General features: G+C 46.2%; 1 long non-coding RNA gene across 1 annotated transcript; it reads right to left on the reverse strand.

Annotated features, from left to right (window-relative positions):
* Positions 1 to 30,195: 30,195 nt before the first annotated feature.
* LOC147117037 (uncharacterized) lies at positions 30,196 to 43,966 on the reverse strand. Its single transcript, XR_015078271.1, has 3 exons — positions 43,892 to 43,966; positions 34,308 to 34,483; positions 30,196 to 30,557 (listed from the first exon to the last, which is right to left on the reverse strand). It is a non-coding gene; the product is annotated as an uncharacterized LOC147117037 (long non-coding RNA).
* Positions 43,967 to 72,089: the final 28,123 nt, after the last annotated feature.

A 72,089-nucleotide genomic window follows, 5' to 3' on the forward strand; every position in this document is an offset into this window, starting at 1 on the left:
AGCAGCACATCCCTGTTCCCACAATCACTAACATGGAGAAGGACAAGAGTAGCAATGTTCTGAGATCACCTCCAACTTTCCATTCAAGTCGCAGGACATCGTGCCTTGGACATTTATCGCCATTCCCTCGTTGCTGCTGAGTCAAAAGCCTGGAGTTCTCCAAATCACACCATTGTGGTAGTCCTTTCACCACAAAGACTGCAGCAGTTCCAGGAGAAGTCCCACCACCAGCTTCTCAGGAAAGTAGAGCGAAGCAATGAATATGATCTTGGCAGTGTCGCCTATTTACATCTTAAGCAGTTAGGGGTTGAATTTTTGTAAGGGTTCTCCTAATTGCCTGCCAGAACAAAAATCCTCGAGAAATGATGGCTAACCGGGAGACGACCCCCCAGAAACTCAACCTCTTAGTTCCATACACTTCTTCTCTATTTCATATCTGAAATTCAAAGTTTCTAGTAAAATTTATATAATAGCCAAAAATCTGGAGTAAATTTGGATTTGAGCCAATCAGCTGCAAGCGTGACATAAAGCATTTGACAAGGATTATCCTGTGATTAAATGTGAAGTGTAGTGTAAAGGACAGGAAATGTGCACTAGACATTTTTATTATATTACTAGTGGATCTCCTGTGGCATTGCTCACAATGAGTCGATGGATACGCTGTTTTATAACAACACGGGTGTTATGCCATGTAACACACAGAGAGGGGGTGCGCACCCAGCAGCCCTCCCCCGCTCCCCCCCCACCCCCCGCACAGGTTAATTACCTTGCGCATAAATGGTGAAGTCCGAGGAGCGCCTGACATTGGGCCTCGGACCTCATCATGACGAAACAACGCTGCGGGAGGAGGCTGTACAAGGGAAGTGTTGCAAGTTTGGCCCGCTGCACTAGCAGATACTAGTGGTCGGGTCTTGGGGGTTTGGATCACAGGAATCAGGGAGCGAGAGCGGGATGGTGTTTGCAGTAAGTACTTACCTTTCTTTTATGCATGCGGTGTTTAGGGTTTGTTTTCCCTGAGGCAGACAGTGCTGGCACTAACTGCCTCAGGGCAAACCAATATTGGAGCTGGGACCTGAAGCAGACGTTGGGGCCTTTATTTGCATATGCAAAGGGGCTAACGCCTGCTTCAGGCATGAGTAAAGGATGCCTCTTCTTTGTCCTTACCCAATATGGCGAGGTATGATGCTTCTAGCCCGCTATATTGGGGCCTTAGAAGGCCACGTAGCACCTGAAAAACGGGCTCTACGTGGCCCAATTTAACCCCCACAGTATAGAAACATACATACATAGAAGATAGGAGCAGGAGTAGCCCATTCGGCCCCTCAAGCCATTTAATGAGATCATGGCTGATCATCCAAATTCAGTACCCTGTCCCTGCTTTCTCCCCATATCCCTTGATCCCTTTAGCCTTAAGAAATATATCTAACTCCCTCTTGAATATATTTAATGAATTGGCCTCAACTGCCTTCTGTGGTAGAGAATTCCACAGGTTCACCACTCTCTGGGTGAAGAAATTCCTCCTCATCTCTGTCCTAAATGGCTTACCCCTTATCCTTAGACTGTGACCCCTGGTCCTGGACTCCCCGACCATCGGGAACATCCTTCCTGCATCTAGTCTGTCTAGTCCTGTTAGAATTTTATACGTTTCAATGAGATATCCTCTCATTCTTCTAAACTCTAGCGAATATAAGCCCAATCGAACCAATCTCTCCTCATACGTCATTCCTGCCATCCCAGGTATCAGACCAATTTGCCATGGTCCTTCTGCTGGCATTTTATTATTAGGCCAGTGATTTATGGTGAATGAATAAGTCAAGTTCCATGCTTATTGCATGGTATTCTGGCACTTTTACCAGTGTTTTGAGGCGTGAATTTTGTGATTCTGCCCATTTTTTTAATGCATTGAGTGGCCTTGATGAATTACTGGCCTAGAAATTGGATTGTGCTGCACCCGTTAAACAGGGTTCAATATGGCAGGTGCCGTGTGCGAGCTCATTCCGCGTCATAAGTGCGCTGCCCGCCATATTGGTAAAGGCTCATAGGTGTCCAGGGCACTCTCCTGAAACAGGCGCTAGGCCCTATGCATATGCATATGCAAATAGGGGGCCAGGCGGCTGTTTGAAACCCCTTTGAAAATTTCAATTGTGCATGAACGCAGCCTGTGCTGTGCATGCTGTGATTAGGCTCAACGGGCTGAATGGCCTCCTTCTGTGCTGTAACTATTCTATGATTCAGGCGGTTGGCAGCCAAACCAGCAATCCTTAAAGTGGCCGCTGGTAGCTGCTAGCGGAAAGGTACATTTGATCTTTTTACTTACCTTATTGTGGACCCGGGAAGAGCAGGAGTCTTCCTCCCATTAAATCTGCCGGCCGCTGCTGACCATTGTCCTGATACTCTCTCCTGGAGTCTCTTAAGGACCTCGGCTGGGGTCTGAGCTGGCCAACCTTGGTGCCCCGGGAAAGGCGAGGTGCCTCTGGGGGCCCAACTGGCAAATAAGGCCAGAGGACCAATCTGCCATGGTCCTTCTGCTGGCATTATTAGGCGCGTCACCACACTTCAGGATCACACTCAAACCTGGGTGATTATATGTTTCTTTACCTATGTACTCAGTTTTTAACTCATATCTTTTTAAAACCCAGGAAACACAGCAAGATGTCGAGGTTGGAGGTATCTACCTGTGCTTTATTGGCACTGAGTAGGGTCCCCTTTGCGTTTGGTATATTGAGGGTGTGTTCCTGGGCTTTTGGCTGCACTGGCTGGAGTCCTCGAGATTGCTACCACTGGGAAGGAGGTCCCAGGGTATGGTAGCACTGAGAGGAAGAGCACTGGCTCTGTCAACTCGTGGATGGGGTCCCAGGGTCTGCACTGGGAGGATCTTTGGTATATCAGCACTGTGAGGTGAACCTTGGTCTATGGCGGACCAAAAATTATTGCTCTGTCCCTTTCCCAACATAACTGGCCTACCCCAACCCTGTCTTTTTTATATATTAAATCCAATTAGAAATGTCAATTGCTGAGAAAAAAGGGATTTTTGAAAAATAAATTTGAACAATTTAATTAGTTGAGTCTGGTAAGTTTTTTTTGATTCTGCAAGGTTACAGGTGAGTTGGGACAATTAAGAGCTGTGGTACGATTTGTAAATGTTTTCCTTTCCTGTGCTTATCCAGGAACGTCTGAAGGTCGGCCTCATTAAAATGTCCTGCTCTTTCTTTCCCGCCTCCTTCCAATGCCCTACTCCCTTCTTTGCTGCCTCTTCCCATTCCTCCACTTGAAGACGTTCTTTAAAAGTGCTGCATCAGCCCTCTATTACAGCTACCTGACAGACTACTCGGTCTTTCAAACCACTTACCGGCTGCTCCCCCAGCCTGCTGCTGCATTACTTCAGCCATCCTCGGTTTGTTAAGTTACAATTGATCATTTCCAAAACCTGCCCTCAGCGCAGCACCCCGTGTTACATTTGAGTTGCGCTCAGCCGACATCAATGGGTATGCGAATGAGTTGGCCCCACGATTTACAGTAAGGTCAGCGCTGGAGCGGTTCAGCGAGCAAAGGACCCGACTCAGCAGCGCTACATCGGGGCAGGTTACCGTGACATTTCAAGCCGAGGTTTCTTTCTGCTCTGGAGGCCGGCGACTTTGAATCTTTGCTCATATCTTAAGCTACCATAGTTATGGCTGTTACAGAGACAGTCTTCATATGTCCCTAGAGTAGCTCCTTTCATTTTAATGGAAGCCAGTACCTCAGCCCTGGTCTGAAGGCTGATCCAAAAACATTCAAGCCAGTATATGTTAAAACTAAAGTTTATCCTAACAGGTAAGGGTTAGTTTGTTCAATTTGTTAAAAAAATACATTCCCCCAGCTGTTCTTTCTCCTTTAAGTGAGGAGTTAAATGGAAGGAATTTAATCGCTCATGAGAGAGAACTTATAATCCAACCTGAGTCGCTCGAATTCTACACTTAGTGGTGATATATCCTTTTGGAAGAAATAGTTGTACTCATGATTATTATCTACAAGTTATTTGTATTTTATTAACCAAGCACCAGACTGTTATGAGCTCCATGTCTGTAATGTGTTCTATTGACTGAGAAATTGCCAAGTTAGCTTGGCACTACTTTGCAGAGACCTTAGAAGGAGTTGCACTGATAGTCAACATGGAAATGGAGACCTCGGTACTTTGTTGGATATCTAACACAGGAAGAAGTCCAGACGTTACCTACTGTAACATATTTCGAGCTAAATCGATGATGAAAGTTGTAATCAACAGTCTTAAACAGAAATTACATCCCTGGAGAATGTAAATGCTTGGTTTCATATGACATTCATTATTTTTTCTATTTTCTTCCTCTCCAGTTCCCAAAAGCTTCTAACCTCAACGTCTGCTCATAGCCAACAAAACAAGCAAGTAATCTGCAAACCCTCACTCTCATCCTATGCCAGTGTTGCCTTGTGACTTTTAGTCCAATGTTGAAAATGCTCAGCGCCAGTTTTCCCATTCATGGATTGTCCCATAGATAGCCAATAATACAGTTTCTTTTATCTGAGGTCCCAACTATAGCTAATAGCCCAGGAAACATGGCGAAATGCATCACAGACCAGGTCTGAGTGTTTCATTCCTGATGAAAATCTTTTACTCAAAACCTAACTTGTTTTTTTTTCTATAGGTGTTGGCTGCCCTGCTGTGTATTTCCAGCATTTTCTATTTTGAAATCAGATTTCCAACATATGCAGCTTTTCCTTTTAATTTTATGCTTCAAGCCCTCCCTGTTGGCCTGTGTCCACTCGGAACTGAACCAAGGCTTGAACGCACATTTCTTTCATTGGTTCAGAGGTCATTTGTGCTGTGCTGGACTCTTCCTAATTTCTTTTATCTCTTGAAGGAGGCAAACCACAGCAATTTCAAATAGTGTTCCATTCAATTCTTTTAACCGCAGGTTACCAAGCAGAGAAAGCGCCGAAATTAATTAGTGGATGAAATATCACATGGGATGCACTGACCTCAATGACCAAATTCCCAAGAGGCATCCAATCACATGAAGCACTGCGCTGGGAGCATTAATTCATAAAATCTACCTCTTGTTGATCGTGAAGTGACAATATATAGCACAGCCTACCGAGTGGCTTTAGGACAGGTTACAAGACCATAAGAACATAAGGTGAAATAGCAAGAGTAGGCCATTCGGCTCAAGCCTGCTCCGCCATTCAATAAGATCATGGCTGATCTGATCTTGGCCTCAACTCCACTTCCCTGCCTGCTTCCCATAACCCTTCACTCCGTTACCATTCAAAAATCTGTCTATCTCCACCTTAAATATATTCAATGACCCAACCTTCACAGCTCTCTGGGGAAGAGAATTCCAAAGATTCACGACCCTCTGAGAGCAGAAATTCCTCCTCATTTCCAATTTAAAAGGGTGCCCCTTTATTCTGAAATAATAATAATAATAATAATAATAATAATCAACTTTATTGTCATTGTTAGTGCACAAGTGCAGTACAACGAAATGTAAGCTTGCGGCTCCCGAGAGTGTACATTTTGATTAAGACATTCAACATACATTTGGCTTGTAACACAAACATAAACATAATAAAGTGCATTGACAGATGTGCAGGCTTTAGAGTTTATTAGCAGAGTTCAGTAGGATGACAGCCCTGGGAAAGAAGCTGCTCCTAAATCTGGTCGTGCGGGTGCGAATGCATCTGTAGTGTCTCCCAGATGGCAGGGGGGCGAACAAACTATTATGCCCCCTAGTTCTAGATTCCCCCACGAGGGAAAACATTCTCTCTGCATCTACCCTGTCAAGCCCCTTCAGAATCTTATATGTTTCAATAAGATCCCCTCTCATTCTTCTAAACTTCAATGAGTATAGGCCCAACCTGCTCAACCTTTCTTCATAAGACAACCCTTCATCTCCGGAATCAACCTTGGGATCCTTCTCTGAACTGCCTCCAATTCAAGTATGTCCTTCCTTAAATAAGGAGACCAAAACTGTATGCAAGTCATGGAGTGACATTTATGGCAATTTAAAGTGATCTACAGTGCAGCCTATAGAGTGGTGTTTAGGCAGTTTATAGTAAAATTTGTCAAGGTTATGTCACTCCTTTTGATCTCAATGAACTGACCCACTGTCATGTTCTTGGATGATACATTCAACCCAACACATCATCCAGTGGCACTCTTATTTTAAGGGAGCAGGGCATTGTAATTTTTGGCAACTAAACTGATCGTGGATGGGGGGGGGGGGCTTCGGATTGTGGGTCGGGGCTCCGGATCACGGGTCGGGGGTCACTTCGGATTGCGGGTTGCGGTGTCTTCGGATGGCGGGTCGGGGATCTTCGTATCATTGGGGGGGTCAGCAGATCGTGGAGAGGAAGGCAGGTCACGGCAGGTTTGCTTGGGCGACCTGGTGGGGGGAAGCACTCCTGCTCCTCCTGGCCCACAAGCAGTGCTGGAAAAGCACTTACCTGCTGGATCCAGCCTTTCCTGCTTCCCTTTAGCTGCCAGGTTTCCTGGAAAACCCAGCCCACAGCATTTAAATGTAAAACTCTGTTAAAAGTTGAGGCACGCCGCCTCTTTAACATATTTAAATAACTGACCCACCTCTCGAGAATAGGTTACTCGCCCACCCCCCAACCCGCCTCCATTAAAAAGTGGGCGAGTTCGATGCTGTCCCATCCGTCATGGGGGGTGGGGGGTTAAAATTTCCCCCTATACTTCTAATCCCACTCTAGCTCAGCACTGCTATGCTTATGTTGGATTTTTTAAATCACAGGGTAAAGGATATTGTGTAATGCAAGTAGCCCTACCTGAGTTTCTAAATACTGTAGATAGCACTCTCTTTCTTCTCCAGGGATTAACTTTGTCTGAAGCTCATCCTAAAACTCAAGTCTTAGTTCTTTCTCCAACCAATCCTAATCGGTGGTCTTGAATAAACTAGCTCAGAGACAGAGCGAAAGAAGAGAGAGAGCGACTTGGCTACTCTTTTGTTACCATCCTCATTCCCAATGGTGTGCTTGAGTGTAAAATCTTTTCCAATGAGGTGCCAAGCCTGAGTGTGAGAGAATCATCCAGCCTATTTTACATTGTGGTATAGGACGTCCCACTTACTCCCTCACCTGATTCTAATGCGTGGTGTTTTGTTTATAATTCTCCTATTGTCACACTAATGACCTCTTTAGTGTTTACTCCACCACCCTGATGTATTTGTGGGCACCCATTTTATCGCAGAGCCCACTTCTCGAGGAGACGTTGATAGAGGGAGTCTTCTGAAATGTAATCTCAAGTGACATTTGCAAACTGGTTTCCCCTATGAGGTGTGATTATCAGTGCAAGCTGGGCCACATGGAGGTAGGCTGGTTGTAAGGAGAGCCTTTCACACATTGCTCAAATATATTTCCTTGTGTCTGCGATATCTGAGATATCTGCGCTCCTCTAATTCTGCCCTCTTGAGGATCCCTGATGATAATCGCTCAACTTTTGGTGGCCGTGCCTTCTGTTGTCTAGGCCCTAAGCTCTGGAATTCCTTGCCTAAACCTGCCCGCCTCGCTACCTCTCTTTCCTCCTTTTAAGATGCTCCTTAAAACCTACCTCTTTGACCAAGCTTTTGGTCACCTACCCTAATTTATCCTTATGTGGATCGGTGTCAAATTTTTTGTCTTAAAATACTCCTGTGCAGCGCCTTGGGACGTTTTACTATGTTAAAGGGGCTACATAAATACAAGTTGTTGTTGTAGGTTAACCAAGAAGCAGCAATAGCTATCTCCAAGGAGATGTCTGAAGGCGGGGCCTTTTGAATGGCATGGTTGTAGTGGTGAACAGACTTTCAAGGATGGAGAAGAGAAGATACATAAATTACACTCCTGAAGTTGTTGATTGAGAAACCGTTTCTACATTGTTTCAATTAAGCTAGTAAAAACATGCTGAATGTATTGATACTTTGACAATACTATGAAGAATAGTACTTCACATAACACTGCAAAGAAGGTATTGGTGTTAAACATCTATCCTTGTTGCAGATATTTGACTAACTAATATATACAGCCTGCATATGTCTTTAAGGGTGAATCCACATACTTAATATTATCATATTTCCACTTACAAACCAAAGCTAAGGTATTCTGATTAAACATTGAACAAGTAGTAAAACAATCACACTCACAAAGCCAGTAGTGCAATCCCATGTACTTACTACAATCACAGTTTGTCTTCAAATCCACAGTACTTAGTAAATGCTATGATAACGGTGTTCAGTGGACTGTTAGCAAAGGTAATTCATTCAGATATTCTATTTCGTTAAGATTTTGGCAAATTGAATTCCATTGATTGATAACAACTGATGTGAGAGGCTTCCATCATTCAGTAAAATGTAATTATGTTGATTTAACATAATTCAATTCTATTCTAAATCCATCAAGCCAACTATGTTATTAATCTGCCTCATATTGCTCATATTTTATGAAAGGAGAAGTTGGCTTTATTGGGTGCAATTTTAATCTGAGCCACCCGACGGAATCCGGAGTTAAAATTGAGCCAATTATGTCAGGCAGTGTTCAGTACAAGACTGCCCTTTTTTGGTAGTTCTCAATCCCAATCCTCGCTGATTTCCATTAGCTCCCTGTCTTCCAGTGCATCGACTTTTAAATCTTCACCCTCATTTTCAAATCCCTCCATGGCCCCACATCCCAGATTGCACCCTCCACTCTTCTGACCCTTGTCTCCTATTTATCTACTTCTATCTACTCAGAGCCCTCCGGCATCACACCCCCTGAACTCTGGAATTCTCTTCTTAAAAGCCCTCCACCCGGCTACTTCGCCTCACCTTGGGAAAAAAAAAGCTTCCTTCAAACCTACCTCTTTGATCGTGCTTTCAGCCATCTTACCTAATGTTTATCCCACTCCCACTCATGCCCTCTGGCTCCCCTGTAAAACATCTCGAGACATTCTGTTACATGTCAGTATAAAAGTACAAGATGTTGTTGCAATTGCTTCTTAGCCCCCATTTATATTCTGCTTCTATTGCCTTCCCTGGTAACTTATTCCACAAGTCAATTAGCCTTTGCATATAAAAATGTTCTGCTTGACTTCCTTTCTTGCTCCTAACTTTCTAATTTTTAACTTGTCTCTACTAACATTTGAATCCTTCACAGTAAACAATTCGCCTGAATCACCTCTATCGATTCCTTTTAGTTAGGTCACCTCAGAATCTCCTCTTGCCCAAAGAAAACAAGCCCAACCTCTTTAACCTTTCCTCATAACTTCAATCCCTGACACCCTGTTCACCTGTATGTTCTCAGAGGCAATAATATCCTTCTCATGTTTAGATAACCAGAACTGCACATAGTACTGCAGGTGGGGGTCTGATCAATGTCTTATTCTAATTACAAGTTCCGTTTTTCTTTCCAGAAACTGGGTAAAATCAGCTGTGTGCAAATAACAATTTTCTTGGGGTCAAAAACAAAACAAGATATTCATAATCGGAAAGCCTTTTGTCTGGCCCATATGTGATTCCAGTCTAACACCAACATGGTTGATTCTTAACTGCCCTCTGAAGAGTCCTAGCGAGCCATTCAGTTGTACTAGGGATGGCCTTGCCAGCGATGCCACCGTCTGAGAATGCATTAAAAAAAAAATTGGGGAAATCACAACAAATCAAAAAAAAAACAGAACACTCACCGTGACAGTGGGCAAAAATCTGAATCTATGAATGAGAATCTATCTTTGCGATGGAGAGGGCCATAGCGCATGCCATGTGGTATGAGTCATCCTACAAATTTATGACACGAGAATTGACGACAATAACCCTCGATATTAACGGGCAGGTTGGGCAAGGTGAAGGAGAGCCTGGTAGCAAGCAAAGACCCTGGCAAGGCCGAGACCTGGAGGCCCGGTCCAATTCTCTCCCACCTGACAGAGGGGGTTAAAATCGAGGCCAATATTTGCATTTTGGGGGTTTTTCAGGTTTAACCTGAATTTTGAAATGTAACTTTTGGGAATAATTATACTGTTCTGTCTGGTTAAACCCTATATCAAAGGGACGGCTATACAGTAACAACACAATTTCCAATGATTTGTTCTGTCCCTCCACTAATACAGCCAAGCACCTTATTTGTCTTTATTTAGTGACGCTAAACACTGGACTGACACTTTCCTAGATTTATCCAACCAGAACCCCAAGGTCTGTTTACTGATGAGTACGATGTTTCACTGTTTAGCACATAAACTCTCATTTTTGGTACTTTGCTCTCATTCCAATTATTTTGTACACATCCACATTTTCCACCTGTTTGTCCAATTTTTGGTGGCCCTGGAATTGATAGGGAGTGGAGGGGGGATGAGGAGGAGGGGAGTGACAGGGAAACAAAGGGAGAGGAGCAGACTAGAACAAGGAGATGGGGGGAGGAAGTGGATGGGGATGGGGACAGGGACAGGAGGAGAGAGAGTGGGAAAGGGGGAATGGAAGGGAGAATAGGATTAGGATAGGGGTGGTGGATGCAGCAGGAGAAGAGAATGGGCTGAGCAGCAATAAGGGTTGGAAGGCACGTTCCTCTGGGGCCCAGTTATATGCTCAGTCGGGTTGGGATTTGCAGAGATGGGTTAGCTTTCCCTCATCCCCATCTTTCTGCTAAATGAGGTTGACTATCTGCACTGTCACAGGCTCCAGTGGCAGGGTAAGGGGTTGCCTGTTCAGTGATGCGGATAGTGTATATGGGTGACGGCAGATTCTGACTGTTTACTGTGCGAGCAGAGGATTGCCACACTAAAAAGAAATTCTATGGGGTTACCCACATTATAAAACTGTTACAGTTTTGGAGCACTCGCAGGGACGTTTGGGGGAATTGTGTAGGGATTTATGGGAGGAGATTGTTTCATGGGCTGGAGAGACAAACCAACAACATCCTGGCACAGAACTGGCAGCAGTGAAAGCATGGGCCAGGAATTAGCTCAGTGAAGCAAGTGTGTTTTATGCAAAATTCTGGTTTCAGGCTATGATAATGTATCAATTATAAATATTTATGCTTAATGGCTTCTTAAAAACCTGAGACGGCACGGCATATTCTAAATTTCAGTTGGTGATCACTTACTGCTGTAGAACCATAGATTGCAATCCTGTGTAAGTGTGCTCTCCCTTTCCAGGCATTTAACACTGTACGTGCCAATCATAGCACCGCCTACAGGCGTAACAGGTACTGCAGGTAATTGTCGGCACTTTCAAAATGGGTTTTCCCATTGACCAAGCCTGACAAAAGAGTCAGACAGAATGCCACTTCCTATTTTTTAAAGATATGTTGTTACTCGACTAGTAATCCAGAGAACATGAGTTCAAATCCCGCCATGGCCGTTGGAGAATTTGAATTCTGTTTTTTTAAAAGCTGGAAATAAAAGCTAGAATCAATAAAAGAGACCACGAAGCTGTCGGGTTGTCATAAAAATCCATCTGGTTCACTAGTGTCCTTTAGAAAAGGGAACCTGCTGTCCTTGCCTGGCTTGGCCTACATGTGACTCCAGTCCGACACCAGTGTGGTGACTCTTAACTGCCCTTTGGAAGTGGCCGAGCAAACTACTCAGTTGTATCAAACCACGACAGAATAAGGCCCATCACCACCTTCTCAGAGCAACTGGGGATGGGCAATAAATGCTTGTCTTACCGGCGGCGCCCACATGGCGAGACTGAATCAAAAAAATAACAGATGTGTTCTATTATAGGGTATGATTAGTGCCGTTAAAAAAGATGTGATTGATTAATTTATGTGATGTATAGAACACACATGTGTTTGTATACTCCTTATTTAGCATCGGCTCGGCCAGCAATTAAACTGCTGTCATGTTACAGTAAAACTGGAGCAATATGAATGATGATCTTCGTATTGGCCTCTATCACATCCTGCTTCCTCCAAAGCTCCTTTCAACATGGAAGGCAGAGGATCCCTCGTCCTTTTAAAGAGTCAGGTATATATGTTTATGTATTAACAAGACTGATCTTCTCCCAAGTTTCATAGTGGGATCGATTTACTTTCTCACTGCTGGCCCAGCATTCCCTGCACAGGAATAATGTATTAACTCTCCAGACTGATAAGGGCCTTGGACTCCACCCTCTCTTTTGAACTGGAAGGTGGTGGTATTCATTTTATGGCAGTAATTTGTGGCACATTAAATGCTCAGATTAGCCAGTGCATTCTTAGCATGGAGTCTGACACGTAAAATACATTCATTGTGTGAGGATGGAACTACTCAGTTTTGATCTGCTTTCAAGCTATTTGTGCTGGTTTGAAGTGAAAGCACTTGGATTCAAATTGTTCTGGTCACCACGTGCATCAAGACATCATTGACTTAGGGACGAGTTCCACCGTTCCGTATTTCTAGTGAAATTGTAAATGTACACTCTTTCAGAATATGTGATTTTGTTATAAATTGCAAACAGAGGACATTTTTTATGAACACATTTCTGATGTTGCTGCACTTTGTGACCAGAAAAGCTCTTACTGTTTGTAAAATGCGAATACAGCACAGATTTCCGACAAGTCTGAGTGCTTAGCAAGTTAGGTGGAAACTTGAGCCCAATTGTTTCATTGATAAACAGCATCTCACCTTGGAATGTTTTTGCTGGCCGACTGTAGTAAATTTAAAGACATATCACAGGTAAAACTGAGGACTGAAGATGGTATTCTGTGGCTCACTTTTGACAGAAGTTAAATAATTACAGCATACCAGCGGCTGTACAAATGAGGTTAATATTTAACTAAGCACTTTATGTGTAAATAATTCAGCCAACCTTACCACAACGTGGACTTTATTCTCCATGTTATCACATAATACAAAGGGAAAGGCATGCATTGTATAGTTCTGTATAGCTTTGCTACAACATTTGGCAGAACCTTTTAGATATTGCTGTGTGCCTCCCAGACCAGATGACACTTTGTTTAAATTTATTAGATCCTGCTACTTGCAATTAGTTAAGTGAGTCAGTTCTAGTTCTAGTGATTTAGTTCTTCAGGACAATTCTTGTCATTGGAAGGGCAAATTTACACAGCAGATAAATGAAGTGTATAGCTGGAGATTTAATTGTGTTTTATTATGAAAACAAGTGACAGAGGAAACACATCAGATTACACAAAATTACAAACACTGATAAGGCAGCTTCCGAACCCCCTGGTAACTGACAACATTTCTGATGAGCAATGGCAGGGTACTTGTGCTTAATAATTTCTCCACAAAATGTATTGGCTCTAAAGTACATAAGCCCCCACCGGAGCTCACCCCAGTTGGCTTTCCTGCTAATGAAAATGTGTCGCACAATCAGCCAACACAATGCTTCAATTAGCAAGACAATTAACTCTGTTTGCAGAACAGTACTTTGTCTATTTGGTAGCGAACATGTGTTAATTATTCTTGTTACTAAGGTGCAAAATAATCATTATCACATAATACCTAAGCTTAAACTCCCGCAGCTTCTTTCTTCCTTGTGGGAAAGTCCATGCTTAGTGACGGAAAATGATTTCTGGTTAACATTTATATAATGTGTTGGAAATTATTAATTGTGGGATGCTCCATCCCAATTAATGAGGATTTTCTCAGGAGATTTTCTCAGCACCATTTGTATTGACGTTGCACTGCGCTGTTGGCAGTGAATGCCATATTAACATGTTTGGCACGTCGATGCCCAAAAGATGGTTATTTTTAAAATGTGGAAATGTTTTGAGTGAAAGCAATTCCCTAATGTGTTGTGGCTGCTGGTGCTTTGGATTTGCTCCATTTACTTTATGGCCCGTATTTTCCGATCCCGACGGGTGTGCACGAGCTGTGTACACACCCGTAGGGACATCGGAAATGCCGGTTTCAGGCATGCGAAGCGCATGCACTGAAAACCGGCATTTCCGATCTGTCAAGAATTCTCTTGACAGATTGCACGCCTGCCCTGGAGAAGGGCCTCTGCGGGCGGAGAGTTCCACTTTCTGCAGAACCTCCGCCCGCAGAAAACCCTTAGAAATCTTACGCCTGGTAAAAGCATGCGTAAGACCTGCTTTTACCAGCATGAGTTTTAAAAAAGTTAAAAATTTTAAAAAATTTCACTCATTTATAACTTTAAAATACTTTTAAAAAAGGTAAGTTTATTTTTAGCGCGTAAAAAACCTTAATTATTTTTTCAAAAAATTAATTTTTGTTTACAATATTTAATTTAATGTAATTTTAACTCATTTTAAAGACATGATGGTTTTTAAAAAAAATGTATTTAATGTTTTCGTGTCTTTTTTCAATGATCCCCATTCATACTTTTGACAGGTCTATCTGTCAAAAGTATGAAGGGGGATTCCCTTCTTTCATTGGCTCGCCTGGCCCACGTGATCCCAGGGACGCTTGCAAACCACATGCGCCCCTGGGATACGTGGGCCCTGCGCATTTCGACTGTGGAGAGGCCCGGGAGCGGAAATGGCCGGACCTCGGGAGCCCTCAGGTAAGTGCATAGATTTTTTTCCGATAGGAGGCATCTGCACGCAGGAAGCCTCCTATTGGAAATTACGGGCCTATGTGATAGAATGTAAAGAAAAGAAACACTTACATTTGCATACAGCCTGATTGTGTCGTCTAAATTTCAAATGCACTGTTCCTCTAAATCTTCATACTTTACTTTACCATTCTGATAGCAGGCCTTGTCTGATGCCAGGGGAAGGTCCAGAAAGTCCAAGAGAGGAAAGAAAGAATTTGCATTTATATAGCACCTTTCACAGTCTCAGGACTTCCCAAAGCGCATCACAGTTGCTAAAGTACTTCTGAAGTGTAGTCACTGTTGTAATGTAGGGAAACAATGTGAAAATTGAATTGCTGCTCTGTATGGATTGGGTGTGAGCTCAGGCCACCTGTTAAAGAAAGAAAGAAATAAAGACTTGCATTTATATAGCACCTTTCACAACTTCAGGACATCCCAAAGTGCTTTACAGCCAATTAAGTACTTTTGAAGTGTAGTCACTGTTGTAATGTAGGAAATGCAGCAGCCAATCTGTGCACAGCAAGCTCCAACAAACAGCAATGTGATAATGATCTGATAATCTGTATTTTTTAGTGATGTTTGTTTTGGATAAATATTGGCCAGAACACCAAGGAGAACTCCCCTGCTCTTCTTTGAAATCATGCCATGCGATCTTTTACATGCTTCTCAGAGGGCCAACGGGGCCTCGGTTTAACATCGCATCCAAAAGGCAGCACCTCTGACAATGCAGCGCTCCCTCAGTACTGCACTGGAGTGGGACCTGAACCTGCAATCCTCTGACTCAGAGGCGAGAGTGCTACCAACTGAGCCACAGCTGACCCCCTGTTACCAGAACAAAATAGAGTCATAGAATCATAGGCCTAGAAGTTCAGTTGTGTTCGCCAGCCGTTAGCGCCTTAGGAGGAGTAGACTTCGAGCGCTAGGCACTTAGCGGCCGGGCGCAGCGCAATCTGCGCCTACGCCCAACTTCAGTAGACATTTAGCGCCGGCGCAAAGTGTTTGCGCGCGCTCAGCTGCGCGCGCAGCTTATGACGTCATTTCGTCGTGCAACGCCCTTTGTGCGCCCCAAACCGGAACTTCAGTGGCGCCCGCCCAATGTGGGCGTGGCGCTGTTAAGAACTGTGAAGTGGAACGCAGCAGAGGCCCTGCGGGCCTCGGGGAGCGCTAATTAAAGGGCACTTAGACTGAACTATAAAGGCCAGCCATTTTGCTGCAATGACTTTTGTGCAACGGATTTCTGGACAGAGACCAAGGAAGAGACCTTACTGATTTGGCCCAACATAGGAGAGGTATTTTTGGCTTCTGGCCAGAGCTTGGAAATTTGCCTCATTGTGATTTCATTGTTTGCCAGTATATTATGGGGGCTGCATGGGGTGCCAACCCTCAGTTCCAGTATTATGTGCGAAGGGCTCACAGACGCTGTGTGAGAGGGGCAGCCATGCCTAGACGCAGAGGGGGCATCAGGCGTCGGCAACGTAGGCCTTACCCACTCAGGGAATACCGCCAGCAGGTGTCCTATCTCACCATGACTGCCGCGCAGTGTGTTAAGTGGCTGCGCTTCAGAAGGGAGGTGGTTGCAGAGATCTGCCAGCTGCTTCACAGAGATCTGCGTCCACAGCTGATGTGCAGGACATCTCTGTCGGTGGAAGTGAAGGTCACGGTGGCTCTGAACTTTTATGCAAGCGGCTCCTTCCAAGCCGCTGCTGGGGACATAGCTAACATATCCCAGTTCGCCGTGCATCGCTGCATCCGGCAGGTCACCGATGCCCTTTTCACAAGGAGACACCAATTCATCTCCTTCCCCATGACCCTGGAGAGGCAGGAGCAGCATGCAGTCGGATTTGCGAGGATCGCGGACTTCCCCATGGTGCAGGGCGCCATTGACTGCACGCATGTGGCTTTGCGGGCACCTATCAACAATGCCGAGGATTACCGCAACCGGAAGGGCTACCATTCCCTCAATGTACAGCTGGTGTGTGACAACAGGCAGCGCGTCCTAGCTGTCAATGCCCGCTTTCCAGGCAGCAGCCACGATGCATTTATCCTGCGCCAGACTACTGTGGCTGACATGTTCCAGGCACAGCCTCCCCCAAGAGGATGGCTTATCGGGGACAAAGGCTATCCTTTGTGTACATGGCTCATGACCCCGCTCCGCGCGCCCAGGACCCCTGCTGAGGAGGCATACAATGAAAGCCATCAAGCCACAAGGAACATCATAGAGCAAACGATTGGCGTCCTCAAGCAACGGTTCCGCTGCCTGGATCGCTCTGGCGGATCTCTGCAGTATTCGCCGGATAGAGTCTCCCAGTTCGTCGTCGTTTGCTGCATGCTGCACAACCTGGCTATCCGCAGGACTCAGGCACTGCCACCTCACGTTGGACCACCACCTCAGGAGGAGGAGCAGGAGGACCATGAGGAGGAGGAGGAGGAGGAGGAGGAGGAGGAGTACCAGCCCAGGAGGGAGCCACAAGGTCCAAGGGCCGTCCGTCGGCGGCTTATTGAACGACACTTCTAGGCCCCCTGTCAGGGAATGGCTTGTGGCAATGAAGGGACATGAATGCAGCCGCTCCGCAAGCCCTCAGCCGGTTAACGCAACAACCACTTCAAACATCAAACATGGACAAGCTGAATAAAGAAAAAGCTTTATTGAACAAACTCAGGGCCCTTCCCACATGAAACCCAAAAACAGACAACACCCCCAAAAAACAGTCAAACACATGACTCACTCCCACAACCTGGGGAGGAATAACAAAACTTTTCCATCCAAATGGCCTTCATCCTCGGCCTTACCAAAACAACCACCCCCATAGACAACACAACCACCCCCATATAAAAAAACATTTGGCAACACCCTCTACTTTGTGTGCCGAGAGGGTGAGTCCTTGTCCAGCCTTTTCCGGCCCCTGGCCGACCTGCTGCTCCGCCTCAACCTGGGCCCTGTGGGTGCTGCAAGGCTGGGGGAAGGTTCCTGAGGGGCACATGGCGTGACGGCAGATGCCCTTGGGGGTCGGCCTAGACGAGCTCTGGCCCTCGAGGGGCCGGCTGCTGACTGCTGCAGCTGTGGCTGGGCAGCATTAGTCTCTCCAGCAGCTCGTGGCAGCTTAACTGGGGGAGTGGCAGTGGCGGCTGCAGCAATGGGGGCAAGCTGGCTGATGCCAGGCGCTCGCTGCTCGCCTGAGACACTGGCACTCGGCCGGGCTGGCACTGCAGCAAGCGCAGCAATCTGCTGAAGGCCAGACCGCTGTGCTGCTGCAGCGCGGCGGGTGCCCTGGCGATGCCTGGCTGACACAGCGAGTGTGGCAGCAGTGAGTGCCCGTACTGCCCTGGTCTGTGCCTGCATCAGACCAGCCAGTGACTGCACGGCACCACTGATCAACTGGCCACTCGCTGCCTGTGCTGCCCTGAAGTCGTCCCGACTCGCGTCCTGTGCTGCCCTGAATTCGGCCCGACTCGCGTCCTGTGCTGCCCCGAATTGCTCGAAACCCCTGACCTGTGCTGCCCCGAGTTGCTCGAAACCCCTGGCCTGTGAGGCCCCGAAATCGGACACACTATGAGCCAGGGACTCGATGGCCTCAGGCAACCGTGCCACAACCCCCATGAACTCGGTGTGCCGGCGATCCGAGTCCGCGGACATTTGATCGAGGAGGCGCACCTCCTGGGCGAGGACCGTCTCCAGACTGGAGGCCGGACTCTCCCTCTGGGGAGAAGGCCGCCGAGCTGCCCGACCCTTCCCGCATGGCTGGACGCCACTGGGCCCAGCAACTACACTCCCCTGCAACACTTCCCCCCTCTGGGGAGAAGGCCGCCGAGCTGCCCGACCCTTCCCGCGTGGCTGGACGCCACTGGGCACAGGAACTACACTCCCCTGCAACACTTCCCCCCTCTGGGGAGAAGGCCGCTGAGCTGCCCGACCCTTCCCGCATGGCTGGACGCCACTGGGCACAGGAGCTACACCCCCCTCCGACACTTCCCCCTGGCTCTCCTCCAGGGAAGATGTGTCCCCTCCATTGCCATCCCCTGGCGCGGATGAGGGTTCCCCCGATGGGCCGCCTTCCTCTTGCTCCTCCTCGCCTTCCTCTTCCGAGGGACTGTCACTGGCAGCTTCAGGGACCTCCTCCTCACCAGCTGAAAGCAGGAAGGCACAAGAGTAGCTTTAGAGTGAGGACAGGGCGTCAGCGAGGGAGGCATGAGTGGTGGCATTCAGCGCATTGGTCGGACAGTGGCAAAGGATGTAGATCTGAAGCGCAAGGGGAACGAGAGAGGTCCAAAAGGTGATGTCCTTACCATTGGTGCCCAGAACAGGGTCGGCATCTCCACATGCAACGGGGCCAATCAGCCGGCCACCCATGAGTCGACCCACGCGCTCCTCCAGGTCACTGAGCTGCTGGAACTGGGGACGGCCTCCCCCGGTGTTAGTCCGGCTCCTCAGATTCTGGGCCAGCTTGGCCTGCAAGAGAAAGGACGGCCTCTAAGTACAGTGTGGTGCCCTGTTGCTGTATGCACTGCCTCCCATGGTCGAATAGCTTGGCCAGTGTGGTGCCCTGTTGCTGTATGCACTGCCTCCCATGGTCGAATAGCTTGGCCAGTGTGGTGCCCTGTTGCTGTATGCACTGCCTCCCATGGTCGAATAGCTTGGCCAGTGTGTCAAGTGCAGAAAGTGCAATTGATGTTCATGCCAGTGCCATAGCTGCTGGATGAGGGCTGGCCATTAGGGCTTTGAGGTCCCTTTGCCCATAATGTGAGGTGCACATGCAAGGATGAGGAGGACACTGGAAAGGGTACTCACCCTGACAATCCGAGTGAGGTCGTTAAACTTTTTCCAGCATTGGACACCAGTCCTGGGGACATCGCAGGTGGCTGTGACCCTCTGGGCGACATCCCTCCAGGCTTTCCTGTACACCCTGGTGGCAGGCTTCTTGCCACTGTCCGGGAACAAGATATGGCGTCTCCTCTCCAAAGCCCTAACCAGCACCTTTAAATCATGGGCAGAGAAGCGCTGCGCTCGCTCACGGGCCCTCTGCATCCTTCCTGGCGCTATTTCTCTCCAGCAGCAGTGTTTAGGCCTAGCTGGAGGGCTGCAGTATCCAGGGCGTGGCAGCAGACCAAGTCGACCCTTCCCCCTTTAAGAGCTGGCCGGCGCCAGGGTGTCTGCTGTCAAGCAAGAAATGACCGCACCTGCGCTGCGCCCGGCCTCGACGGTATCACTCTGCACCGCCGGCTTAGCGCCTAAAGATAGCCGTGCATCGCCAGTTTTAGTGCTCGAGCAAACTCCTTGGCCAAAGCTACTGAATATCGGCGAAGTGGCCTCCACTTTGCGCCGGGCGCAAACTTTAGCGGCCGCCCGACTTTACCGCCCCAAAAGTGGCTATACTGAATTTCTAGGCCATAGAGTCATAACGGCACAGAAGGAGGCCATTCGGCCCATCAAGTCCCTGCCGGCTCTCTGTAGAGCAATGCAGTCAGTCCCTAACTAATTCAGATGTAGTCCGTGGTCAGGGACAGGAGGGTGTGACTATGAGTGAGGCAGGTACGGGGATCCAGGAGGTAGTGTTGGAGGAGCCACAGCCCTTGCTCTTGTCCAACAGGTTCGAGGCTCTTACTCCCTGTGGGGACGGGAACGGGGACTGCAGGGAGGATGAGCATCCTGGCCACAGCACCGTGGAACGGGGGGCCATTCAAGTGGGGGGAGTAAAAAGAAATGTTGTAGTGGTAGGGGATAGTATCATTAGGGGGATAGATAGGGTTCTTTGCAGCCGAGAGCGAGAGTCCCGAAAGCTGTGTTGCCTGCCCGGTGCCAGGGTTAAGGACATCTCCTCTGGGCTGGAGAGGAACTTGGAGTGGGAGGGGGAGGATCCAGTTGCCGTGGTCCATGTTGGTACCAACGACATAGATAGGACAAGGAAAGAGGTTCTGCTGAGGGAGTATGAGCAGCTAGGGGCCAAATTAAAAAGCAGAACCACAAGGGTATTACCTGAGCCACGAGCAAATTTGGCTAGGGTAAATAAAATCAGAGAGTTAAATGCATGGCTCAAAGACTGGTGTGGGAGAAATGGGTTTTGCTTCTTGGGACACTGGCACCAGTACTGGGACAGGAGAGAGCTGTTCCGTTGGGACGGGTTTCACTTGGCCAGTGCTGGGACTAGAATCCTGGTGAATCGAATAACTAGGGCTGTAGCGAGGGCTTTAAACTAATTAGTGGGGGGGAGGTTTCAAGAGAGCAAAAAATAAAAATGTCAGCGGAGAAGGCAATAGAGCAAGGTAGCAGTGGGGGAATTAAAAACCAGAGCGTGTCAGGAAGGGACAGAATGTATAAAGATAAAGGTAAAGTAGTAAATGGGGTAAAAGCAGGAATAAATTGTCACAAAACATATTTAAAAGTTCTTTATCTGAATGCACGCAGCATTCGTAACAAAATAGATGAGTTGATGGTACAAATAACTACACATGGATATGATCTGGTGGCCATTACAGAAACATGGCTGCAAGGTGACCATGACTGGGAACTAAACATCCAGGGGTATTTGACAATTAGGAAGGACAGACAGAAAGGAAAGGGAGGTGGGGTGGCTATGTTAATAAAGGATGGAATCACTGCAATAGTGAGAAATGATATTGGGTCAAAGGATCAGGATAGTGAAACGGTTTGGGTGGAGATAAGGAATAATAAGGGGAAAAAGTCACTAGTGGGCGTAGTCTATTGGCCTCCTAACAGTTGCAACTCTGTTGGTCGGAGTATAAATCAGGAAATAGTTGAGGCTTGTAATAAGGGAACAGCTACAATCATGGGGGATTTTAACTTTCATATTGACTGGACAAATCAAATTGGCCAGGGCAGCCTTGAGGAAGAGTTCACAGAGTGCATTAGGGATGGGTTCCTTGAGCAGTATGTTACTGAACCAACCAGGGGGCAGGCAATCTTAGATCTGGTCCTGTGTAATGAGACAGGATTAATAAAAAATGTCCTAGTAAAGGATCCCCTTGGAATGAGTGACCATAACATGGTTGAATTCCAAATTCAGTTGGAGGGTGAGAGAGTTGGATCTCAAACCAGCGTACTAAGCTTAAATAAAGGAGACTATGAAGGTATGAGAGCAGAGTTGACTAAAGTGGACTTGGAAAATAGATTAAAGTGTAAGACGGTACATGAGCAGTGGTGTACAGTCAAGGAGATATTTCACAACTTTCAAGAAAAATATATTCCACTGAGGAAAAAGGGGCGTAAAAGAAAAGACAGCCATCTGTGGCTAAGTAAAGTAATAAAGGATAGTATCCGACTGAAAACAAGGGCATATAAAGTAGCTAAATCTAGTGGGAGGATAGAAGATTGGGAAGCATTTAAAAGCCAGCAAAGAATAACTAAAAGATTAATTAAGAAAGGGAAGATAGATTATGAAAGTAAACTAGCAAAAAATATAAAAACAGATAGCAAGAGTTTCTACAGCTATATAAAAAGAAAAAGGGTGGCTAAAGTGAATGTTGGTCCCTTAGAGGATGAGACCAGGAAATTAGTGGTGGGGAAACATGGAGATGGCAAAAATGCTGAACAAATATTTTGCATCAGTCTTTACAGTAGAGGACATTAAAAATATCCCAACACTGGACAAACAGGGGGCTATAGGGGGGGAGGAGCTAAACACGATTAAAATCACTAAGGAGGTGGTACTCGGTAAGATAATGGGACTAAAGGTGGATAAATCCCCTGGACCTGATGGCTTACATCCTAGGGTCTTGAGAGAAGTGGCGGTGGGGATTGCGGATGCATTAGTGGTAATTTTCCAGAACTCCCTGGATTCAGGTAAGGTCCCAGCAGATTGGAAAACTGCTAATGTAATGCCCTTATTTAAAAAGGGAAGTAGACAAAAGGCTGGAAACTATAGACCAGTTTGCCTAACATCTGTGGTTGGTAAAATGTTGGAGTCCATTATTAAGGAAGCAGTAACAGGACAATTGGATAAGCATAATTTAATAGGATAGAGTCAGCATGCTTTTATGAAGGGGAAGTCATGTTTGTTAATTTGCTCGAATTCTTTGAGGACGTAACAAACAGGGTGGATAAAGGGGAACCAGTGGATGTGGTGTATTTGGACTTCCAAAAGGCATTTGACAAGGGGCCACACAAAAGATTACTGCACAAGATAAAAAATCACAGGATTGGGGGTAATATACTGGCATGGGTGGAAGATTGGCTATCTAACAGAAAACAGAGAGTTGGGATAAATGGTTCATTCTTGGGTTGGCAATCTGTGACTAGTGGTGTTCTGCGGGGGTCAGTGCTGGGACCCCGACTCTTTACAATCTATATTAATGATTTGGAGGAAGGGACCGAGTGCAACATATCCAAGTTTGCCGACGATACAAAGATGGGAAGGAAAGCAGTGAGGGAGGAGGACATAAAAAACCTGCAAAAGGACATAGGCTAAGTGAGTGGGCAGAAATTTGGCAGATGGAATATAATGTTGGAAAGTGTGAGGCTATGCACTTTGGCAGAAAAAATCAAAGAGCAAGTTATTATCTAAATGGAGAGAAACTGCAAAGTGCTACAGTACAAAGGGATCTGGGGGTCCTAGTGCATGAAACACAGAAGGTTAGTATGCAGGTACGGCAGGTGATCAGGAAGGCCAATGGAATCTTGGCTTTTATTGCAAAAGGGATGGAGTATAAAAGCAGGGAAGTCTTGCTTCAGTTATACAGGGTGCTGGTGAGACCACACCTGGAATACTGCGGACAGTTTTGGTTTCCATATTTAAGAAAAGATATACTTGCTCTTGAGGCAGTTCAGAGAAGGTTCACTCGGTTGATTCCAGAGATGAGGGGGTTGACTTATGAGGAAAGGTTGAGTAGGTTGGGCCTCTACTCATTGGAACTCAGAAGAATGAGAAGCAATCTTATCGAAACATATAAGATTGTGAGGGGGCTTGATCAGGTGGATGCGGGGAGGATGTTTCTACTGATGGGTGAGACTAGAACTAGGGGGCATAACCTTAGAATAAGGGGCTGCCCTTTCAAAACTGAGATGAGGAGAAACTTCTTCACTCAGAGGGTAGTAAATCTATGGAATTTGCTACCTCAGAGAGCTATGGAAGCTGCGACATTAAATAAATTTAAAACAGAGATAGACAGTTTCCTAGCTGATAAAGGAATTAGGGGTTAAGGGGAGCAGGCAGGGAAGTGGACGTGAGTCTAGGTTCGGATCAGCCATGATCCTATTGAATGGCGGAGCAGGCTCGAGGGGCCGTATGGCCTACTCCTGCTCCTACTTCTTATGTTCTTATGTTCTTTGAGTGTCTCCACTTCCACTACTTCCATCAGCAGTGAATTCCAGGTCATCACCACTCGCTGTGAAAAAAGGTTTTTCTCACATCCTTCCTAAAGTGTGGTGACCAGAACTGGACGCAATACTCCAGTTGTGGCCTAACCAGCGCTTTATAAAGGTTCAGCATAACTTCTCTACTTTTGTACTCAATACCTCTATTTATGAAGCCCAAGATCCCATATGCTTTGTTAACCACTCTCTCAATATGTCCTGCCACTTTCAGGGACATATGCACATTAACTCCCAGGTCCCTCTGTCCCTGCACATTCTTTAAAACTGTGCCATTAAGTGTATATTGCCTCTCCCTGTTCCTTCTGCCAAATTGCATCACCTCACATTTCTCCGTATTAAATTCCATCTGCCACTTGTCTGCCCATTCTGCTAGCCTTTCTATGTCCTGTTGTAGTCGATTGATATCATCATCACTGTTTGCCACACCCCCAAGTTTGGTGTCATCGGCAAATTTAGAAATTCTTCTCTGTATTCCAATATCCAGTTCATTTATATATATCAAAAAAGCAGTGGCCCCAGCACTGACCCTTGGGGAACATCACTGTCTACCATCCTCCAGTCTGAAAAACAGCCATTTACCACAACTTGCTGTTTTCTATCCTTAAGCCAATTCCTTATCCAAGCTGCCACTGACCCACTTATTCCATGATCCTCAATTTTGTTAACCAGCCTTCTATGTGATGCTTTGTCAAACGCCTACTGAAAATGCATGTAGACAACATCCTTGCATTCCCTTCATCAATCCTCTCTGTTACTTTATCAAAAAATTCAATTGGATTAGTCAAACAAGATCTTCCTTTTACAAACCTGTGTTGGCTCTCCTTAATTAGCTTAAACCTCTCCAAATGTCCGTTAATTTTTTCCTTGATTATTGTTTCTAAAACTTTACCCACCACTGATGTTAAACTGTAGGCAGTGGTGTGCATAACATCTATATCTGTGTGAGTGTGTGTGAATGTGTATTATTTTCTTCTTCTCTTCTTCTTAGGCAGTCCCTTGGAACCGAGGATGACTTGCTTCCACATTAAAAATGAGCTTGCAGGTGACTGATTAGTCCAATGCGGGACCTACAGTCTCTGTCACAGGTGGAGCAGACGGTGGTTGAAGGGGCGGGTGGGTGGGGTGCTTGGGTTGACGTGCGCTCCTTGCGCTGCTTGCGCTTGGCTTCCGCTTGCTCCCGGCGAAGAGACTCGGGGTGTTCGGCGCCTTCCTGGATGCTTCTCCTCCACTTTGTGTGGTCTTGGGCCAGGGATTCCCAGGTGTCGGTGGGGATGTTGTACTTTTTCAAGGAGGCTTTGAGGGTGTCCTTGAAGCGTTTCCTCTGCCCACCTGGGGCTCTCTTGCCGTGCCGGAGCTCCGAATAGAGCGCTTGTTTTGGGAGTCTCGTATCGGGCATGTGGACAGTGTGACCCGTCCATCGGAGCTGATTGAGCGTGGTCAGAGCTTCGATGCTGGCCTGAGCAAGAACACTGACGTTGGTGCGCCTATCCTGCCAATGGATTTGCAGGATCTTGCGGAGGCAGCATTGGTGGTACCTCTCCAGTGCTTTGAGGTGCCTGCTGTACATGGTCCATGTCTCTGAGGCATACAGCAGGGCAGGTATCACTGCTGCCCTGTAGACCATGAGCTTAGTGCCAGGTTTGAGGTCCTGGTCTTCAAACACTCTCTTCCTCAGGCGACCGAAGGCTGCACTGGCACACTGAAGGCAGTGTTGGACTTCGTCGTTGACATCTGCCCTTGTTGACAGTAGGCTCCCGAGGTATGGAAAGTGGTCTGGAATGTGTATTATACCCCATTGATATGGTGCTACCTTTGGAGGCAGCATTGTTCATATAAATGAGGTACTGGTACATTCTGCCAATGGTAGGGGTATCATCCTACAAAATGGTTAAGCTCTCACACAGATATAGGTGGCATGTAAGCAATTCTAAAGGGGCAACAAAACAGACACAGGCAACTACAGATCCATTAGTCTTACTTCCATTCCATGTAAATTAATGGAATCAATTATCAGGAGTAAACTTGAGGTCCATCAGTACAATAACAATCTGGTAAACAGCAGCCAGCATTGATTCAGATAGAGAGGATCCTGCCTGGGCAACTTCTTCGAGGAAGTGACAACCCAAGTGAAATGTGGTAAACCCTATGACGTGGTGCACCTTGACTTCCAAAAGGCTTTTGACAAACTTTCAAATGAAAGACAATTAAACTCTTAGGCCTAGAAATTCAGTGGGCCTTGCGCCCACTTAGCGCCTAAAGAGGTCTTTTGCGCCGGCGGGGTGGTAGCGCTGAAATTGAGTGCAGCGGTATTGGCGGCGGTAGCCGTTAGCGCTGCGCCGGGACCGATGACGTCATCGGTGTGCGCGGTGGCCCGTAACGCCCCGAAACCGCGCTGAACCCCATATTTATTTGCGCCCGCCTCCTCCGAAGCGGGCGCAAACAGCGAACAGAAAACGGGGCCGTCCTGCTGCCATAGTGGGGCGCTTTAAAGCTGAAGGTGCGGCTGGCCGCTTTTTCGGCGGCCGCCTGCCCGTACCTCCTTCCCCGGCCTCCTCCACCACCCCCCCCGCGGCATTGCCGGCTGGTTTCCGTGGAGACCGGCACTTCTCCGTTGTGCCGGGCCCTTTTGCCGGCACTCGCGATCGGGGCTCCGGCCGTTGCAGGCACCTCCCCCTTAAGAGAAGGAGGAGGCCTGCAGTACCGCAGCCTGCCGCACCGCATCGGGTAGCGCTGCGGCAACTAGCGCGCCGATATTCAGTTGCAGCGCCCCAAACGGAGGCGGGCACACCCTGGTAAAACGCCCGCTTCCGAATTGGGGCGCAGAAGACGAATATACGGCATGCGCTAATGCCTCCCCGCCCAGCGCTAACTTTTGGGCGCGAGCGAGCTGCCCGCGCCCAAGTGAATTTCTAGGCCTTAAGCTGTCAGAACTCAAGATAAACTCAAGATAAACCTGGGAATGGATGAGAAACTGGTTGAAGGGTAGGAAACAATGAGTACTTGTTAGAGGAGTTATGTCAGAGTGGGAACACTGACTGTAGGCCCTCAGGGCACAGTGCTGGAACCACTACTGCTTCCAGTTTACAAAAAGGACTTGGATTTAGTAACTCAATGCAAAGTAGTCAAATTTGCATATAACACTAAATTAGATGGGGCAGTGGAATCAGAAGATGTAGCTCAGAAATTATAGAATGAGCTGGATGAGATATGTATGTAGACAGAACAATGGCAGATGAAAATTACTGCAGTCATATGTAAAGTACTACATAGGAAGAAAAAATAGACGACACAAGTACACCATGAATAGTGTTGAAATAGCTGAGGGTCAATATAAGTCGGAGGAGGTAATGATCAACCTATATCGTTCTGGTAGGACCATACCTTGAATGGTGCATCCAGTTCTGGTCGCCAAGAAACAAGACAGACATTCAAGTGCTACAGGCAGTGCAGAGAAAGAAGAAAGAAGGTTTGCATTTATATAGCACATTTCATAACCACCGAACGTCCCAAAGCACTTTATAGCCAATGAAGTACTTTTGAAGTGTAGTCACTGTTGTAATGTAGGAAACACAGCAGTCAATATGCAAACAGCAAGCTCCCACAAACAGCAATGTGACAATGACCAGATAATCTGGTTTCTTTTAGGAATATTGATTGAGGGATAAATATTGGCCAAGACACCCAGGAGAACTCCCCTGCTCTTCTTTGAAATAGTGCCATGGGATCTTTTAACATCCACCTAAGACACAGACAGGGCCTCATTTTAACATTTCATCTGAAAGATGGCATCTTCTGACAGTGCAGCACTCCCACAGTATTGCACTGGAGTATCAGCCTAGAATTTTGTGCTTAAGTCTCTAGAGTGGGATTTGAACCCACAACCTTCTGACTCAGAAGGCCAAAGGTGCTCCCAACTGAGCCACGACTGACACTACAAGAGCCAGGAGGCCAATCCCCAGTATCAGCAGTATGAGTTATGAGAAAAGACTGAGAAATTTAGGCTTTTCAGCCTGAAAAGGAGGAGCATGAAAGATTGTTAAAGGTATAGAAAAAGCTAACCCAGAATATTACTTTAAGTTAAACTGAAAGAACAAGGGGACACAAGTTCAACCTAGAAAAGGTGTTCTTTTAGGACAGATTATCAGGAGACTCAGGAATAAACTTCTAGATAAAGTAATGGATGCAAAAAACCCTGGAATTGTTTGAGGAACAATTAAATGCTAAAATGGAGGGTAAATTAAATGCTAAAATCCAATCTCTTTGGATGGATGAATAAAATGGGATAAATAGGCTTCCTCGTCCATAATTATCTTGTGATCAATCAGTTTACTCATATTCCTCAACAACAACAACAAATTGCATTTATATAGCACCTTTAATGTAGAAAAACATTCTGGTCAAAGATGGGATTTAAGAGCGTCTTATAAGAGGAGAAAGAATGGGAGAGATGCAGGAGTTTATGAAGGGAATTTTTGCGCGTGGGGCTGAGCTAGATGAAGGCTTAGCTGCCAATGGTGGCACAAAGAGATGGGGGGATGCTCAAGAGACCCAAGTCAGAAGAACAGAGAAGGTGACTTTGGGCTGGAGGAGGTTACAGAAAAAGAGAGGGGCAAGGCAATGAAGGGAATGAAACACACAAGGATCAGAATTTTAAATTGGAGGTGTTGGAGGACTGGAAGCTAATGTAGGTCAGCAAGCACTGGGGTGATGGGTGAGCAGGTCTTGGTGCAGGATAGTAGGATACAGGCAGCAACGTTTTGGATCAGCTGAAGTTTGCTGAGGGTGGAAAATGAGAAGCAGGCCAGGAGAGCATTGGAATAGTAAAGTCTGGAGGTGCCAAAGGCATGGGTAAGGGTTTCAGCAGCAGATGGGCTGAGGTAAGGACGAAGGAGGGTGATATTATGGAAGTGGAAGTAGCTGGTCTCTCTGAGGGAGGGGAAATAGGGCCAGAAGCTCAGTTCAATGTCGAATAGAATGCCGAGATTGCAAACAGTCTTGTTCAACTGGATATAGTGGTTGGGGAAGGGAATAGAATCAGTAGCAAGGGTACAGAGTTTGTGGGGAGGGCTGAAGACAATGGCTTTGGTTTTCCCAATGTTTAACTGGAGGTAATTGTGGCTTATCCAAGACTGGATGTTGGATAAGCAATTTGACAGCACAGAGGTAGTGAATCGATTGAGAGAAGTGGTGGGGAAGTAGAACTGGGTGTCAACAGCATACATGTGGAAGCTGTCTGTGGATGATGTCGCCAATGGGCAGCATGTAGATGAAGAAGAGGAGGGGGCCAAGGATAAATCCTGAGGGAATCCAGAGATAATGGTACGGAGACTGGGTGGGGGGCAGTGGGGTGGAAGAAGCCATTTCTGGAGGTGTGGTGACTACAATTGGGTAGGTAAAAGTGGAATCAAACAAGGGCAATCCCATCGAGCAATATGACGGAAGAGAGGCATTGGAAGAGAATGGTGTGGTCCACCATGTCAAAGGCTGCAGAGAGGTCAAGGGGAATGAGAGGTTTAATGCACCACCATCACTGTCATAGAGGATATCATTCGTGACTTTAGTTAGTGCTGTGGCAGCAGCACATTAGAGCAATGTTCCCTCTTATTTTTTTTTTCGGTGCACGGACCCTTTAACTGGCTGCATGGCCCATTCAAATTTTCGCGCATGCACGTTTTTTCCCATATAAAAGCTGGTGAGCAGCCTGCACCAGACCTCCAGAGCTTAACGGAAACATTGCATTGGAGAGATTCAAACATAGAGTTGCAGGAAACATGGGCAGAGAGTTGGGAGGCAGCAATATTTCTATGGAGTTTAGAGATGGGGCAGCTACTTACAAAAGCAGACAGGTCAATAGTGGGTTTTTTTATGAGGTGGGTGATGACGGTGATTTTAAGTGGAATGGGGACAGTACAAGTGGAGAAAGAACTATTTATAATGTTAGCTAGCATGGGGGCTAGGAAGGGAAGTTGGGTGGTTAGCAGGTTAATGGGAATGGGCTCAAGAGAGCAAGAGAGGGATATCATGGCGATGAGCTCAGAGAGGGTATGAGGGGAGATCGGAGAGAAACTAGAGAAAGGCACGGTTTCAGGTCTAGGGGCAGGGGAAAGCCTGGGGGAGATTTGGCTTGGGGCAAGGTGCAAGGCAGCCGGAGGGAGTGGGGGTGGGCAGGGGGTGGGGGTGGTGAGACAGCAGAGGCAGCTAAATGCATGGACTAAATCTTTGTGACAAAAAAGACTATGAGCTCCTTGCACTTGGAGGCGAGGATCGAGGGGGCAGAGGAGAAGGGTTTTCATTTGTTTCATTCAGAGTAATATGTTGGCAGGCAAAATTATAACACATGCGCAGCTTTTAATGCTAACTTGTTTAATGAATTCAGTAAAAGTAGAAATATTTCATTTTCTTGTTTCATTCAGTGAAGAATTATATTTTATGCACTTAACACAAGCTTTTGTTTCCGCAACAAAAACACTCAAAATATTAGCATCATAAGAGAAAACGGCTTTTTAAATTGTTGCAGTACATATTTCATGTTTGAATAAACATCAGAAGACGAGAGATGCAAAGAGTGCTGTCAGCCTCTGTAAACTTAACAATTTTATTAACCACATACGGCAAAACTCTTACTGTTCTGATGATCATGTCATTGTTGCTTTATCTAACGATACAGAATAACGTTTTGAATTTTCTTTCAGCAAAGCTATTCAGTTGGGAATAACGAGCAACCTGAATGTAATACGGAAGATACACAATTCCTGCAACAAAAAAAAAGACTGAGGGGATTAATCAACAGGAAAAGGTGGAATACAAATGTTATCCAAAGACATTGGCTTGGTGATTTTTATTTGTAGGAGCGAAAAGAAATAGAAATCCCAGGAAGTTTGTAAACACAAATCAGGTAAAGTTGAAGAAAGCTTCCACCAAATACATGGCTAAACCAAAGTCTCGTAAATTTACTCCTGCCAGGGAAGCCTAGATTAAGCTTCTCTGCATGCATTCTTAGTGCTTGTGACAATAGCAACACTTCCTTTTGGGCTAATGGCTCCTGAGCCTTGTCTATTGTTTGCTGATTAACTGGTCCATTCATTGCTCAGACCACTAATAGCATACTCTTCATAGTTTTCCTGCATTACTGTAAGCATTAATGAGACACAATTACAGCTCACCGCAATTCTCAGGCCTAAGCAATTCTAAAGTGCTTTTTTGCTGAATGAGAGTTCCTTCAGAATAGTGGGTAAATTCACTTCATTGTTGGGCATCGCAAGGAGTTTTTGTTTAGAAAAATGTATTTATTTGAAGCTGCCTAATAATTAGGATCTAAAAGAATAGAGATCAGATTTGGGAACCAGTTTTCAATTGAGATAGGTTGTAGACACGAGAGGTAGACGTGCAATTTAATTATGAGAAAAATAAAGAGATTGGTGTAGAAAAAAGATTTGAGGCAGGTAGAAGAGAGAGCGAACACAGAACAGTTATCCTGAATTAACTCAACATCGCAGAGGGAAATCACTTAAAAGTAGCTAAAGTTCTAAAAAGGTGAAAAGGTATGAGGGCAAAAAGTTCAATATGTCACATGGGTAATCCTTTTGACGTAAAAACAATAAATGTCTCTCGAACCAATAGGATGGGGGAGTAGCGAGAGGAAGTTATCATTCTATAGACAAATGTTAAAGCCATAAGGTCATGTTAAGGGTGATAAAATAATGTACAGGTAATCGGGTAAATTCATATAAGTGTTGATTCTCCGGGAAACAGAAAGCAACAAGGTATATACCCAGCAGGTGCAATGCTTGCCAATTTTCAGCAGGGCCAGTGTCCCAGGATTTCCTGGGGTCAGCCCTCATTATTTATCCACAGCAAGCTCCAGGCCTATATAGGACCTGGTGCTGGGAACTCGTCAAGGGGCCAGTGTATTGATTTCTTTGTGGGTTCAATGAGGAGACATTTATGAAAGAGAATGTCTTTTAATCTAAAGCTTTGTTCAACTCTTTATACAGCATTTACAGGAGACATCAAGCTAGTGATCATCTAGAACGAAACTGAAACTAAACCCAAACTGCTTGTCTCTCACATGACCTCTGCTGGTCAGGCATAAGTAATCAATACCTGCAAACATGCTATTAAGGCATCATAATCGAACAGGCAAATACCATCTCTATTTGCTGATATCATTACATCTAATTTCCTTAAAACAGAAGTATTTTACTTTTAACTAACAACATGTTTTCTTTGTATTAATCTGCATTTTAACTGTAACACTTAATGAACTTACATTATCATTATCATGATCAAGGTTTTTTAACCTTGCTTTGTGTGTTCACATGAAATATGTAAATACACTAGAACTTGAAGAAAGAATAAGACAACATTACTTCCTTCTATAACAATAGTCCTTAAATTTGCTCAATGAGTCTCTCAGGAGGCTTCACGTGCCTTGAGGATTTTCTGATTGATTGTCCTTGAATCTGAGTTGTTGCCTCAGATGATTGGTTCTCAGCTGTGTGATCAGGTTGTTCAACAGTATCAGTCTCTTGACCTGCTGTGGCTGGTCCCATGAGAAGATCTCGACGATTTCTTCTCAGAACAGCACCCTCATCTGTCTGAATGGTGTATGATCTTGGTTGAACTTCACTCAGGACAGTTCCCTTCTGAGTCCATGTGTTTGTTTTGTCTTTCAACCTTACTTGGTCACCAGTGTGGAGTTCAGGTAGGTTTTGTGTTCCTCTGTCATAGTAGTACTTTTGCTTTTCTTTCTGTTGTTCTTTGAACTTCCTCACTTTCTCCCCGTCTTTTGTTTTCAGGAGGTTCTCCGGGATGGGTAGGTTTGACCTTAGCCGACGTCCCATCAAGAGTTGGGCTGGTGACATACCACACTCGAGCGGCGTTGTGCGGTATACAAGCATGCTCTGGTAGAAGTCAGTTCCGCTGTCTTTTGCCTTGTACATCAGTCTTTTCACTGTGTTTGCGGGCTCTCCTGGGTCAACAGCTCTGGACAACGTGTCTGCTGTATACATCAGCTTACCCAGTGTGTACGTAACATTCAGTTCATCATAGACTGTCTCTCCTTCGCTTTCCACAACGAGGACTCTCTTTACCAGGTTCAGTCTCTCACAGGCTTTTAAACCTAGTATGGCTTGCACATCCTTTGGCACCACAATTAATGCTAACGTGTGCTCTCTGTCCTTGTGTGTCACTTTGACAATGCATCTTCCTTTCACTGGTATTTCAGTACCTGAGTATCCTGTCACTTTCACTTTTATTCCATGTATCTTTGGTCTGGGTCTAATTTTCTTAAAATCAGTCTCTGATATCACATTAACTTGTGCTCCAGTATCCAATTTAAATGGAATGTGTATGTCATTCACTTTTAGTGTCAACATCCAGTCTCTTTCTTCTTTTTTGTTTTCAGACACAACATCTACATAGAACTCCTCTATGTCGCTTTCATCTACTGCATAGACCTTGCTTTGTTGCATTTGGTTCTTACAGCAACGGGCATAATGGTTGTTCTTGTTGCAACTATTGCATGTTTTACCATATGCTGGACACTTTCTTGGTGGATGCTGTGTACCGCATCGACTACATGACTTTCGATTGTCCCTTTAATTTTCGTTCGCTGGCCACGCCTCTTTTTTCACATTGGCGCTCTTTTTGTTAAACGGTTTGTGTCCGTTCTTACTCACTGCATCCACGTTGCAGCTACTGTCACTGAACAGCTCCTTTGCCTGCAACTTCACAGTCTCTGTAGCCCTACACAGTGCTATGGCTTTTCCCAGGTCTAGATCTTGCTCTCTTAGCAGTCTTTCCCTTAGACCATTATCTGGAATACCACACACCAGTTTGTCTTTTATCAGCGAGTCTGTCAGTCCCCCAAATTCATATGATTTGCTTCTGTTTCTCAGTTCAGTCACATACTGATCAATAGTATCACCCATTTTCTGTACACATGTGAAAAATCTGTGCCTCTCAAACGTCACGTTATGTTTAGGTATGCAGTAGGCCTCAAACTGTTCCATTATTTTATCTAGCTTCATTTTGTCTCCATTAACAGTGAATGTGAAGTTATTATACACCTCCACCGCTTCACCACCCACGGTGGCATAGTGGTTAGCACTGTTGCCTCACAGCGCCAGGGACCCGGGTTCGAATCCGGCCTCGGGTGACTGTCTGTGTGGAGTTTGCACATTCTCCCCGTGTTTGCGTGGGTTTTCTCCGGGTGCTCCGGTTTCCTCCCACAGTCCAAAGATGTGCGGGTTAGGATGATTGGCTATGATAAATTGACCCTTAGTGTTAGGGGGATTAAATACGTGGGGTTACAGGGATCAGGTGGGATATGTGTCGGTGCAGGCTCGATGGGCCGAAATGGCCTCTATCTGCACTGTGGGGTTTCTGTGATTCTGTGAACAGTGACGATTTCCTTTTATTACTTTTCTCGTCAGCTCCGATTGCTGATAAATACAACCCCACACGTTGTTTGAACCTTCTCCAATTTTCAGCCACATTACCTGTCAACTGAAGCGTCGCCGGTGGGAGTAAACCTTCCATTTTTCACTTCGTTAACTATTCTCTAATGGTAAGCAACGATGTTCTCTTTTGGCTTGCTAATCTGTGGAGAGCTGATTTAACTTCAGAATTTTTCTCTTCATCTCTTTCAGCCACTTCTGACACCATGTATTGATTTCTTTGTGGGTTCAATGAGGAGACATTTATGAAAGAGAATATCTTTTAATCTAAAGCTTTGTTCAACTCTTTATACAGCATTTACAGGAGACATCAAGCTAGTGATCATCTAGAACGAAACTGAAACTAAACCAAACTGCTTGTCTCTCACATGACCTCTGCTGGTCAGGCATAAGTAATCAATACCTGCAAACATGCTATTAAGGCATCATAATCGAACAGGCAAATAGCATCTCTATTTGCTGATATCATTACAGCCAGGACACGAAACTGTGTACACCAGCAGCCTTAAAAGGTGCTGCTGGGAAAATTAAAGGAATGCAGCCATTTAAATTTGTGACCAAGGTTGCAAGTAAAAAAAAAAGTTAGCCTTTAGAAAAGACTATATATATTCGCTCTAAATAGTCAGCTCTTCCAAAGCCTGTTTGGAGTACGAAAAGTGACTATCAAAGTAAATGTGGAAGATAGAAAGAGAGGCTGTGTACAAGAAATGGAATGACAAAGGACCCATTTGATGGTTGTGAAGTGGAGGTGATGTGGCAAGAGAATGCCAGGAGGGTTGCCTGGTTTGGCACTCCAAGGTAGAGCTTCCTATTGGCAAAGATCATGCACCTCACCTGGAGTACTGTGTACAGTTTTGGGGCTAGAAATTAGGATCATTTGCGGCTGCCGTTAGCTCCTCCGGGGGGTGCTATCGGGGCGCAAAGGGCTTATCGCCCGGGGCTTGGGGCAAAAAAACGCCTCCCGAGAAATTCGGCGGAGCGTTGCTGAGGCGTTACCCAAAAGCGCCATGCCTTCGTCGGTAGCACCCCGGGCCAATGCACCGCCGGAGATGACTATTATGTTCATGTATGATTGAGACACGGACAGCAGGAGTTGAACAAAACAAGTCTTTACTGAAAGGAGTCAATTGGGAAACTGAAACTACAGAGGCTTACTAGCGCCTTTTATACAGGGGTGGTCACTGCCGGTACTGCAGTCTGAGACCAGTTATTCTCTTAAAGGGACATACACAACAATTCCTCCCCTTTTAGATAAACAGTACATAACATTCATTTAACAAATAAATGATAACTAATTACAATCACAATTACGGTTGCTAGATACATTGGTTAAGTTTAAGCAATTATAAGTTCAGTCTTTGAGGAGGCTTCCTGATTCTGTCTGGATAATGCCTCTTTGGGGTATCAGGTTCCTCTGGCAAGGTTGAGTCGGAATCAATGTCGTTGTTTGGTTCATCTGCTTCCAATATCACCGATTCTGTGGTAGCTGCAATTGGTACGTCGATTTCATTGCCAGATGTATCAGATCGTGGTGTGGAGTTGACGTTATCCAGTGACTCTAAAATCTGGTCAGCATGGCGTCTTACAATGCTCTCTCCAACGTCCACGATATACATGAGAGGTCCTTGCCGTGTACAAATCGTTCCTGGCTGCCATTTCTCAGTGCGGTAGTCCCGGGCCAAAACTGGTTGACCTATCTTAAAACTCCTGGTCGGCCTTTCATTCATATTCTGAAACTGTCTGTTCTCCACATCTCTTCGGACGTTTGGCTTAACCAAATCCAAGCGGCATCGTAGTCTTCGATTGAAGAACATCATGGCTGGAGTTTGGTTGGTAACCGCATGTGTCACATTCCGGTAGGCAAACAAGAAGTTGTCCACCTTGTGTTGTAGGGGTATATCTTCATTACACATTGCCTTGATAGCCTTCTTGAATGTTTGAACAAACCTCTCGGCCAATCCATTAGTGGCTGGATGATATGGGGCAGATGTGTAATGCTTAACACCATTGTTCTTTAAGAACCTCCGGAACTCTTCAGACACAAACTGTGGTCCATTGTCAGAGCAAATCTGTTCAGGCAGCCCATTCCTGGCAAATATGGTTCGTAAAACTGTGATAGTTTTTTCCGTGGTGGTTGAGGACATTTTTATTACCTCTGGCCACTTTGAATGTGCATCCACCGCAATTAAAAACATCGAGTCCATGAAGGGACCAGCAAAATCAATGTGCACCCTTTGCCATGGAGATGAGGGCCACTCCCATGGATGTAGAGGAGCTTGTGGTGGGGCGTTTTGGACCTTCTGGCATCCTGCACAGCTCTTGGTCATCTCTTCGATTTCTCTATCGATTCCCGGCCACCACACAAACGCTCTGGCTAAGTTCTTCATTTTTACCCCACCCAGATGACCCTCATGAAGCTCATTGAGCACTCTATCCGTCAACTTAGGTGGAATTACTACTCTGGATCCACACATCAAGGTTCCTCTGCACACTGACAGCTGTTCTCTTCTCGGCGAGAATGCTGGCAGCAGTGGTTCACCATGTGCTGGCCATCCCTTCACCATTAAATCATAGACCCGTGATAGTGTCGGGTCATTCCGTGTTTCCTTTTCTATGTTTGCATTCGTCACAGGGAGACATTCAACTATGGTCGAGTGGAATAACTCCATTGGATCCACTGCAAGGTCTTCTTCTTCCACCGTCGGCAATGGTAGGCGTGACAATCCATCAGCATTCCCATGCTGTTTAGTTCCTTTGTACTCGATGTCATATTGGTGTACCCCTAGGAAAAGGGACCACCTCTGCAGCCGTTGCACTGTCATTATCGGTACGCCCTTCTGAGGGTTGAAAATGGAGACAAGAGGTTGATGATCGGTTAGTAGAGTAAATTTTTGACCGTGCAGGTAGTGATTGAACTTCTTCACCCCCCACACTAGGCTGAGGGCCTCTCTGTCAATCTGGGCGTAGTTACGCTCGGCAGAAGTTAACGAGCGTGACGCAAAAGCTATCGGCCTCTCTAAACCATCAAGGAATTTATGTGACAGTACTGCCCCAATGCCGTAGGGAGACGCATCACACGCCAGTCTGATCGGCAGTGCTGGGTTGTAGTGAGCCAACACTTCTCTTGAAGTGATTAAGTCCTTACTCTTCTGAAAGGCCCGCTTACAGTCATTGCTCCATTTCCATGCTACTCCCGTTCGTAGCAGGACGTTCAGTCGGTGCAGGATTGTCGACAAATTCGGCAAAAACTTATGGTAGTAATTCACCAATCCGAGGAATGACCTCAGTTGCGACACATTTTCAGGTGCTGGGGCCTTAACAACCGCTTCAATTTTGTCAGGGGACTTATGTAACCCCTCTTCATCAATCACGTGGCCACAATACGATATCTGTTTCTTAAAAAACTCGCACTTGGGGCGGTTGGCTCGTAGCCCATGTTCCCATAGTCTAGTGAGCACCTGTTCTAGGTTGTTAAGGTGTTCACTGTCATCTTCACCTGTCACAAGGATGTCGTCCAAGTAACACTGAGTCCCCAGAATCCCTTGCAGGACTTGTTCCATTGCTCTTTGCCATATCGCCGGAGCCGATGCTACTCCGAATACCAATCGATGATACTGGTAAAGACCTTTGTGAGTGTTTATCGTGAGATACTTCCTAGAGGATTCTTCAACCTCCATCTGCAAATATGCTTGTGCTAGGTCAATTTTTGTAAAACGCTTCCCTCCAGACAGTGAGGCGAAGATGTCTTCTATCCTTGGAAGAGGATATTATACTGTGTGAAGGACTGGGTTCACCGTCACCTTGAAATTCCCACAGATGCGAACCTTCCTTGGCTCCTCAGACTTATTGCTTAACGATTTCTTCATGACAGGAACGATGGGTGTTGCCCACTCGCTCCAGTCGACCTTAGACAACACGCCTGCCTTCTCCAGATTCTCCAGCTCTGCCTCGACGGCTGGGCGAATTGCATATGGTACCGGTCTTGCTTTGAAAAACTTGGGAATTGCATTCTCTTCTATTTTTATCGAGGCGGTTACACCTTTAAGAGTGCCCAGTTCTTGTTGAAATACCTCTTTGGCGTTAGCTAAGATTGTTGACAATCGTCCAGGAGTGACGTCTTCATCTTTTTTACCATCCACCATCATTGCATGAATGGAGTGCCAATCTAAGCTTATCTTCCTGATCCATTCACGTCCCAATAACGGTGGTCCACCATTTTGCAGTATGTAGAGATACAATTTCCGTATTTTCTTGCCGTTGTATTCGACAGGCACCCTTATTTTTCCTCTGGGGTATACTTTTTGCCCCGTATACGTCGTCAAGATGATGGATGTCTCTCTCAAGGGTATGTGTGAGAATAGCCGCTCATAGTCTCGTCGATTCATGATGGTTAGCGCTGATCCTGTATCCAATTCCATTTTAACTTGGGACCTTGCTATCGTGAGGGTGACCCAAATGGTTCGGTGATCCTCTTTTGCGATTACATTGTGAAGTTTGAGACAGCTTAGTCTCCTGTTCCCGGATTCACTATCGCTCATCTGGTCTTTGGAACTACTGTCCGTCATCTTTTGTACTTTCTTGTACGGTTCCTTAGTAGCCTTTTTGTTGTCGCTGGTCTTCTTCCCAGACCTGCAAACTCGTGCAATGTGTCCCATCTTTCCGCATTGCCTGCATATTTTGTCCTTGGACCAGCAGTCCTCTGGTCATGGTTAGTTCTGCCGCAGCGATAACATTTTGCAAATCCCCATGTCATTTCGTGGGTGCCGTATTCCTGTGGCTTTTGTTGAATTTCCGCAGCTCCCCTGGCTGCTGCTTCGTACGATACTGCCACGCTGAAAGCCTTATCTAGCGTCAGCTCTTTCTCTGAGAGTAACTTCTTCTGTGTTCCTTCACTCAGGAGTCCACAGACAAATTTGTCCCGTAGTGTATCTGCCAGTCCTGCTCCGAACTGGCAGTGCTTTGATAGCTTGCGTAGTTCCGTAAGGTACTCAGCATTGCTCTCATCTTTATGTTGAGTTCTCCTGTGGAATTTAAATCTTTCTGCTATCAACAGCGGTGCTGGGTTTAGGTGTTCCTGTAGGACAGCAACAATTTCATTAAAACTCTTCGCCTTCAGTTTGGCTGGAGTAATCAGGTCCCGCAATAGGCCGTACGTTCTAGCGCCCATTAAGTTTAGTAATACCGATGCCTTTTTCTCATCGGCTATTTCGTTTGCCTCGCAATATACCTCGACTCTTTCCACATACGTGGTCCAGTCCTCTATTGTATTATCAAAGGCAGTGATACAGCCAGTCTTCGGCATCTTGGAAATCTAAGATGGCGCCTCCCACGCTTTGCCTTCTTCCCCGATTTAACAAAATGGCGCCTCCCGCGCTTTGCCTTCCCCGCTGATTAAGATGGCGCCTCCCGCGCTTGCCTTCTTCCCTGCTGTTGCTAGCGCTGCTTTCCGCGGCTTCCATTGCAACCTGTAGCTCCTCGCGGTTTCCTGCGCGTTTAATATTTCTTTTTAAAATTATTTTCCCGTCGTGGAACAACCCTGTGGGACTCTTGCCTCCCTCTTCTCGGGTCTATACGCAGCCCGGCTTCGTAGCACCGGCCGCGCCCTATGTGCTCCACCCTCTCTCTCTCCTCTTCCCGACAACGCTGCTCGGCCCTGTTGCAAGCCACCCGCTCGAGTTTGTGACCGCCGCAGCCCAGGAAGGATCAGTGTACTACCTGCCACCAGCCCGATTAGCTGAAGCACCGTCGACAGGAACCAGGCCCCGCTTTCGACAGCTTCTCCAGCAATCTTCAACTCCGCTAACACAGGGGCGGATGCCCACGGTCGACGCCCGTTTCTACTGCTTCTTTCTTCCTTCTGGCCTCGACCTCTGCTCACTTCACTGCAGGAATGGATCCCAGGAGGTGGTGCAGACTGTAGGTAAGTTCGTATCTGCTCGTCTCCAGTATTATGTCCGTGTATGATTGAGACACGGACAGCAGGAGTTGAACAAAACAAGTCTTTACTGAAAGGAGTCAATTGGGAAACTGAAACTACAGAGGCTTACTAGTGCCTTTTATACAGGGGTGGTCACTGCCGGTACTGCAGTCTGAGACCAGTTATTCTCTTAAAGGTACATACACAACAATGACGTCATCAGCAGGCGCTGCAACCCCTTAGTGCCTTGCCGCATCCCCTTACCGCCCCGCGGCAGAAATTCGGCTGTGTCCCACAAGGCTGCCGTGGGCGGTGTCAGCGCCAGCCTCGCGGGTCGCGAACTGGGCCGACCTCCACTCGTGGGGCAGTATTTAAAGGGGAGATGCGGCCGCGACCCGCAATGACAATTTCTTTTTTTGGCCAACCTCCAGGTCGGCCCTCCATGGTGGGCTGTGGCGTGGTCCTGGCCGCCATCGCGCAGCCTGGCACTGCATCTCGGCACCGGGCTGTGGCCGCAGCACCACGCCAGCCTGGTGGCCTAGTTGGGGCCATCGGAGGCCCTGCAGAGTGCACAGCGGCCCTCCCCTTTAACTGAAGGGGAGGGGCGTTGAAAAGCAGCAGCGCTCCGCCAAGCACCAAATTTCACGCCCTTGGTCTCCATACCTAAGGAAGGATATACTTGCCTAAGAGGGGGAGCAATGAAGGTTCACTAGATTGACTCCTGGGAATGAGAGGATTGGCCTATGAGGAAAGATTGAGTAGAATGGGCCTACTCTAGTGTTTAGAAGAATGAGAGGTGATCTCATTGAAACGTATAAAATTCTTAGAGGGCTTGACAGGGTAGTTGCTGAGAAGCTGTTTCCCCTGCCTGGAGAGTCTAGAACTATGGGCCATAGTTTCAGGATAAGAGGTTGGCCATTTAGGGCTGAGATGAGGTAAAATTTCTTTACTCAGAGCCTTGTGAATCTTTGGAATACTCTCCCCCAGAGGGCTGTGGATACTCAGTCGTTGAGTAACTGAGATCAATAGATTTTTTGACACTAAGGGAATCAAGGGATATGGAGATAGGGCAGGAAAGTGGAGTTGAGGTTGATGATCAGCCAGGATCTTATGGAATGGTGGAGAGGGCTCAAGGGTTCATGTGGCCTATTCCTGCTCTTATTTTTTATGTTCTTATGAACATTCAACGTGGTCGATTTTTGAGCATAGCATGCCTGCCGACCATCTCCACACGAAGCGAGGAAGCCACGGCTTCATTAACATCAGGCTGGCGACCTGCGGGGTGCCAAACAGGTGTCCTAATGCAGTTCAACGGATTAAGGCCTAACAATTTTGGCCAGAAAAATAAGTGCGGTGGTAGGGCCGTGATCACAGAAGGGGAGGGTCTCAAAATGGCAGCAGCCCATGTTCATCCATCCCACAAACTCCTAAATCGACTGGCCGTCCTTGACTGCTGGAGAAATTTGAATTTGGCTGCTTTTCCTGCTCAGCATTGAAAGCCCTGTCCTTGTAAATTGGGCTTAAATTGTCAATCACCGGGGGGGTGCTGCGATTTGAAATTTGACAGGAAGCATTGATTGACTGAAGCCCAATTGAGCTTGCGGATGCTCCATTTCCCTTTCACTTCTAGCACATGGTCAGTGGTGGTCAGGATTCTCCCCGCTGTTGCTACATAGGTTGATTGTGTTTCATCTGAGTGTGTTTTAGAATGGCCTTTATAGACTTGGAGTTGTTCACAGGTGTGATGCATTTGACAGATAGGCTCGAGACGTATTTACAGTGAAAAATAAAATAAAGGTATATTGATGCAGGCAATTTATATCAATGCTTAATGAAGAGACTGTACTACTGCAGCTGCTTAATGTGACAGGAGTTTTCTCCACAAATCTTCATTTCTTTATTTATTCAATGTCTCGTAACATCAATCTCTGATTTTGAAGTTCTGTAGTCACAAGTGGCTGTCATGTCTTCATCCAAGAACAGAAAGGTAGATCAAGAGAGCCGAACGCTTCAAAAGATATTGCGAATTTTGTATTCTTTGCAGACATGAATGCAACACCCACATGTTTGATTTGTAAGCAACAGGTAGCTGTGCTGTAAGAACACAACATTCGAAGATATTATGAAGCAAACCATGGTGAAAAATATGAAAAGTGCACAGGAAAGTTACGGGAAGATAAATTTTCTGAATTAGCACATTCGTTGAGGATACAGCAATCAATGTTTACTAATGCTTACCACGTAAGTAATGCTGATGCTAAGGTCAGTGATGTGATTGCCCATGAAATAGCTGTGCCAACAAAACCATTTTCTGAGGACGATTTTTTGGAAAATCTGCATGCAAAAAGCTGCAGAAATAGTGGCTTCGATATTAATGCTCCCACGATGGGAGGGAAAGGGTTGTGGGAAAGAAAGAAAGAAAGATCCCACAAACAGCAATGTGATAATGACCAGATTATCTGTTGTTGTTATGTTGGTTGAGGGATAAATATTGGCCAGGACACTAGGAAAAACTCCCCTGCTCTTCTTCAAAGTAGTGTCAAGGGATCTATTACGTCCACCTGAGAGGGCAGATGCAGCCTTGGTTTAATGTCTCTTCTGAAGTTAATACCTTCTTTCAACAGGGAAAATTATAAACTTTTTACCCTTGCAAAGTGGGCTTCAGTCTCTTGTTCATTGCTAGATTGATTGATTCGACATATGTTGCTGGCAATGGCTTGGAAGGATCCAGTGGTGTAAAAGTGTAATCCAGCAGTGGCCTTCACACCTACAGGAAGAACCATCTCTGTTATACAAGTTGTCTGCTGGTTGATCGCCAGAAGGTGCCATAGCTATGCAACAGTCTTCTTTGTGAAGTGGAGGTGCCAAAGAGAGGTCTCCTCTCCTGGCATGCCCAGGAAGAACTATCTCGGCCAGTAAATGCTGGTCCTAGGAATTAGGATGGTTGCATTTTTAGCAAGGGAGGTATAGTTACACCTACTTTTCATGTCCCCTCAGAAACTGCTCTTCATCTTCCAAATCTAGGAGTGCCGTTAGAACCATCAAAGAGATTCTCATCCTACTCACTTGGTTGCTGCAAGAGAAATAACAGCTTGGAAGCAAAATGGCTACAAAAAAGAGCTAGAAGTAAAAGTATTGCATTGCAAAAATTGCCTAGACACCAATAAAAATGAATGCACCGATGAAAATTTAGATCACGCAATTTAATAACCAAATAAAAACTCTAACTTTCCGATCAAAATTAAAAAGTGATTCTCACCTTCAGGAAGCCTAATTCTAGAGACCAGGCCATCTATACAGTGCTGCACCTGTTTCATATGAAAGAGAAGCTCTACTGGCAAGAAAGCAGTGAGAAGCCGCTAAATCCAACATGGGACCTATTTATATAAATACTTGAAGCTTTATTGAGCCTTGCATTGGTCAGCGCTTCAATCTGCTACTGATTGAGTTAAAAGATTGTACAGAGGAACTGCACACAGACGCAGTAACACATTTTGTTACACCCGTTGCTGAGAGTAATTTTACCACCAAACAGCAAAGAAAAAAAGTGAGCGCAGTGATTTAAAATTTGCAGGGATCAGAAATAAATACAGAAAATGCTGGAAATGCCCAGTAGGTCAATTGGTATTTGAAAGAGAAAAATAGGTTAACAGAAAGATAAAAAGGGGCAAGTCCACAATCCAGTTACCCCCCCCACCCAGTTGCTTACCCAGAATTTCACGAAACCCATTCCCTGCGAGCACCGCTCCCCACTGTGAGCACCACATTGCAGAATCACATCCAAAGACATTGCTCTTTCAGATGTTGGCAGACCTGCTGTGAATTTCCAGCATTACTTAAAAGGGAGAAGCGACGTGGAGAAGATACTATGCTGAAGCTTGCGCCAGGCAGATGTGTATTTTGAGAGTTGGTCTGATTCAGCAATAGCAGTGGGCAGTGAATGCCATAGTTTAAGAGCACAGCTGAAGACGGAACATTTGCTAATGCTGAGCCTGAGAAAGGGGAGGGGGGGAAGAAACAGAAGAGTTACTGCTTACATCTGACAGACCGCTGGAGGTGATAAATAATAAATAGTAACGAGGAGTTTAAATTACATTGCTGGCTTGTTCCTTTTAAGCAGCCAATGATATTTTATTTCTGAATGCTGCTATTCGTTTTATTTGAGAAGTGTGTTCACATAACAGATGCAACGCAATGTTATTTTCAACACTGTTCTAAAATGGCAACTGATAATCTGAGGCAAACATTGCTCCCACATTCACAACAATCAGAAACATGTGGATAAGAATTTTACAGAAGCTAGAATTAGATGATGATAGCTTAATTATTGAAACAAAATATTGCTCTCTAAACAATTTTTGAATATGTTATTTTCTAAATGTTTCCGCCTTTCCCTTTGAAGTATCCCTGTGTCACTCACTTTCCGACCCAAGAGGACAGGCTCAAAGAACTGCTTTCAGCGCACTGCCAACGTTACGCTTGAAACAGCCACTGGCGCGCATGTGAGAGCATCCAAGTCATAGAATCATAGAATGGTTACAGCAGAGAAGGAGGCCATTCGGCCCGTCGAGCCCGTGCCGGCTCTCTGCAAGAGCATTTCAGCTAGTCCCACTCCCCCGCCCTTTCCCCGTGGCCCTGCTTTGCTGGGGCTGGAGGAATGCCAGGCTTCCCAGGATGGCATGGCTGAGATCAGAAACTCAGGCCTCATTTAAATCCCGCCGGCCGACTTCCCACTTTGTTCCGGGCAGCAAGTCGGCGGAAAATTGCGCCGACAGCAGGTAAGTGGCAAGATCGGCTGCCGGACCGGGCTAGCCCACAGGGACTCCCCGCGATTGGGCTGGAGGGAAGCTCCCCCTGGTCCCACAAGCAAAGATTTAAAAAATTACAATTTATCTTTGGACCTCTTCTGGTCCCGATCTGCTTCCTCGCTGGGTTGCTCTAGCAGGAAACACACTGGCGCCTCCCACTTAGGCTATCTTGTATTGCTTTTATTATTCTTTGATGGAAGATGCTGGAGGGTCTGGAAATAAAAGCAGCTAGTTATCCCCACACCAGTTTGAGTGCCTATTCAGACATAACAACTTAGGGCATCACATCTGAGCCTGATCCTGTCTTCACCCAACGTCCACACACATTTTTCAATGTGAGGCACAGGATAGCAATCAGAAGTGAGAAGCCAAGCTGATAATTCTTCTCCCAACCAATCCAGCATAAGTTGGTCAGTGCAGAGCTGCATTGCATCCAACTGGAGTACAGCTGAAATAACAACAGAAAATGCTGGAAAAACTCAGCAAGTCAGGCAACATCCGTGGAGAGAAATTTGAGTTGACGTTTCGGGTTTGACCCTTCTTCAAAACTGGAGAGAAAAGGAACTAGATCGAAGGCAGGGCTGCGATCAGACAAAAGAATAAAAGAACCAAAAGAAGTAAGAGAGATTAGAAGCTAGACGAGATGGTAATAGGCTGTGATTAGGTGTAAAGTGTACTGGCAGGGCAAAAGATAGCTGCCAGGTGTGAGAGAGAAACAAAAGGAAAGGGGGGGGGAAAGGAAAGGAGTGGAAAAATATAGGTGAAAATGAAATAGGGGCCGAGGTTATGATCTGAAATTGTTGAACTCGATATTGAGACCGGAAGGCTGCAGAGTGCCTAATCCCCTTGTCCAGTCTCTTCCCACCTACATCCGCGACTCTTCGGACGCCCTCCGCCACTTTAACAGTTTCCAGTTTCCTGGCCCCAACCGCTTCCTTTTCACCATGGACGTACAATCCCTCTACACCTCCATCCCCCACCCGGATGGCCTGAGGGCACTCCGCTTCTTCCTCGAACAGAGGCCCGACCAGTCCCCATCCACCACGACCCTCCTCCGCCTGGCTGAACTTGTTCTCACATTGAACAACTTCTCCTTTAACTCCACTCATTTCCTCCAAATCAAAGGTGTTGCCATGGGTACCCGCATGGGTCCTAGCTATGCCTGCCTTTTCGTGGGCTATGTGGAACAATCTTTGTTCCAGTCCTACTCGGGTCCCCTCCCTCACCTCTTTTTCCGATACATTGATGACTGTATCGGTGCCGTTTCCTGCTCTCGCCCCGAACTTGACAATTTCATTCACTTTGCCTCCAATTTCCACCCTTCCCTCACCTTCACATGGTCCATCTCTGACTCTTCCCTTCCCTTCCTCGACTTCTCCGTCTCCATCTCTGGGGATAGGTTATCGACCAATATTTACTACAAGCCCACTGACTCCCACAGCTACCTGGACTACACTTCCTCCCACCCCGCTTCCTGTAAGGACTCTATTCCATTCTCCCAGTTTCTCCGCCTCCGCCGTATCTGCTCCGACGATGCCACCTTCCACACCAGTGCTTCAGACATGTCTTCCTTTTTCCGCAACCGAGGATTCCCCTCTACCGTGGTTGACACTGCCCTCGACCGTGTCAGTTCTATCTCCCGCGCCTCTGCCCTCACCCCTGCCCCTCCCTCCCGGAACCACGATAGGGTTCCCCTTGTCCTCACCTTTCACCCCACCAGCCTCCACATTCAACGGATCATCCTCCGGCATTTCCGCTACCTCCAAAGTGATCCCACCACCAAACGTATCTTCCCCTCCCCTCCCCTTTCAGCATTCCGCAGGGACCGCTCTCTCCGAGACACCCTAGTCCACTCCTCTATCACCCCAAACAGCCCTTCCCCTTCACCTGGCACCTTCCCGTGCAAGCGGAGGAGATGTAACACCTGCCCCTATACCTCCCCCCTCCCCACTGTCCAGGGCCCCAAACACCCCTTCCAGGTGAAACAGCGATTTACTTGTACTTCTCGCAATCTAGTATACTGTATTCGCTGCTCACGATGCGGTCTCCTCTACATTGGGGAGACCAAACGCAGATTGGGTGACCGCTTTGCGGAACACCTCCGTTCAGTCCGTAAGGGTGACCCCGAGCTTCCGGTCGCCTGTCATTTCAATTCACCGCTCCATTCCCACTCGGACCTCACCGTCCTTGGCCTCTTGTACTGTTCCACGGAAGCTCAACGTAAACTCGAGGAACAGCACCTCATCTTCCGATTAGGCACTCTGCAGCCTTCCGGTCTCAATATCGAGTTCAACAATTTCAGATCATAACCTCGGCCCCTATTTCATTTTCACCTATACTTTTCCACTCCTTTCCTTTCCCCCCCCCCCCCTTTCCTTTTGTTTCTCTCTCACACCTGGCAGCTATCTTTTGCCCTGCCAGTACACTTTACACCTAATCACAGCCTATTACCATCTCGTCTAGCTTCTAATCTCTCTTACTTCTTTTGGTTCTTTTATTCTTTTGTCCGATCGCAGCCCTGCCTTCGATCTAGTTCCTTTTCTCTCCAGTTTTGAAGAAGGGTCAAACCCGAAACGTCAACTCAAATTTCTCTCCACGGATGTTGCCTGACTTGCTGAGTTTTTCCAGCATTTTCTGTTGTTATTTCGGATTTCCAACATCTGCAGTATTTTGCTATCGTGCTGGAGTACAGCTGAACCTGGATAAATTTCCAGGTTCAATTAATTTGCATGCCTTGGCTTTAACTCAGATGTGCAGCAGCATTGATGTCCAGTTTCAGGCCCTTCAAGTCTGCTGTCAAGAACAACCCCGCTGCTTCTTCTTTCCAAATGAAAATCATAAAGGCTGATCTGTTTGGAGATTGCCAGCAGTCCCTTTCTGACCAGGACCTCCGAGGCCCATTTTCATTGGTGATCTTCTGTTTTGTGTGTTTCTGTCGGGAAGATACCCAGGAAAATGATGTGGGAAGCATTTTGATGTTACTCCCATGTAAATAAGCACCTTAAACAAAAGTGGGACAGAGACCCAGCTTAATGGATCTCTGCCGCTTTTTTCCTCTGAATTGCACCCCAGAAATAGCTGCCTCTGGGACACAATGAAGAGGAAAATCAGCCCCACTGAGGTCAATAGTCACTACCCTATGAGTGCCCTGAGCATCATTTGTTGATCTACAAACAAACAATAATCTGCAAACATTTACTCTGTGCAGTTTGTTTTATCTTTTGTGAACTCAGCGCTCACATGTGTTTCTTCAGTGTCCCTATGTTTACTTTTATTACCCACCCTGCAACATATGATCTAAGTTGAAATGCAGCATATGAGGTGATGTTAGGAATGCTCACAAGCATGCTCTCCACACCTTTCCAGCCATGAATTATTGTTTGTCACGTCAGCGTGTAGGACATTCTTTTGCACACTATTTTAACAGAGGCGTTAACCAGTTTAGTTTAAAGAGTTACACGCTTCAGTTAAGTTAGCAGAGCAGGAATGTCATACAAACATGTTAAACATTCGTACATTGATATCGCTAATAGTAATTTCTAGGCTATTCTTTACTTCCAGCTTTGGGGCAATGTGCTGATTTAATTTTGAAACCAGTAATCTTAATTCTCAAAGGCTGGGAAATGTCAAACAGGTAAGGGATATTAGCAAAATGTAGGGTTGTGTCTGTGTCAAACCACTCAAATGACAGCCCACCACAGCACTAGCACTAGAGAGCACTAAACAGAACAGATAGAAAAGGGTTATTTTCTGTTAATACAAGGAGATGATGCTGTACTCAGTGACCAGGCCCCAGAAGTGTAGTGAGGTGGGACTTCCATGCATCCAAAGCATCTGGTGCTGACCCCATCAGAAATTCCAGGATCAGCTCTTTTATATAATGCTGGGTGGGACAAGGATGCGAGACATGCCAGCAATTGGTAACTTATGCTTTTGGTGGCCTGGAAGATTTATGGGGTGGTGGGGGGAGGGGGTACAGAGGAAGCCAGAGTCTAAAGGCCACAGCAGGATTTCAAATCAGGCACCCATTTAAAAGGATCAGCAGAATGGAAAGGAATTAGAAATGGCACCAGCGAAAGGAGCGAAAAGGAGGACAGCAAATTTCACCGAAAGTGATGTGGAGGTAGTCTTGAGTGAGTTAAGGCAAAGGAGGAATGCCACACTTGGGGTGGGTTGCAAGAAAACTGAAAATTCAGCTGCCTGTGTAATGTGGAAGGAGGTGGCATTGGCAGTGAATGGCACCTCTATAACCTCAAGCATTTCCCTACAGTTCAATCATCTCAGCATTGTAAATGCCATGGTTGCTTGGTGATACCTTCAGAGAGCAAGCTTCACTCACTGACCTCACACAGTTCAGTCACTGCACATCTTGGCCCGTGCTCTAGTATGTCTCTCACATGGAACCTTCCACTTAACTTTCACTCACATCATATCATGCTTTGGTTTCGAAGCCTCACCGCCCATGGTCATGCTCCCTTATTTCTTTCTAAATTTTGAATACTAAGGGCTGGATTTTCCCTGCGGAGGTGGGATGGCGGCAGGACAGCTAGATAGCAGGTTCCGGTCCCGCTCACGTCTGCAGCCACTCTCTCAAAAGGATTTTTCATAGATTGGCCTTGTTAAGCCCACCCTGCGGGGTTCCCAGCCAATTAACAAGAAGCGAGTCTGATGACATCATTTGATGACGCATCATCAGCCAGTTTCCTTAAAGGGACCGCGGCCACATTAATTTTGACAGTTGTGCTGTCAGCGTTCTGCAACATTGAGGTGCTGAAAACACTGACAAGCACTGCACAAAGGTGCATGTCTGCACCCAGGCTCACGCATGACTCCCTCCATATGCTTATGAGGGAGTCATAGCACGCAGGGAGATTCTCTTCCCTTGCCATGGGTGGAAGAGACCTCCCCAGGAAACCAACACAGCCTGGTTGCACATTCACAGGAGGGCACAAGCAGGGATGTCGTTAGGAGGACCTGGCTGCAGTGGCGCAAACCTTTCAATGATCTCAGTAGATCACGAAACGTTACTGCAAAGCCACACTCAAACTCACCCTGCTGTGCCACTCATCGCATCCCCATCACTCTACCTTCCCTACCCTACTCCTGCAAATCCTTACTCACACCAACTTACCTTGCACCTCCACCCATCCCTCTCTATCTACATTATCACTTCCTCATCTCACTAGCCACCCCTCACACTCACCCTCATCCTACTGCAAGAATACCAACTAACAACACACAAGAGTAGGCACTTGAGAAGTTTAGCCAATGTTCATGTGAAGTTTCTGGTAATGTGTTGTCATACAGTGAAATCTATATTTTCAACAGTTCACCTTATTGGACAGATCTGTGCGCACCTTGAGAAGTGTATAATGAGTTCCAGTGAATGTTGAGACATAACGATATCCCTGCTATAGTGATGAGTGTGAATGGAATGGCTTGAACATTAAAGGGGTTCTTTACGGTGCTGGTGTCAACCTGGCGCATCATGTGGCAGCCAGGGTTTACAGCGTTAAGTGAAGTAAATCTGGCCATGGTGATGCCATTGCTGGCCTCCCGGGCAGCAATATTGTCAGGTGCTGATGCCCAGTGTCCTGTGCAGCATCAGGTAATGGCAGAGAAGGTTGCTGATGTTGTTGATGTTGGTGTGCCTGGTAATGTTGGTGTTGGGGCTGATCATGGTGGGGTTCAGAGGAGCAAGGTGAGATTTTTTCAAGGGCACCGATGTTGCTGCAATAGATGGCAGCTGCAGGTGAGATGACAGAAGCAATCTATCAATGGTGAGAGAGGTTGTTCCAATGAGGTGGCACTGATTATACAGTTGGCTCTAAACACTTACAAGCTAAAGAAATCTCAACAACCAACAGTTTCTGAGGTCTGAAACTGAACATCTACAACATGGCATCCTTTACACCACTTCTGCAGCTGTCAGCTTATCAGATACATCAGAGCAGACTCAACTCACGACAGGTTGAGCTGGCGTGTTCCCCGAGCAGCGGGTAACCTGTGGGGGAGCACGTAAAATTGCAAGGTAGCCCCAACATAGCATTAAATTAGCTGTTATCAAGCCATTTAATGATCTAAATTGTCTCCCCTGCCGCTTGGTGTTGGGTCAGTTCTGTGCAGACAGACCCGACACCTGGGAGACTCGCGTGGAGGCGAGTAAACAACGGGTTTCCTACCCACTATCAATCTTTGCTATTTTGACAACAGAACCGCCTCCAAACCCGGCCTCTGAGCGCCGGCAAAATCCAACCCTAAGAGTAAGTAAGGTAAAAAGAGTTGGAGACTATTGTAGCCAATTACCAGTTACGCACACTTCTTGCAGAAAATAGCCCATAATGAAACAGACAGCCGTGCATATGGTGGAGATGGGTTGTAGGTCTATCTGCAGCATGTGGCATAACTGTGACAACAAAGCACTGCAATATTATTAAATGGCAGGAACCTCCAAGGTTCAAGGATGGCATTGACATGGCTCTGCAGGCTCCCTTCATCAATGGTCAGATTTACATGAACAGGAAAGAATATCATTTTCTCAATTTTCAGCTTGTTTTCTGCCTCCTCCCCTCTCCAACCTATCCATTCCCCTGGCCATTCATTGCTGAGTCCGGTAGCAAATGCACCTAACTTGTCCCTCTCGTCTTCTCCGCTCAAGAGGCAGCAATCCCAGCCACCAGTGCAGGGATCACACTGAGATGTCAGCATTTTGGGAGCCATGTCAACATTTTTAGAGGTTTGTCCATGTCTGTGCCCTTGACCATGGGTATGCAGCATGAAAATACAGTTGTTGGGAGCATTAGTAGGCTACAGTTTACATATAAGTGAATAACATTTCAAAGTTTCCATGAAGGATACAAGGTGTGTCACGCATGCATCAGTATAGGGAGCTTTTTGATTCTGGGATTAACAGCCCTGTATTTCCTTTCCTAATAGGAATTCATCCAGTCATTTTTTTAAAAACTTGTCACAGCTTTCTGTTACACAATTCTCCCCACCCTCCACTGGTATTATCTTCTTGCTAAAAAGCTGTTGCCTAAAATTCTGTTTTCTTCTAACATCCTTAACTTTATGTTGGCCCAGAATTTGCGGTCAGTGGCAAAGCAACAGTGATCGCCGCTGACATAGAAGAAAGCTGCCCACAAAGGTCTTGTGATCTCTGTGGCAAAAACTTAAGCTTTCTCAACGTTAAATTGATTGTAGCACTGTCAAAAGGGGATCCCTAGCATCGAGCACCATTGATGTCAGCAAGCCGTCTAAGCAGCCAATCACATTGAAGAATTCTCACAGGCAGCAAACCAGGAAATAAAAAGCACTGATTCAAATCACTTTTTAAATTTTTTTACAGAGAGTAAAATGAAGATTGGGACATACGCATGGGGCTAAGGTAGAAGCTGAAATATCATAAACAAACTTAAGAAATATATATTTTTATTATTTTAAATATCTAGCAATTTTCTATCATAATGGAGAAATTTGACATTCTACAAATATAAAATTTGTTTTTCAGGGCCAGAATGGTTGTCCAGCATTCAATACGCCATTAAAACCCCAGTTACACCTATTCCAGTAAGGCTTAACTTTTTCTGGGGTGTTTAACAGCAATGTTACAGCAGAAAAGCTTACATTTTCATCAGTTCAACTGATTTCACTGATTGCTGGCTCTGGGGAGTTCCACAGCACAGCCTTTGGTGGAGCAGGGAATGACTGACGCTGACAGTTCGCCGTCAATACCACCACAAAATCTGGGCCATTGTGTCAAGCTAGCTCTTGATCACAAAAGAACTTCCCTGGATCCAAATTCATCATGCCCATGAAAATCTTAGACATCTTATCGAGTCCTCCCTGATCCTCCTCTTCTCCAGAGAGTGATGCCCCAGAGAAGAGGCTCTTTCCTGATAACTCAGCCCTCTAAGTTCAATAATCAGCCTCAAAGACCAATAATTCTACATTTTTCCATTAATACAGAGACTCGCACTGAAAACAATATTCCAAATATGGCCCCACCACCTCTCTCCCCCACCCATGAGTTATGGCTGGAGAGTGGCAAAACACCAACATAGTTTTTGGCCAGACTCATTTTATAAAATAGTAGTGCATATGTAGTGAATGGAGAGTGAATGATTATAAGTAACTGAACCATATCCTCATTGGTAAAATCACAGACTAAACACTCATAAAATGGCCATTTCCTAAGCAAAACAGAAAATTGCTTGTAACTATAGAAAGAGATTGATTTTGCTTTTAAACCATGCATTTTGGCAAGCGGATATTTCTTTTAATTTTACTCAAAATTGGATAAGATTACCAGGAAGTTATTTGTTCTGAAATGTCTCTTAAATTTTAATTTGCTGAGTCTGCAAAGGATAGTAAATTATTTATAATCTACATGCATTGTATTACTCCCAGATAATGGTTGATTATCATTCCATAAACATACAGTGATTACATATCAGTCTTTAATCCTTCAGTGTGGAAATGATTGTGAAGCAATAACACTGAGTGTACTGGTCATCGGGCTCTGCCATGACATTCGTCATTTACAAAAAGTAGATCTTAATTGGAATAAAACCATCCCCATAATCCTCCACATTTGCACCCAAATACACCCGTAATCTGGGCACAGACAAATTACGTGGCTTAAAAGGTCGGGGAATTTTGGGCGTAACTAAAATACACCTGAATACAATACATCTGAATGAATCTCCACCCACAAAACTGGCTGCACCCCTCCGACTCTCAAATATGAGTATCCTCCATTTGCACTTGTTTGGGGGGAATGGGACGGGTCTCCCAACATTACCACCAGATTTTCAGGCTGTTTTTTTCTGGCCCTTCAATTGCAATTTTTGGATTTTTATTTTTTAGTTATCCTCACTGAAGACCTGCTCTCTATTTTCTGTTTCTTTTAATGCATTTTAACGGCATGAGAAAAGCCACGTTAAAAATTGAAAGTCTTCCCCAATTGCGGGTTCTTAAACATGTCTGTCTAGTGTACATGAATGATAGTTAAATGAGGTGAACTTGAATTTTAGGTCTCACGGACTGCAGCGGTTCAAGAAGGCAGCTCACCACCACCTTCTCAAGGGCAATTAGGGATGGGCAATAAATGCTGGCCTTGCCAGCGACGCCCACCTCCCATGAACGAATAAAAAACAACTCAAAGTAGAAATATATCGTGTGGATTCGCCGTTTCCTTTTTTACGCCCATTTTAAGTTCGGGTGTATTCTAATGCGATTGGGAGGTTACTTGGGTGTAACTTAACATCACAAAATGGGCGCAACATTGGGCGTATTTTCGGCTCCAAATTCCGGGTTACACCCAAGGAGGAAACTCCAGGCCCATATATTTTTGAAAAATAACAGATATATGGGTGTGAGTTAAATGACAACTTACACTTATATAGCACTTTTAATGTAATAAAATGTCCCAAACCACTTCACAGAGGCGATAAATGGAGGAAGAAGGATTAAAGGTGGTGGTCAAAAGCAAGATTGAAGAGGGCAGTTTTGAGCAGTTTTTTTGAAGGAGGTAGGAACGCAGAGGAGCTTAGAATGAATGTTGCAGAATGCAGGGCTGAAATGGCTGAAGGGTCTGCAGTCGAAAGTGGGACAAAGGATGGGGGGGAGGGGGGATGCAGGAACGGAAGAGCAGGGGGCATATAAAGGAACACCGAGCTGATTGAGGTTGTAGAGATAGGAAGGAGTGAGGTCATAGAGGGATTTGAAGATGAGTGCAAGAATGTTTTTAATTGACGTGTAGGCTGATAGTGTATAAATGAATAGTTAAACATGTGAGTATTAGGGGAATGAGGCTGGTTGAGGGTAGTAGTTTGTTGGATAAGTTGTGATTTGCAAAGGGTTGAATGCTGGAGTCTGCTAAGGAGAGCACTAGAATAATTGGGTCTGGAGGTGACGGAGGTTGTGGATAGCATTTCAACAGAAGTGGAGATGAGTTAGGGGCAGTGGCGGCTGATGCTGCAGAAGTGTAAATAAGTGGTTTTAGTGGTTGCAAGGATTCATTTTAATGGACAGAAAATGGGCTACCCATCCACAATGAGATCTGCTTTCCATGAGGGCAGCTCCCCAGGGAAAGGTTTGGATCATGGAATCATTCTTTCTATGTCAAGTAGCTGCCCCAAGAACGCTTGCCATAATTTGTTTTCTCATTACTATTACTCTTACTGTTGTCCAACCTTCCAGCCATTTGAATGCTTATCATGCACAGTCATACAAATGCAAACGGCAACGTACATCTGAAACTGTTATCGCATTGAAATCTTAACATAAGAACATAAGAATTAGGAGCAGGAGTAGGCCATACGGCCCCTTGAGCCTGCTCTGCCATTCAATACCATCATGGCTGATCTTCGACCTCAACTCCACTTCCCGCCCGATCCCCATATCCCTTGCTTCCACTAGAATCCAAAAATCTACCTCAGCCTTGAATATAACCAACAATTCAGCATTCACAGCCCTTTGGGATAGAGAATTCCAAAGATTCACAAGCCTCTGAGTGAAGAAGTTCCTCCTCATCTCAGTTTTAAATGGCCAACCACTTATCCCTCGAGCCTGCTCCGCCATTCAATGAGATCATGGCTGATCATCCAAATTCAGTACCCTGTTCCTGCCTTCTCTCCATATCCCTTGATCCCTTTAGCCTTAAGAAATATATCCAACTCCTTCTTGAACATATTTAATGAATTGGCCTCTACTGCCTTCTTTGGCAGAGAATTCCACAGGTTCACCACTCTCTGGGTGAAGAAATTCCTCCTCCTCTCTGTCCTAAATGGCTTACCCCTTATCCTTAGACTGTGACCCCTGGTTCTGGACTCCCCGACCATCGGGAACATCCTTCCAGCATCTAGTCTGTCTAGTCCTGTTAGAATTTTATAAGTTTTGATGAGATTCCCTCTCATTCTTCTAAACTCCAGCAAGTACAAGCCCAATCGACCCAATCTCTCCTCATACGTCATTCTTGCCATCCCAGGTATCAGCCTGGTGAATCTTCGCTGCACTCCTTCCATGGCAAGCACATCCTTCCTCAGATAAGGCGACCAAAACTGCACACAATACTCAAGATGTGGCCTCACCAAGGCCCTGTACAACTGCAGCAAGACATCCTTGTTCCTGTACTCAAACCCTCTTGCTGCGAAGGCCAACATACCATTTGCCTTCTTAACCGCCTGCTGCACCTGCATGCTTACTTTCAGCGACTGATGCACAAGGACGCCCAGGTCTCGTTGCACTTCCCCTTCTCCCAATCTGTTGCCATTTAGATAATAATCTGCCTTCCTGTTTTTGACAACAAAGAGGATAACCTCACATTTATCCACGTTATATTGCATCTGCCATGCTTCTGCCCAATCACCCAACCTGTCCAAATCATCCTGTAGTTTCTCGGCATCCTCCTCACAGCACACACGCCCACCCAGCTTTGTGTCATCTGCAAACTTGGAGATATTACATCTAGTTCCCTCGTCCAGATCATTTATATATATTGTGAATAGCTGGATCCAAGGACCGATCCCTGCGGTACCCCACTAGTCACTGCCTGCCACTCAGAAAAAGAGCCGTTTATTCCAACTCTTTGCTTTCTGTCTGCCAACCAGTTCTCTATCCAAGTCAATACCTTGCCCCCAATCCCATGTGCCTTAATTTTGCACGCTAATCTCTTATGTGGGACCTTATCGATAGCCTTTTGAAATTCCAAATACACCACATCCACTGGTTCTCCCTTATCTATTTTACCAGTTACATCCTCAAAAAATTCCAGTAGATTAGTCAAGCACCATTTACTTTTTGTAAAGCCATGTTGACTTTGTCCGATCCGGTCACTTTTTTCCAAGTGCTCTGCTATTACACCTTTTATAATGGACTCGAGCATTTTCCCCACGACCGATGTCAGGCTTACCGATCTGTAATTCCCCGTTTTCTCTCTACCACCCTTTTTGAACAGTGGGGTAACATTAGCTACCTGCCAATCCATGGGTACTGTTCCAGAGTCTATCGAAGTTTGGAAGTGGCAAGAAGCATGTGATGCTGGCATAAGAAGAGCAAGAAGCCTCCTTTTTGGTGTTGAACACAGCAATGCCTCACTGGACCATCATTTCCCAAGCTGAGTGCGCTCTGCTCCAGTGGGAAGAATGCCCTGGAGATCCAAACTTCACCACACTTCCCCAGTGGGAAGAATGCCCTGAAGATCCAAATTTCACCACACTTCCCCAGTGGGAAGAATGCCCTGGAGATCCAAACTTCATCACACTTCCCCAGTGGGAAGAATGCCCTGGAGATCCAAACTTCACCACACTTTCCCAGTGGGAAGAATGCCCTGGAGATCCAAACTTCACCACACTTCCCCAGTGGGATGAATGCCCTGGAGATCCAAACTTCACCACACTTCCTGCAGAAGCACCTCCAATATAGTACCGGAAAAGGGAGGTGCTCTGCAACAATCTCTACTTTGCTGCAACAAAACTTGCTGGCCAACAATTTACTCATTGGTCAACAAGAAAATGCCTGCCCACAGGGACGAGTGGACTGGGGTTGGGAGGAGGTAGCCCAATCTGTTAATATTGAGATCAACACGCGAAGGACAAGGGAACAGATGAAGAGAAATTAATAGCCTTAGAAAGTCTTTCAAGTTAAGACTGGCAAGTCTTTCCCTCTAAGAAGCAGCTGTATCCCTTTAAGAGTTGCAGGTGCACACAGCTTCTGAACCCCCGCTGCCCGTGAGCTCCTACCAGCAGGCCCAACCTGTAATTGGTCGAAGGAATGGAGGGGAGTTGAGGAGAACTCTTTTCACCCAGAGGGTGGTGGGGGTCTGGAACTCACTGCCTGAAAGGATGATCGAGGCAGAAACCCTCATCACATTTAAAAAGTACTTGGATATGCACTTGAAATGTTGTAACCTACAAGGCTACGGGACAAGCGCTGGAAAGTGGGATTAGGCTGGATAGCTCTTTTTTGACCAGCACAGACACGATGGGCCTAATGACCTCCTTCTGTGTCGTAAATTTCTTTGATTCTATGATTCTAACCCAGGCCAGGAGCTTGCTATGAATATTAATTAGGCTGGCCTTGGGAAATTGCACGAGGTCAGTCGTGCATGATTTTAGCACGTGCAAAGCTCAACTGGCTCTGCTCCGACACTTTAGTGCCAAGATGGAAAATATACCCTACGATGTCCTTATGTTACATTCTTGGAACTAGAATATTCACTGGTCTAATTGGAGCAATGCAGAGAAAGCTTTGCTCTGCATTTAACTCGATTTACACCTGCCATCAAAGTGATTTATGCTTTGACTGGGTGCCAAAAGTGGAACGATGTTCCATTTGCCAACACTGAGGTATCTCACCTTTATACCCAAGATGCTCCACGATTGTGACAGAAACAAATATATATTGATGTCATTTATAAAGTCCAGACAAATGTATGGAATGGTGCAGGGGGGAGGGATTCAAATTCCTGGGACATTGGAACCGGTTCTAGGGGAGGTGGGACCAGTTCAAACTGGATGGTTTGCACCTGGGCAGGGCCGGGACCGATGTCCTAGGAGGAGTGTTTGCTAGCGCTCTGGGGGAGGGTTTAAACTAAAATGGCAGGGGGTTGGTAACCTGAACAGGGGGACAGAGGAAAGGGAAACAAGGATAAAAGCAAAAGATAGGAAGGAGAAAAACAAAAGTGGTAGTCAGAGAAATCAATGGTTTAAATCAAACATGGCCACAGTAAATAATAATTCTAATAGGTCTAAGAGCGTTAAAAAAACAAGCCTGAAGACTTGTGTCTTAATGCAAGGAGCATTCAGAATAAGGTGGATGATTTAGCTGCACAAATAGAGGTAAATGAATATGATTTGATTGGGATTACGGAAACATTGCTCCAGGGTGGCCAAGGCTGGGAACTCAACATCCAGGGGTATTCAATATTCAGGAAAGATAGGCAAAAAGGAAAGGGAGGTGGGGTAGCATTGCTGGTTAAAGAAGGGGTTAACACAATTGTAAGGAAGGATATTGGCTCTGATGATGTGGAATCTGTATGGGTAGAACTGAGAAATACCAAGGGGCAGAAACTGTTACTGGGAGAGGTATATAGACCTCCAAACAGTAATGCGGAGGTTGGGGATGGCATTAAAAGGGAAATTAGAGAAGCATGCAATAAGGGCACAGCAGTAATCATGGGTGACTTTAATCTACATATAGATTGGGCTAACCAAATTAGTAACAATACTGTGGAGCAGGAATTCCTGGAGTGTTTACGGGATGGTTTCCTGGACCAATATGTTGAGGAACCAACCAGAGATCAGGCCATCTTAGACTCGGTATTATGCAATGAGAAAGTAATAATTAGCAATCTTGTTGTACGAGGCCCCTTGGGTCAGAGTGATCATAATATGATAGAATTCTTCATTAAGAGGGAGAATGAAGTAGTTGACTCAGAGACTAGGGTCCTGAATTTAAATAAAGGAAACTATGATTGTCTGAGGTGCGAGTTGGGTAGGATTGATTGGGGAATGTCACTCAAAGGGTTGACGGTGGATAGGCAATCGCAAGCATTCAAAGACTGCATGGATGAACTACAGAAATTGTTCATCACAGTTTGGCATAAAAATAAAACAAAAAAGGTGACTCAACCATGGCTAACAAGGGAAATTAGGGATAGCATAAGATCCAAGGAGAGGACATATAAATTGGCCAGAAAAAGCAGTAAACCTGAGGATTGGGAGCAGTTTAGGATTCAACAAAGGAGGACAAAGGGATTAATTAAGAAGGGGAAAATAGAATATGAGAGTAAGCTTTCAGGGAACATAAAAACTGACTGTAAAAGCTTTTATAGATATGTGAAGAGAAAAAGATTGGTGAAGTCAAACGTAGGTCCCTTGCAGTCAGAATCAGGGGAATTTATAATGGGTAACAAAGAAATGGCAGACCAATTAAATACATATTTTGGTTCTGTCTTCACAAAGGAGAACACAAATAACCTCCCAGAGATGTCGGGGAACATAGGGTCTGATGAAGGGGAGGAACTGAAAGAAATCAGTATTTGTAAGGAAATGGTGTTAAGGAAATTGATGGGACTGAAGGCCGATAAATCCCCAGGGCCTGATAATCTACATCCTAGGGTACTTAAGGAAGTGGCCCTAGAAATAGTAGATGCATTGCTGATCATCTTCCAACATTCGATGGAATCTGGAACATTACCCATGGATTGGAGGGTAGCTAATGTTATCCTACTATTCAAAATAGGTGGTAGGGAGAAAACGGGGAATTACAGACCGGTAGGCCTGACATCGGTAGTGGGGAAAATGCTAGAGTCCATTATAAAGGATGTAATAGCTGAGCACTTGGAAAACAGTGACAGGATCAGACAAAGTCAACATGGATCAACAAAAGGTAAATCGTGCTTGACTAATCTACTGGAATTTTTTGAGGATGTAACTGGTAAAATAGATAAGGGAGAACCAGTGGATGTGGTATATTTGGACTTTCAGAAGGCTTTCGATAAGGTCCCGCATAAGAGGTTAGCGTGTAAAGTTAAGGCACATGTGTGGTAAACCACTGTTTGTATTCCACTGTGTACATGCCTGGACATGCCTCGGCTGACTCCTCCCACAAGTCCTAGTATAAAGGTGACTGCTCCCCAGCCCTTTGTATTTCTGGACCGGTCGACCACTCGAGGCAGACCTTCATTCTTTTGTTAATAAAAGCCTTTAGTTACTCTCTTAACTCTCAGTCTTTTATGAGTAATTGATAGCGCATCAATTTTATTAACAAAATTTTTATAATGGAGAAGATCCTCACACCAGCATGCCTGGACTTAGATCATCGGGAGGCTGACTCATCCACCAAGTTTACTCACTGGCTTAAGTGTTTCGAAAAATTCCTGACCGCCTCCGCAGCAATCAAATCGGACGAGGACAAACTGGATGTCCTGACCTCCAAAGTGAACCACCGAGTGTACTCGGTCATCCAAGACGCGACCTCGTACGTGGACGCTATCAAGCTCCTCAAGGACCAGTACACGCGCCCAGTGAACGAAGTGTACGCCAGGCACCTTCTGGGGAGTCGTAAACAACAACCTGGGGAATCGACCGTGGAATACCAACTACCGCAGCAGTGTCCCAAGGCCAGACAGCAGTGCCCCAAGGCCAGAAATGCTACTTCTGTGGCCAGGCAAAACACCCCAGAGCGCGCTGCCCGGCGAAAAACGCGATCTGCTCGGGCTGCGGGAAGAAGGGACACTACGCTAACGTCTGCAGGGCCAAAGCCACCCCGAACCCCAGCAGCGCCGCGTGTGGGCCATGCGGGCCGCCATCTTGGGCCTCCCCGGCCATGTGCGAACCACTGGTACAGCAGCCATTTTGGACACCTCCAGCCACATGGGGATCATGGACGCCGCCATCTTGGACGACAGCCGGAACGCAGCAGGCCCCCAACACCGCCTCATCTGATACCCGCAGCGACACACCGACCCCTACGCTGGCATCCGTTACACTGGACCAAGCGAGACCGCACCAGCTGGCCAGTTCCACAATGGACATTAAGGTAAATGGCCACGATACAATCTGCCTTTTTGACTCTGGGAGCATGGAGAGCTTCATCCACCCCGACACGGTGCGGCGTTGCTCTCTCCCAGTCCTGCCTGCGCACCAACGGATTTCTATGGCCTCCGAGTCCCAGTCGGCGGACATCGGCGGCTACTGCGTAGTGACACTCGTAGTAGACGGGACCGTGTACGATCATTTTAAACTTCTGGTCCTGCCCGACCTCTGCGCTGCCGTCCTGCTGGGGTTAGATTTTCAGTGCCACCTTAAAAGTGTTACGATGGCGTACGGTGGACCCCTACCCCCACTCACAGACCGCAGCCAGCAGCTCCCAAATTGCCCGCCGCGCACCAGGTGCAACCTCTCCACACTCAGAGTCACCCCCCCCCCACTGTTTGCTAACCTCACCCCCGACTGTAAGCCCATCGCCACAAAGAGCAAGCGATACAGTGCCGGGGACAGGGTTTTCATTAAAACCGAAGTGGAGCGGCTCCTGAAGGAAGGGATTATTGAGGGCAGCACCAGCCCCTGGCGAGCCCAGGTTGTGGTCGTTAAGACCGGCGAGAAGCAGCGCCTGGTCATCGACTACAGCCAGACAATAAATCGCTACACCCTGCTGGACGCCTACCCACTCCCCCGCATAGCTGATATGGTCAACCAGATCGCGCAGTACCGCATCTTCTCGACCATTGACCTGAAATCAGCGTACCACCAGCTCCCTATCTGCCCTGAGGACCGCCAGTATACTGCCTTTGAGGCAAACGGCCGCCTCTACCACTTCCTTAGGGTTCCCTTTGGCGTCACCAACGGGGTCTCCGTCTTCCAAAGGGAGATGGACCGGATGGTAGATCAAAATGCGTTGCAGGCCACTTTCCCATATCTGGACAATGTGACCATCTGCGGCCGTGACTTGCAGGACCATGACGCAAACCTCGAAAAATTCCTCCGCACCGCCCAACTCCTGAACCTGACATATAACAAGGAGAAGTGCATATTCCGCACAAACTGCCTCGCCATCCTTGGCTGTGTTGTGGAACACGGAGTCATCGGCCCCGACCCCGACCGGATGCGTCCCCTTATGGAACTCCCACTGCCCCACTGCCTCAAGGCCCTGAAGAGGTGCCTAGGGTTTTTCTCCTATTATGCCCAGTGGGTCCCCTACTATGCGGACAAGGCCCACCCGCTGATCAAGTCCACCTCTTTTCCCTTGACGGCAGAGGCCCGCTTAGCCTTGCACCGTATCAAGGAAGACATTGCCAAAGCCACCATGCACGCAGTGGACGAATCCATCCCCTTCCAGGTGGAAAGCGACGCGTCCGACTTTGCCCTGGCCGCTACCCTCAATCAGGCGGGGAGACCCGTGGCCTTCTTTTCACGAACCCTCCAAGGCCCGGAGACCAGACACTCCGCTGTTGAGAAGGAGGCCCAGGCGATTGTGGAGGCTGTGCGTCATTGGAGGCACTACCTGGCCGGAAAACGATTTACCCTGCTCACTGACCAACGTTCAGTTGCTTTCATGTTTAACAACAAGCAGAGGGGCAAAATCAAAAATGACAAGATCTTGAGGTGGAGAATCGAACTTTCCACCTACAATTACGAGATCTTGTACCGGCCCGGGAAGCTCAATGAACCCCCGGATGCGCTATCGCGTGGCACCTGCGCCAGCGCGCAGATCGATAGACTGCGGGCCCTCCACAATGACCTCTGCCACCCGGGGGTCACCAGGTTCTTCCACTTCATCAAGGCCCGCAACCTGCCTTACTCTATTGAGGAGGTCAGGACCATGACCAGGAACTGCCAAGTCTGCGCTGAGTGCAAACCGCACTTTTATAGACCAGACAGGGCCCACCTGATAAAAGCCACTCGCCCCTTCGAGCGCCTGAGCATTGATTTTAAAGGGCCTCTCCCCTCCTCCGACCGCAATGTGTACTTCCTCAATATTATTGACGAGTACTCCCGTTTCCCGTTCGCCATCCCCTGCCCGGACATGACCAGTGCCACGGTCATTAAATGTCTGAACGACCTCTTCACCCTGTTCGGTTTCCCCAGCTATATCCATAGCGACCAGGGCTCATCATTTATGAGCGACGAACTCCGTCAGTACCTGCTAACTAGGGGTATTGCCACAAGCAGGACCACCAGTTACAACCCCCGGGGGAACGGACAGGTGGAAAGAGAAAATGCGACAGTTTGGAAGGCCGCCCTGCTAGCCTTAAAGTCTAGGGGCCTTCCAACCTCCCGCTGGCAGGATGTGCTCCCCGATGCGCTCCACTCTATTCGGTCACTGCTCTGCACTGCCACTAACGCCACCCCTCATGAGAAAATGTTTGTCTTCCCAAGGAAGTCCACATCGGGGACATCGCTACCGCCATGGCTGACGTCCCCAGGGCCGGTCCTACTGAGAAGGCACGTGAGGACCCATAAAACGGACTCCCTGGTCGAGAGGGTTGCCCTCCTCCACGCCAACCCCCAGTATGCTTACATTGCATACCCGGACGGGCGGGAGGACACAGTCTCCATAAGAGACCTTGCACCCTCGGGGGCCGCAGTAACCCACTACTCACTACCACCCCCCCCCACGATCCGATATCCAGCCCCAGCAGACGGCAGGCCTGGGCCCCGCGACCCGCTCGACATCTACGAGGATGACACGCCTGTGCCACAGCCCACGCAGGACTCGACGCCGGAAGCTCCACTACCCCTGCCGTCGCCACGCCGATCACAGCGGCAGACAAGACCTCCGGAGAGACTCCAATACACTAACTTTTAATACACTTCACCCCACCGGACTCAATTTTAAACAAGGGGTGAATGTGGTAAACCACTGTTTGTATTCCACTGTGTACATGCCTGGACATGCCTCGGCTGACTCCTCCCACAAGTCCTAGTATTAAAGGTGACTGCTCCCCAGCCCTTTGTATTTCTGGACCGGTCGACCACTCGAGGCAGACCTTCATTCTTTTGTTAATAAAAGCCTTTAGTTACTCTCTTAACTCTCAGTCTTTTATGAGTAATTGATAGCGCATCAACATGGGATTGGGGGCAAGGTATCGACTTGGATAGAAAACTGGTGGGCAGACAGAAAGCAAAGAGTTGGAATAAACGGGTCTTTTTCTGAGTGGCAGGCAGTGACTAGTGGCGTACCGCAGGGATCGGTCCTTGGACCTCAGCTATTCACAATATATACTAATGATCTAGACGAGGGAACTAAATGTAATATCTCCAAATTTGCAGACGACACAAAGCTGGGTGGGCGTGTGTGCTGTGAGGAGGATGCCGAGAAACTACAGGATGATTTGGACAGGTTGGGTGATTGGACAGAAGCATGGCAGATGCAATATAACGTGGATAAATGTGAGGTTATCCACTTTGGTGGCAAAAACAGGAAGGCAGATTATTATCTGAATGGCAATAGATTGGGCGAAGGGGAAGTGCAACGAGACCTGGGTGTCCTTGTGCACCAGTCACTGAAGGTAAGCATGCAGGTGCAGCAGGCGGTTAAGAAGGCAAATGGTATGTTGGCCTTCGTAGCGAGAGGCTTTGAGTACAGGAACAAGGATGTCTTGCTGCATTTGTACAGGGCCTTGGTGAGACCACATCTTGAGTATTGTGTGCAGTTTTGGTCGCCTTATCTGAGGAAGGATGATAGCAAAATACTGCAGATGTTGGAAATCCGAAATAACAACAGAAAATGCTGGAAAAACTCAGCAGGTCAGGCAACATCCGTGGAGATAAATTTCTCTCCACGGATGTTGCCTGACCTGCTGAGTTTTTCCAGCATTTTCTGTTGTTATTACTGAGGAAGGATGTTCTTGCCATGGAAGGAGTTCAGAGAAGATTCACCAGGCTGATACCTGGGATGGCAGGTATGACATATGAGGAGAGATTGGGTCGATTGGGCTTGTACTCGCTGGAGTTTAGAAGAATGAGAGGGGATCTCATTGAAACTTATAAAATTCTGACAGGACTGGACAGACTAGATGCAGGAAGGATGTTCCCGATGGTCAGGGGAGTCCAGAACCAGGGGTCACAGTCTCAGGATAAAGGGTATGCCATTTAGGACAGAAATGAGGAGGAATTTCTTCACCCAGAGAGTGGTGAACCTGTGGAATTCTCTACCACAGAAGGCGGTGGAGGCCTGTTCATTAAATATATTCAAGAAAGAGTTGGATATATTTCTTAAGGCTAAAGGGATCAAGGGGTATGGGAAGAAAGCAGGGACCGGGTACTGAATTTGGATGATCAGCCATGATCACATTGAATGGCGGAGCAGGCTCGAGGGACCGAATGGCCTACTCCTGCTCCTATCTTCTATGTTTCTATGACCCTCAATAAGTATAAAATGAATGTTTCTCTTATACAAGAAGGTCTGAGTTTGTGAAACTATCTTAGAGATTTTAAACCAAATGCAAAATGTTCTCATAGGACACACTGGCAAATGTGCAGAAATCAGAGCAATCAGCATTGCAGGGCTATGGGGAAAGAGCAGAGGAGTGGGATAAATTGGATAGTTCTTTCAAAGAGCCGGGCACAGGCACAATGGGCTAAATTGCCTCCTTCTGTACTGTAAGATTCAATGAATCTATGGTTAGTTCTGTGGAAACACAGAGAAGCACTTTGTGTTTGCTGAAATAACGAGCTGAAGGTGGATTAATCCACAAGGTGCGCACATCTTTACCTCATGGTGCTAACACTGCATGGGGCCAGACAAGAGGCTTTTACAGGACCCAGTTCCACTTATGACTGATTAACAGAAAAGCCATAAGCAAATAAATACCGGGGGTGGTTAATGGAAAAGGAGGCAATGAGGAGAAAGGAGATGTCTCTATAATCTGAAACAGTGTGATGTGATTAAGGTTGTGTGGAGGCTTCCTTAGAATTGTAACAACATTGAAGTATATTTGTGTTTGTTTTTGGAGGGAGAAGTTAAATCAAATGAAGACATTTAATCTGAGGAACAATCTAAAGTTTGCTCTGATGATATAAGCAAACAGATAAACTTTAACTCAAAGTTTAGCAAGTTGAATAAACAGCAGTCAACAAGCCCACAGGCCAGAATTCTGACGTTGCATAGAAAGCAAATAGGATTTTTCATTTGGTGTTTTTTTTTAATATCTTACTTTTCTTTCGCTAGTTTTCTCTCCTCTCCCGTTCTCTAACTCAAGATGGCTTCCTGCAGGGGTATAGTTCCAAAGATGAGAGGCAGCCTCCAGTACCTCGTTGAAGTAGTCATTCTTCATGTGTGAGCCTAAAGAGTGAATGTCAGCAGGCTATTTGACCACTGAGGCTTCATAGCTGAGCCCAATCCTCTCCTCTCCTGAGATCACACACGCATGTATTTCAAATCAAATCAAATCAAATCAAATCAACTTTTATTGTCATTGTTAGTGCACAAGTGCAGTACAACGAAATGTAGGCTTGCGGCTCCCGAGAGTGTACAATTTGGATTAGGACACTTAAACATTTCAACATACATTTGTACATATATATTAGCATAAATATGACCATAATAAAGTGCATCGGCAGATGTGCAGGCTTTAGTGTTTATTTGTGGAGTTCAGTAGGATGACAGCCCTGGGAAAGAAGTTGTTCCTAAATCTGGTCGTACGGGTGCGAATGCATCTGTAGCGTCTTCCAGATGGTAGGAGGGCGAACAGACTGTGGCTGGGGTGGGTAGGGTCTTTGATGATGGACCGTGCCCTCCGTAGGCAGCGTTTCTGATATATATGTTCTATGGTCGGTAGCCGGGTGCCGGTAATGCGTTGGGCAGTTTTGACTACCCGCTGCAGGGCTTTCCGGTCATGGGAGCTACAACTGCCGTACCATACCGTGATACAGTTTGTCAGGATGCTCTCTATAGTGCAGCGGTAGAAGTTAGAGAGGATCGGGGGTGACAGATTACATCCCTTCAGCCTCCTCAAGAAATATAGGCACTGCTGGGCCTTCTTCACCAGAGAGGAGGTGTTGAGGGACCAGGAGAGGTCTTCCGTGATGTGGACTCCGAGGAACTTAAAGCTGGCCACCCTTTCCACCTCCGCCCCATTGATGTGGATGGGGGTGTGACTTCCGCCTTTGGACTTCCTGAAGTCCACGATTATTTCCTTTGTTTTCTTGGTGTTAAGGGCCAGGTTGTTGTCGGCGCACCACTTCACGAGATGCTGGACCTCCTCCCTGTAGGCTGACTCATCGTTGTTGGTGATCTGGCCTACTACCGTGGTGTCATCTGCAAACTTGATGATGGTGTTGGAACCATTAACAGCCACACAGTCGTGGGTGAAGAGGGAGTAGAGGAGGGGGCTCAGCACACATCCAGCAGAGGGTCGCTGGTTAGCAACCAGTAGTGGGCTAACACCTGGGAATCTCTGGCCCAAGACCACACAAAGTGGAGGAGAAGCATCCGGGAAGGCGACAAACATCTCGAGTCTCTTCGCCGGGAGCAAGCAGAAGCCAAGCGCAGGCAACGCAAGGAGCGCACGTCTACCCAAGCACCCCGCCCACCCGCCCCTTCAACCACCGTCTGCCCCACCTGTGACAGAGACTGTAGGTCCCGCATTGGACTCATCAGTCACCTGAGAACTCATTTTTAATGTGGAAGCAAGTCATCCTCGGTTCTGAGGGACTGCCTAAGAAGAAGAAGTGTAGTGGGCTGTCTGAACAATTTCCCTCCATCTAACCCAATGGGGCATTTGTGTTTAACCGACACATTTTTTTTTAAACGATCCTCATCTCCAATTATCTGTACAAATCAAGAAATAGTCGCACAACGTATGGAGAAGGGAGATTTCCTCTATCTGCTGCAGAGTAATTGTAATCTTGTTTAAAAGAGCACATTTATGATTTTGCTACACATAGCGCACACAATAAGTCGTCCCCTGGATGTTTTTGTCACCATAGGGCTACTGGCTTAGTATAGGCTGACACCCTACAGCAAGTCCTGTGTATATCGGGTGATTTACAGCCTCCCTACTGCAAACTTTTCACAAAAAGTCTCACAGATAGTGAGGATGCCAGTTTCTGAGTGGATCTGTGCAATAACAAATCGCTTCCTGTAGTCATAACCACCCTTTGATATTGTGTTTTCCAGAGGTCACAAATGAAGTCTGAAATGGCAGTGACAGTCTCCCTGAAAAAAATCCACATATTTTATTTAAATGACAACCAACAAAGATGATCAGTAAACAGAAGCTTTCTATAAATTGATAAATTGGAGCAAAATTGTCTCAATAACCTTCTAGGGGGGCTAGTCTATTACATAGAATGACATAGAATATACAGCACAGAAACAGACCATTCGGTCCAACTAGTCTGTGCTGGTGTTTATATTCTACATGAGTCTCCTCCCAATCCATCGACCTCATCTCAGCCTTTCAGCATATCTTTCTCGTCCCATTTCTCTCATATACTCATCTAGTTTCTTTTTAAAAGCATCTAAGCTATTTGCCTCAACCACTTCCTGTAGTAGTGAGTACCACATTCTAACCACTTTCTGAATAAAGAAATTTCTTCTTAATTCCCTATTGGATTTATTAGTAACTATCCTGTACTTATGACCCCTAGTTTTGGATCCCCCCACAAGTGGAAACATTCTCTCCGCATCTACCCTGTCCAAACCATTCATAATTTTAAAGACCTCTATCAGGTCTCTTCTAAGTCTTCTCTTTTCTAAAGCAAAAAGCCCCAACCTGTTCAATCTTTCCTGACAGCTGTAATCTCTCAATTCTGGTACCATCCTTGTAAATCTTTTTTGCACTTTCTCCAGTGCTTCTACATCCTTTGTTATAGTATGGCGACCAGAACTGTGCACAGTACTTTCAGTGCGGCCTGACCGGGGCCCTGTACAAGTTTAACGTAACTTCACTACTTTTGAATTCTCGACTCCTAGAAATAATTCCCAGTGCTTTGTTAGCATTTTGAATTGCTTTGCTGAGCTGTGATGCTGCTTTTAGTGATTTGTTTACCCGTATCCTTAGATCCCTTTGCTCTTCTACCCCATTCAGTTTCTTATTTTCTAAGGTGCAGGTGATGTTTCTGCTTTTCCTACCAAAGTGCATCGCCTCACATTTATCTATGTTAAAGTTCATTTGCCACTTCACTGCCCAGTCTGCAAGTTTTCTAATGTCTTCTTGTATAATGTTTCTTTCTTCCTCAGTGTTAGCTATACCCCCGGTTTAGTATCATCTGCAAATGTTGATATTGAGTTACTTATTCTTAAATCAAAATCATTAATGTAAATTATGAATAACAGTGGTCCCAGCATTGATCCTTGTGGAACACCACTTTCTACCTTCCTCCAATCTGAATAACTACCCTTTACCCCCTACTCTCTGCTTTCTATTTTTAAGCCAATTTGCTATCCATTCAGCGACTTGTCCCCTGACTCCACATGCCCTAACCTTTGTAATGAGCCTACCATATGGTACGTTATCAAAGGCCTTTTGAAAATATTCACTGTGTGATAGGGGCTCATACAAAAATCCACTCAAACAGCTTTCACGTAGGGGCTACACCTTAAAGGAACTGACAGATTTGTGTGTTTCCACCATTTTCGGTTTTTACTACAGATTTCCAGTGTTTGACAGTTTAAAAAAAAACCTCCAATCAAACAATTATGGCAGATAGTGACACGCAATCTGTTCATGAGCAATCTAGTCATCGCTCATCTCTAAGGGTAAACATGACTGCTTAACTACATGTAAAATCAATTTTTACTGTTGCTTCCATCCACTAATCCAACTAGAAAGACCAAACAACTTCAGTGATTAACTGCATCACACAGTGCTGTACCAAACATAGGGAACAAGAAGGTACAAAATTTGATCCCTGGTCTTTGCTGAGTTAACCAACCTCAACAGGTACAACAGCGAGTCCACTAAATTTGGCCTCAACATTTCCAGGTTAAGACAGAAAAAGTTGACCAAATTTCCTCTTCAACATACATCCAAAAGATGTGCGGGTTAGGTTGATTGGCTATGATAAATTGAACCTTAGTGTTAGGGGGATTAAATACGTGGGGTTACGGGGATAGGGTGGGATATGTGTTGGTGTAGGGGTTACAGGGATCGGGTGGGATATGTGTCGGTGCAGGCTCGATGGGCCGAAATGGCCTCTATCTGCACTGTGGGGTTTCTGTGATTCTGTGATTCTGTGATATGCACACGGATGTCAGATGAGACTGAATCAGGCTTGAATGTCATTACCCCCATGGTTGAATCACCTGCTGAGCTCCCCCACAGGCTCAGCAAGTTTAGCCAGTCAGTAGTTGAGCAATGCAAATAGCAAAGGGCCAACATTATCTTCCTGGTCTGTGCTGAACTATTTAATTTAAGATGGAGTGGTAGTAAAAAAAGAAAGACATACAGTATATAGATAGCACTGTTCACGACCTCAGGATGTCCCAAAGCGCTTTACAGCCAATTAAATACTTCTGACCTGTAATCACTGTCGTGGGCGCTCCAATTTGCTTCAGCACTTCCTAGATTAGTTTGAGGAAATTGGCAAGGGTACCTGGTCCTGACTGCTATCCAGCAGCACCTCCTGGCAGTGAATACATGTGTATGTTGGGTGAGGATAGGATCAGGTTTAGCACTCACTGTGAAAGTTCACACATGAATAATAGCCATTTGGGTGAAGTACTGGAGACTTTCCGTCATCCCTGGAAATGCATCCAATTGGCAGGGCCACACTTCGTCTGATGCTATGTGCCCTAGGTAAACACTGGTGCTACCGGGGCGTTGCACGCTTGACTGACATCACGATCTGCAGGCGCAGGAGATCGTGGCGGTAGTGCGTAGCGCCGCCACAAAACGACTGGTCAATTTCACGAGTGGTGCTAAAATCGCCACGCTTGGATGCTAAGTTCTTGGCGCCCCATTAGCGCCCCCCCAGAGGCGCTAATGGGAGGTGCTAAGCAACCGAATTTCTCCCCCCTTTTCTTTACACAGTCTTTGATACCCTCACCTAAAATTGTTAATCAATAGTTATTAGAAAGCAGAAATTACTTCTATGGAGTAGCTGATTTTTGTTTTCACACATATGTGCACAAAATTACAAACCTGTATAATATATTCACAGGTAACAGTCAGTGTTTTAGTAATAAATCTGAGTCATAGATATTTCAGTCCTTAACTCTAATTGTCCTTATTTGTGCATCAACATTTTTTGTGCATAAATATCTAATGGAAAAATTCCTGGCTAATGAGCTGTATGTCGACTGGAATCATATCTATGAAGCTTCCAAATACCAATCTTAGGAATTCCTATAACTAAAGGATTTTCCCATTGTAGGTGAAATGATTTGGTGATAAACTTGGATGTTCCCTTTAAGCAAATCCTACCTTATTAACATTGTGTGAAGACTGACTTTGTGACATTGTGCAGATGTATCAGATTGTGAAATCATTGCAAACCCCTCTTTCTTCGATTCTCATTGTTTGTGGCAGCACATGCACGCTAAAGTCTTGTATTTGTAAATATGAAATGGCCAAGATTTATGCTAAGGCAAGAAAGCGGACCCAGTTCTTGCAAGGGAGCCAAAAACAACTCTGATTAGTTCTGC

Source organism: Somniosus microcephalus, chromosome 5 (assembly GCF_052327205.1).
Source record: "Somniosus microcephalus isolate GS21.2 chromosome 5, FLI_Smic_1.0, whole genome shotgun sequence".
Taxonomy (NCBI): Eukaryota; Metazoa; Chordata; class Chondrichthyes; order Squaliformes; family Somniosidae; genus Somniosus; species Somniosus microcephalus.